Source organism: Lepidochelys olivacea (assembly GCF_965140295.1).
Source record: "Lepidochelys olivacea isolate rLepOli2 genome assembly, chromosome: 9".
NCBI lineage: Eukaryota > Metazoa > Chordata > Testudines > Cheloniidae > Lepidochelys > Lepidochelys olivacea.
The window spans coordinates 63,073,227-63,144,827 of record NC_140419.1 but is presented as its reverse complement, the minus strand read 5'-3'; the positions used below and the strand labels follow the sequence as shown (position 1 = coordinate 63,144,827).

At 49.7% G+C, this 71,601-nt stretch overlaps 1 protein-coding gene across 1 annotated transcript; it reads left to right on the top strand.

Moving 5' to 3' along the window:
* The first annotated feature begins 51,075 nt into the window (after positions 1-51,075).
* Positions 51,076-68,238, top strand: LOC311525913 (tumor necrosis factor ligand superfamily member 10-like). Its single transcript, XM_084638399.1, has 5 exons — positions 51,076-51,599; positions 60,341-60,487; positions 61,372-61,408; positions 64,023-64,130; positions 65,115-68,238. The coding sequence occupies exons 1-5, from the start codon at positions 51,369-51,371 to the stop codon at positions 65,555-65,557; spliced, it is 966 nt and encodes a 321-aa protein (XP_084494525.1). The 5' UTR covers positions 51,076-51,368; the 3' UTR covers positions 65,558-68,238.
* Positions 68,239-71,601: the final 3,363 nt, after the last annotated feature.

Below are 71,601 nucleotides of genomic sequence, written 5' to 3'. Positions count from 1 at the left end.
CCAGCTTGGATCAGAACTCAGGGCTTGTCTACACTGATAATTTACAGCGCTGTAACTTTCTCGCTCAGGGGTGTGAAAAAACACACCCCTGAGCACAGCAAGTTTCAGCGCTGTAAAGCACCCGTGTAAGCTGGGCACCAGCGCTGGGAACCGCACTCCCAGCGCTGGTAGCTATGCCTCTCATGGAGGCGGGTTTTTTTTAGCATTGCCAGTGTAGACTAACCCTGAGTGACAGCACCTTGCAAGAGTGACTGAAGCCAGGAAATAAAATAGATCCAGTGATAACAGATCTACCACTCCACGTCTGGGTGATTAGATGGCTTGGGGCTCAGGGAATTCTAAGGGGGTACAGACCTGTTCACATCTAGGGCACTGGTTGAAATTCTAGCCCTTAGGGACTGACGGTTATTGATGGCTGTTGCTGTCCTTCATATAAGGAGTTTTGTGGTCTCAGTCCAGTTCCCAAAGGTGGCATCACCAAAACCACTAACTGGGACCCTCATAAGTAGATTCAGCTGAGATCAAGGACTGAATTGGCCATGGGGGTTCACTTCCTCCCCCCACAGAAGTGGTTCTTCCTGGTCAGGGGGGCTACCAGGACAGTATGGGGGAGCTTGCACCATCGCTGTCTATGCTGTACTTGTTTTGTGGCTCTCTCTCTGTCCTACCAAGAAAGACAAACCCTATAAGATCAGCGAACACGCCCTGTCGGAGTCCTGAGAGATTAATTTCTCTCACCCTCACTGTGCCAAGTAAGCCACACAGGACCCATTCCCAGCCTCCCCACAACTGCCTGTCTCAGCCCTGCTCAATTTTCCAGGCACTGCTCATCAACACACCACCCCAGAGGCCAACCCACCTCTTCCTTGCTGGTTCCCTGCCTGATGGAGTAGGTGAGAAATGGCAGCAGTATGCCTCAGTTTTCCCCTTCTGTAAAATGGGGATAATAATAATTGCCTACTGCACAGGGGGAGGGGGTGCAAGGCTTAAATAACATCTGCCAAGTGTATGGGGAGCTCCAGCTGAAAAGGTGCACAGATACCCTGGTGATGGGAGTGATAGGAAAACCTGAATCAAACTGCGTGGGACAGTTCTCTATAGCGCAAGCTACTACTATCAGTGCTGGTGCTGCCATGTCACCCTGTACCAGGATAGAGCCATGTCCCATCATACATTTCCCAAAATGTTACACAGGAGCATTTGATCTGGGCATCTCTCTGGAGGAACATCAGTGCCCTCCACCACCAAACCTCCACTCAGCTCCCACCTGCGGCAGGAAGGCCCTCACACTGTATAATTCCCTTCTGTCTGCACAGTCCTGGCAGTGGGGCTGGCCCCAGTCCTTCTCTAGGTCTGTGAGAAGGTGTAACGGTGTTCACATTCAACAGAGCATCATTGTTACAAAGGTAAGGAGGGGCATCAGGACAACCGCTTCCCCTGGAGGGGGTAGCTTTCGTCTGCCCCACTCCATTATGGAGATCAAGAAATAAAACCCTATTTTCCCACAGCTACCCCCTCAGCTTCTCTCTGGCTGGGGTGTACACAACTCACCATACCAGAGCACCCCTAAGGGCAAAAGCTGGCATTGTAATCTCTCCACCTCACCCTCTTCCGCAGGGTTCCCATGGGCTGGGGAGGGGAGTTGGCTCTCCATCCAGGTCACATTTATGTTCTCATTCCTTGCAGGGTAACCAGGCTCCTTAGTCCAAGTACAAACCAGTACCAAAACTAGAGAATCAGTAGCTCTACTGGGTTCAACCTTCAGCCCCTTTCCTTGCAGGCAGGCCCCAGCAGCAGCCTGTTTTACTGCCTAGCCACCAGCTCCTATGCACCAATCAACCCGCCAAGCCCGCCTTCCTACGAGGGCCTCTGGCAGGTTAGAGCCTTCCCACATTCTCTAGGCCAAGCCAGGCTTCTTACTGCATCTCTGAGCAGCTTGCCAGTCCTCTTCACCAACCGGCCCCCATCTGCTGCTGGGCTTTCTTCCTCTGAACTCCAACACCCCGTACAGGTACAGCAGGGTGGTGCTAACTGAACAAGGCTGGCTGGCCTCAGACCTCCTTGCCCTTAAAGGGGCAGACCACCTAGTTACAAAGGATCACTGTAGGGATCTTTCCCAGCAGGAGTCACTGAAAGGAATGGGGTAGGGAGCTCCTCACCACTCCAGTGCCAGCCTTTCCCAGCAGAAGTCACTTTTGGCCGTGGGGAAGGAGCACTGCTGGGGGCAGGGGGAACTCAGCTACTCCAGCCAATGTAAGCAGTGGTGTAGCTCTAGTGGCAACTGGGTGGGACATACTCATGATTGGCGGATGTGCCTTTCCCACAGGCTGTCATGCACCTATCAAACGCATTAGAACTACAGGTGCACAAGAAGGGCTTCAACATGGAAGTGGGCCAGTATATTTTCATCAATTGTCCCTCTGCCTCCCACTTGCAGTGGCGTCCTTTCACCCTGACCTCTGCACCAGAAGAAGACTTCTCCATCCACAGCTGAGCAGCAGGGGGCTGGGAAGAGAAGCTAATTGATGCTTTTCAGCAGCAGGAACCAAAGACACACAGGCAGATAAGGAAGCCCATGATGACGTTCTCTACCCAGAGTGTTGAGTTCTTCAGTACAAGGAAATATGAATCCGCATGCACAGAAAGTAGCAGAGACCAGCTGCTGGAGCAGGGTCGGAGATCCAAGGAGGCATCTTCCTCCTCTTCTCCAGGTCCTGCCTTATCTTGCTAGCATTGAGGAGGACAGTCCCGTGTTCCAGTATGAGGCTGCCATGCTAGTGGCAGCAGGTATTGGGAGAGGGTTTGGAGTAGTCTCAAGGCCAATGAGAGTTTAGGATGAACATAATCCGATGGGAGATAGTAGGCATCGGCTGGAATAGCTGAGGTCCAATAAACAAGCTGAGTTGCCTGAAAAGATTGGGAACCACCATTTGAGAAGATCTGATCTCATTCTTCAGATGAGTGGGTCGATATCGGTGGAGTGGGTCACATACTATATCAGTGAACCAAAACTGGTGGAGGGATACTGGTTAAAGACCCTTATTTCTCTGGACTTTGACCGCCAGAGGGCAATGTTGGCATAAATGAAGGGCACAAAGGCATGTACAGTACAGGAATTACAGGGAGGCTGGACAGCTTCCCATTCCTTTGTTAGAAGGATGGCAGGGCTTGTTTAAACTAGCTAAGTTCATGGAGGATGGGTCCATCAATGGCTATGAGCCAGGATGGGCAGGGATGGTGTCCCTAGCCTCTTTTTGCCAGAAGCTGGGAATGGGCAACAGGGGATGGATCACTTGATGATTACCTGTTCTGTTCATTCCCTCTGGGGCACCTGGCATTGGCCACTGTCGGAAGACAGGATACTGGGCTAGATGGACCTTTGGTCTGACCCAGTATGGCCATTCTTATGTTCTTAATGATTTTTAGTGCTGCTGGTTCCCTATTTGTTTTAGTGAAAATATTGGTGCACGTTTCGTATTCTGTCTGTGAGCCAGGGTAGGCGTTTCCTTAACTCCATTTCCACTCCCTGGGGGATTGGGAAGGACCCAGGCTGAGGAAAGCAAGGGGGGAACTGATTTGCTGTCCCCACAGCACACCTATGATCTTGTTACACTGGGGAGCACGTGCTGGGACTGTCAGCAGCTTTCTGACTCAGCTCAGCAATAACAGGGCTGCCTGAGATCAGTGAGTTCTGCTCCACCTTGCAGCCCTGACTATTGAGGGGTTCCAGGGCAGGGGCTCCAGGGGCACTGATGGAGCAAAGCATTTCACTCTGGTTCAGTGGAGGATAGGATTGCAAGAAACAGTAAGATTCCTTTTGATCTGCACAGGGCTTGCTAGTTGCTTCCCCAGCAGCTGGCTGGAAAAACACCCAGACCTAAAAGGGCTAAATTCCGACAGCATTAAACGAGCAAATGAAACTTCCTGCTTCAAAAGGGGGAAATGATGCCCTCCTTGTAGGGTCCCCAAGCCCATCCCTGTCTCCCTCTTCAGAGCTTTGGGAATAAAACTCAGGCCTGTCTCTTGTGATGAGTTTGCTGGGTCTCTGGGAGCAGAGCATGTGAGTCACAATCATTTCTCCTTGGGAAACTGTGACTTTTTATCCCTCAGGAGAGCCCCTTCATCCTCATGCCACCAGAAGAGGGGCAGGAAGCTCAGAACTACACCGAACCTCTGTGGTAACTTAATCAGCTATGTAATTTACATAGATTGGGAACAACTGCCCCAGATAGGCCCCTCCTCTGACCCAAAGCATTGCTGCTTCCCAGTCTCTTGGGCCATGCATTGCTACTGCCTTGCCCCCACTCCTCCTGGCCAACCTATATCCTGCCTTGAATCCCCCTCCAGCAGCCCCAATTCCCTGCTACTCCCTGCAGGTCCTTACCTGGATCAGCCTGGCCCCAAACAGCCACACCCTGCCCTCTGCTGCTGTTAGAATCAGTCACAAGGAGTCCAGCTCATTCTCAGTGTTCATACTTTCGTTCTCACTCTCCGTCCAGTAATGTCGCCCGCTGGCAGCATCTTTCCAGTAGGGGGTCCTGTGCAGCTGCTATCAGCATGTCTCAGTGGAACTTCCCCCCCTTATTCCAGGGTGGGGCCTTCTTGCTGACCATGGCATGGCTTATAGGTCTCCAGTCAGTTCATTTCATCCAGGAGAGCTTTGATCCCATACTGAGGGCTGCAGGAAACAGCCAGCCAGGGCTGCTGTGGGACTGTGCCGTCATCCTTTGTTTTAAGGGATTGGCTATTTCACATTGTCGTACCTGGTCCATGTCTGTACTGCCTTTGTCCATGCCTCTGAGTGGAACCCCCATGACATGGAGGCCCTGAGAAGGAACCGGGAGTTGAATGGCATGCAGGATCAGTGTCAGATTCACCAAGAGGATATCAGGCAGGTGAGCAGGGAGCAACCCTTCTGCAGCTGTGGGGCCGCAGTGGAGTCTTCAGGAGAAGGATTCCCAGGGTACGGCACATGCTGCTGAGGGTGGATATGACTCTGAACTCTAACTCCTGCCTTTAGATGTCACAGGAATTCCTTCCCTGGGAAGCTGCACCTATCCCTTCCTTTCCAACCCGTTTTCTCATGTAGCAGAGCTTCCCCCATGATACAAGGGGTAGGAGCAAACGGTCAGAGTGTTATGTAGGAAAGGCACCATAATGTTTGCAAACTGTAGAAAACACGGACATGGTGTATTGGTCTGTGTTACCTCAGACCACCTCCACTGAGGGCATAAAGGGAAGGACCTAATGGGGCCTTGTTCCAAGGCATTGTCCATTCTACCTCCGAATGCCCCAAGCAACGAGGTTTCACACCTTTTCTTGGGAGATTATTTCACAGCCTTGTCAGAGATCTGCCTCCCTGTCAGGACTGCTCTCTGGCTTCAGATGAAATGTTGTTTTGTTGCAGTTGTAGAAAAATGGCCTTTTGCAAAATTGGAAATTTTTACTAAAAAATTTTGCTTTTCCCCTCCAAAATTTCCTATTTTTTTTCTAATTAAACTGGCAAATGCAAAAAAGTCATTTTTAAAATTAATTTCATCACATTTTCTGCCCTTTTCCCTCCCTCTGTCCTCTACTCTGGGGGAAAAGGAAAAACCCGAGAAAGGGAGAATAAAAAATGAAAAAATTCAAAATGGTCAAAAAACTATTTAAAAATAACAATATGGAAGAAATGAAAAATCACCCCGTTTCAAACCTATGGTACAAACAGTACTTTGAACGTGAGCCACCTCCATTTTTTATTTTTTTAAATTTTTTTACCAGTGCTGGGTGAGGCAGTGAGAGCACATTTGCTACAAGCTGACTGTCAGCAGTGAGCTGGGCATGACTGCGTGGGTACACACAGCGAGAATTGCCAAGTCATGATTTTATTGTGAGCCTCACAATATTTGGTGTTTTTCTTAAAGTTCCAGCGGCTGGAGTCATGTGACTGTATGAGCTTCTCAGATCAGGTCTAGACTCAAAAGTTACATTGACGGAAGAACTCAAGCTAGTTACCACCTCTCAGGGAGGTAGATTAACTATGCCAATGGGAGAACCCCTCCTGTCATTGTAGTGAGTATCTACACTGAAGCACAGCTGTGCTGCTGTAGCATTTCAAGTGTAGATAAGCCCTCTGCTCTTTTATATTTTTCAGGAAGTTTCTGGCCCTTATGGTCATTTGAAAAATATGACCCAAGTGTACCCAAAAAGCTCAGAAACAAGAACACAAGTTAAAAGAACCCATAGTTGACTTTTTTTAAAAAACAACTTATGATTTTTAAGCTGATCTCATGACTTTTGAGGCCTGACTCATGGTTTTGAATGTTTGGGAGTGATGGTACTGCCTGGGGTTCAGAAACAAGCAATCCACCACAGGAGGTATGGTGCCAGGGTCTGGCATCAACACTAGGAGCCCTGTTACTTGAGTCACCCTTGCTAAGGTGACATTAGTCAGGGTTAGAGCTGGTCAGAAAATCCCCGCTCAGAAAATGTTGATGAAACTCTATGGAAAACTTTGTCAACGACAAAAAAAAGATCAGCTGCAAACTAGAAGTCAGAAATCCAATTTTCTGTCCAAAAAGAGTTTCAGTGGAAAATCTTTGACCAGCCCAAGTTTATTGCTCTGGTATCCAGGCTCCTTAAAGAACCCAGTCCCTGCCACTAAACTCCAATGATGGAATTAGTCAGACAGCATAGTTGCCATTTTCCTACGTACCAGCTCCCTCTAGTTGTTATAATGCACTACGCTCAATTGCTATGTTTTCTCAAGATCGCTTCTGTTCTATTCGGTGATATCTGAACACCACCCCTTTGGTCTTCCCTCTTTCTTCCTTTACTGATCTCAAAGATAGCATATCTGTGCCTGTCTCCCCAGCCATGAAAGGCTGCGAGCCCTCCAGAACCCATCAGAGCAAGCCGTGCTGGGTTCAGTGACAGCAGCGCCAGATGCCCCCTCCCTACAGTCGGGGGGTTGAGTAGAGGGTCTCTCTCTAAAGCTCTCCTGTTGGGGAAAATATTTCACACAGGAGAAGGAAGAGGAAGAGGGGGATGCTGCAGCCACTGGCAGAGCAGGAGCCACTAGAATTACCCACCAGTCTGTTTTCTTCCTTGTCTTTTCCTTTGTTGTTCAAAGTTTTTGTAACATAAACAGGAAAATCAATCCAACCACATGAATCAGATTCTACTGGGCATCAATTCCAAAGAGAGAGATGAAGTGAGGCGGATTCTCCTGACTCCTTCCCTCTAGCTACATAGTACTTAGCTGCAATCTTACATCACAGGCTCTGAGGGCATTTTCCATTAGCTCAGTGTGGTCATCATCCCTACTTTGCAGACAGGGAAACTGAGGCACTGAGCAGTGCCATGACTTGCACAAGGTCACAGAATGAGTCAGCAGAAGAGCAGAACCCCAACTGCCTGACTCCGAGTCTCATGCTCTAGCCCCATGACCCTCCTTCCCCTACTTTCACCTTGTAGAGTTTGGGCTTGTGACAGAGCCAGCTGCGGATCAGGATCTCAAAGGAGAAGCCCAGGGCAGAAGGCGAGGCAGGGAAGCACAGCTGGCCTGTCTGGGTGTCTGCAATGCACGCATGGTACCTGAGCCAGGGCTGTCTCAGGACTGGCAGGGCGCTGGGCCTCTCTGCTTTTTTCAGCATCTGTTTCGACACAAGGTTTCAAAACCAAAAATGATTCAGTATGACAATAGAGTTCCCTTTTCTTCGTTCCTACTGCAGGAGGGGCCGAGGTGAAGCCTGCCAGCCAGACGACCCTTAGAGCTCTGCATGCAGCCTCCGGCCACCCTCACATTTGGAATGGAGCTGCAGACACTACAGGGGGCCAGATTTCCAGAAGAGCTCAGCACACTGGTACCAATGTACAGGTTACTGGACTTCCACCAGCTGAGGTTCAGGCCTTGTAACCTTAGGCTCTGATCCATTTGGACAGCGCCTCACCCCTACACGGAGTACAGAAGTCAATGGCCTACAGGGGGTCAAGGATCAGATTGCAGGAGCGGGGCCTATTATTCAGTTACCTTTGGTGTTTAAAAAAAAAAATTAATCCCTGCAGCTTCCCTGTGACAAGAGCAAAAGTGCAATGATGGAGGAAGAAGCATGATGCGATGCTGGGAGCATTTTGGCGACATGTATAATGTTTACTGGAACCCCCTAAGAAAGATCCAAATCTTGAAAGTTAATAACCAGCATAAGATAGCAATAAGATAAAAGCCAGCATTGGGGATGGAGTTAAAGGAGTGAGTGATGCCCCAGATAGGGGAAGCTGAGATGATCAGTTAATTAACTGCTATGTCCGCTGTCTAAGGACGAGCTTGCCCAGCCAGTAATGGATTCAACTGACCAAAGTCTCATCCCTCCCTAACGAATATGGTGGACCCCTCTCTCTTTGGGCTGAGCTGCTGCAAACTGTCACACGGCACCATGTCAGTCCACACTCAAGGTTTTCTTCAGCCCCATTAGGACTGGAAACTTGGGTGGTTTTGTGTTTGTTTGCTTTTAGTAAAAGCTTAAATTCTGCACAGCCCACAGCAGCTATGAGAAAAGTGCTGCTATAACATACAAGCCTGGACTGGCTCAACCTGACCCCTGCTTGGTGAGCAATTCCTCCAGTCTTTGCATCCATCTGTCTGTGGAAAACCCAGGGCCTGGGACAGCTGCCTCTGTCTCACAAATGTCTTGGGATAGCAGGGTGGAGAGGAAGCCTGTGAGGGAGAAGGATGTGGTAGCCAATTCCCTCTGTGACACCATCGAAGGAACAGCACTGGCTGGCACTTGCAGAAGCAGTTGCTAGATACCCAGGCTACAAGAACAATGAATCTCAGGGCTCCGAGATGTTTGCAGACAGAGAGGAACAGATTCTCTGGCTTGCTTCATTCAGGTGGTGGAAAGAGAATTGGGACTGCCCCTTAGCTGGGAACAAACTCGGCATGGGGAGGTCCCCAGCCGATATAGGTCCAGCAGAGTTAGCTCATGCCTCTCCCTTCTCCACAGCCTCTGGCACAGGGGCCTGTCCATCCAGGCTGGAGAAAGGCAGGGACTACTGCCCACTGGCACACCTTACAGCAGCCCAAAGGATGCTCTAACTTGAACTTGCAGCTGGACAGAGAGCAAGGGAGCTGTAAGTAGATGCCTGGCAGCTTTGCCCCTTTGCTGCATGCAGCAGAAGCTGGACACAGGGAAGAATCTGGCTCAGAGGGTGACTTTGCCTGGCACTTTGCAGAGGGAGCTTCCACTGGGGAGCACTTTTGTGTGTGTGTGTGTGTGTGTGTGTGTGTACACATTTAGTTTTATTGCAGCAAAGCAACTTCTTCACTTTAATGTTTAAACTAGCATCTTGCTTTCCTTTCCAGTGAACCAAAAACAACAAAAAAAAAGAATTTAAAAATAAACAAGAACAAAATTACAATAGAGCACATGCTGAACAGGCCCCGTTCTCAGGTGTCAGCAACACGGGGTGCGTGGCTCAGCTCACAGCTCTGGGAGGGGCCTGAGCTTTTGGAGCAGCTGGCTTTTCTCTTCCTGCTTAACAGGGAATGGTGTCAACTCCAGTGAAAAAGCAGGGAGGGGGGAGCGATGCAGGACAAAACGCCTGAGCCAGCAGAAAGCCTGCGGTGAAGGTTTCCGAGGAGTCAGCTCCCTGGCCACAGCTGCTGCTCTGCTGTAGTCTGCTTCCTCCACGCCTGTGGTTTGCACATTTCTCCCAGCTTGCTGGGCCATTTAGGAACAAAGCAGAGATTCTCTTTTAGCCCTGGGCAGGGGGAATGCTTTTAGTGCCGCTTTGTTAGGAAATCCACAGGATGCCCTTTGCCCGGGTCTGAGTGGATTAGGAATTCCAGAGACAGGGCATCATGCACGTCTGTTTTACAGTGCAGGATGTTTTGACGGAGATCCCAGCCTGGCTCGTGGATCACACAATCATGGTGCCTGGGGTCAAGTAGCTCGTTGTTATAGGGTAACTGCTACAACCTTTGGCCCGCTCTGAGGAAGCTCAATGAGTCTATGGAAAGATACAAAGATTGACTTGCTAGAAATGGTTCAGGTTTAGCAACTGGATGCAGCTGCCTTTACTGTAACATTTTTTAAGGGCCAAATCCTAGTTCCAGTGAAGTCAGTGGCAAAGTTCCCATTGACCAGGGCCAAGACCTTGGCTTGGAGTATTAAAACAACATCCCTAGCAAATAAGAGCATCTCAGCCTTTCAGGGCAGCTTTCAGTTTCTGGGCTGTGGCTTTTGTCAAAGCAGGACATTGGACAAGGAGGAAGGAAAAGGAAGAGGAGGAAAGAGGACAAATGATAACTGAAAGTGGTGCCCTCATTTCAAACAAGCCTTCACATGATCTACAGCACATTCCAGCCCAAATGATCCTCAAGCACTACCTGTCACAGTGTGGGATAGATAGAGAGGGGCTACTGCATCCGTCTCCAAAATGTAGCCACCCCAGTATGGAACACGGCAGCTGTTTGACAGTTTAGGACAGGAAGTGAAGAATACCATAGCCAACTGAAAGCATCAGGGGGGATTTCAAGAGGAAAAATATAATTATCAGTGTTTGAATGAGGCCAGGACACTGGGGTTAACACCCTGCCTCTTGAGGAAAATGCCACGAGACAGCTGATGCATAGGTGAGCAGGGCCTCAGTCTTATGCCAAAGGCAAACTTGGGCAGGCTTTTGTTCTCCCAGACTTCTCTTATAAGGCATGGCAGGTAGGTGGGAAAAGGGGTGGTAAGAGGCAGTACGGCTGGCACCATTTCCAACAGGGTTTTACTGTTCAGCTCTGCCTTGGGAGTTCCTTAGAGGGCTTAGACTCCATATAGAGGTGTGACACTATCACAGACTTCACTGGGCACATCTGTGCTGCATAGAATAACTCCCCAGAGTCCTGCCCCAGCATGCACCGGGCTCAGGGTAGCACCTGGGATACAGTCTCTGGGGATTGTCTTCACTGTAGAAAAACAAAGTCCCGGTGAGAAACCTGGAGGGGATGTCCCAGATGTGACATTCCAGGGTGCAATCCAGACCAGTGAGGGCCTGGGTCACCCTTGCCTGCAACTTGGGGTGCCTCACAGTGCTTAGCTGCTGTAGCACCCAACCTGGGCTTCTCACAAACAGCCTGACAGCATGCAGGGCACCCCCTGACTGTCTGTGTATAGCAGTGGTTCTCCACCTATTTACTATTGTGGGCCGCATAAGCAGCCCTCTATGGGTTATGTATGCCACATCCACACAACATATATACTACCTGTATGGTACTGAGGATGTCACATGGGCCCCAACTGTGTGCTGATTGAGCCACAAGTGACCCCCGGGTTGTGGGTTGAGAACCACTGGTGTATAGCCACAGCCCAAGTCCAGCAACTCTGACCCCAGTAGCCTATTGGCACACACCAGCCACATTCTGACTTCCACCATGCTTGGTTACCACTTGCAGGGTAACCCAAAAACACACCTAGTCCTGGGATTTCCCCAAAAAACATGTGTTCTGCACTGTCCAACCCTCTCTGGGACAGTCCAGTTGTACTAGGTCCATTGCCCCTCTAAGGCGAGCAACATACAACAGTTTGCTGCCATAAACGGAGTTACCTGCATAGTTCACAGAATTGGTTTAGTTTTGATTAAAGAATAAAACAAGTTAGTTTAACTACACAGAGATAGGCTTTAAGTGAGTACAAGTATACGGCACTGGAGTCAGAATTGAACTTCCTAAACTTAACAAACCAGACTTGGTTCAAGGGGAAGTTCTTACTACAGGTTCCCAGTGACAATGCTGACCAAGTGTCAGGTCAGGATCTGCTTCCAAAACCCAATGTCTGTTTCTTTTGTCTTCTTAAATGAAAAGGAGAGAGATGGATAGGGAGCAACAACTTGGTGTGCTCTTACCCCTGTCAAGGCTGATTCCCCACTCCGGCACTTTGAGTGCACAAGGATTTTAAAAATTAATACTAGCCACTCCCAGCTTGTATTAAACTCCCAAGGTTACAGCTTCTCTCTGACCTTGGCTTGGTAAACGCTGCCACCACCCAAATGCAAAACCCCTTTTTTGGAACCTAGGAAGGCGCACTTGGGAATTCCCTCCTGTGGGGTACCCTCAAGCCCTTTCACCCCCTGTCCGGGGAAGAGCTGAGAAAGAAAACAAAGGAAATTAGCTGTTGCCACCAGCTAATTAAACAACATGCAGAAACCTCTTAGGACACCAAAAATCCAATCCTGTTCTTAAAAAAGATAAATTTTATTAAAAACAAACAAAAAAAATACATCTGGAATTTAGGCTTTTGCTAGATTTTAAAAGAGTAATTCCAAAAAGTAAGCACCCAAAATAGCTTTCTTGGGGTTTCAGCTTAAAGGTTACAAGCAAACAAAAGCATCTGGGGTTAGCACAAAGGAGTCCTCTAGCCATAAGAAATAAACAGAAATAAACCTAATTGCATCTTTCTAAACATTCCTGATCTACTTACACATCTGGGGGTTCCAAGTAAGTCATTCTAGGTATGATCTGATGATCTATGATCATACCTAGCTTAAAGCTTCTCATAGCATAACTGCTCCCTGTTCCCCTCTTTCCCAGACAACAACAGACACAAAGGGGAAATTTTTTCCCCATTTTAAAAAGTTCTAGCCTTCCCATTGGCTGTTTTGGTCAGATGCCCGCTCCCTTTCCTTTACCTGGGGGACTTTTTTTTAAACACTTTACAGGTAAAGTAAGCAGAGAACAACCACCAAGAGGGACTTTATAGCTAACTGGATGTCCATAAAAGGGAGATACCCCCTCCCTTCATTTATCACACCTTACTTTTATAGTTCAATCACTCTTTGAAATGCATTTTCCAGAGGGTTACCCCTAGATAAAGTTCCTTCCAGCTGTGAGACTGGAGACATGGGAGTCTCCTCGTGAAAAAGGCTACATGCTGTTTGCTAAATTGCAGATTTGCCTTGCTTCCCTCTTGCTGTTTCAAGGTCCTTGTTTACTACATATATACACATTGAGTTAAACACATTCCTTTATTTAAGGCCTGCTTGACTAGTTCTGCCTAATCGGAACTATATAGTTTTGAACATGTGCCACCAACATCGTTCAGGGGAAATTCATAACTTTACATAGAATGTTGCTACCCACATTTCATCCCAGCATTACTGACCAGTGAGTTGTGAGTTTTCCAATGATACCGTGCAAGGCGTATTTTGTACAAAGATTATTACAATAGTGTGTAGGGTGTGAAAACAGGGGTGCACTCCATCACACCACAACTGTACATTGAGAGGTGCAGCCCTCGCTATGATCTCAGCCAGAGCGACTTATATGCTGGGATACACAGCAAGGCATTTCCCAATGCAGTCCTTCCACTGCTCCACTAAAGTAGTCCCATCCAGTTACTACTATATTTTAATGTCCTTTCTTACCTTCTCTTTATTTATATCAGGCTAGACACTTTTTCAGGACAGGTGGGTGCCAATATATAAGTGGATCTGGGGAACCTAGTGAAAAGAGGGGTGTCCTTGGCAACAAAGAGAGACAAGAGCTGGGTCCCTAGCCTTCTCCTTCACAGAGATACTCAGTCCTATCTACAAATTTACATGGTCAAAGAACTGTGCAGACATTAGCTAACTCAAAGATCTCTGTCTCGCCTGGCCATCAGTGGGAAACTTTCCATTGCCTTTCACAGCCCTTGAATCACGTCCTTAGAGGGAACCTGTGGTGCAGTGGAGGGAGACCTGGTCGTAGGGAAAGGACCATGTCATTTCTGGCCCATGACAGCGACTGAATGAAAGGAACATCCACCTCCTGTGGCTGTAACGTGCGACGGCTATGCCCTCCCGAGCCCTGATCTGGACTTTGGAACAGCTAGACAAACCTGGTCCTAAAGAATCTGTCCCCAGGATCATCAGAGCCCAGTGCATTGTGGGGCAGGACTTTGGGAGTCTAGTCAGTGCTTGCTTATGCCATGCAGTGCATAAGTAACCAATAAAGCTTACAGGTACTGAATTTACCACACTGTGGCATCACAGTGTTTTGATCTAAGGAGCTCCCAGTAACCTAGGACATAACAGTGGCAGCTGCATGGCAGCACCAAACATACACCACAAGGAGCGGCTCCCAGAACAGAGGAAGAGCAGAGCGGTGTGACAGCATCTGGCACCAAGTGCCACTGGCCCCCAGGATACATGAGGGACCCCTTTGCTGCAGTCTAACCTCCCAGAAAGACACCCTATAATGCTAGAGCCTACTGCCCTAGCTGTGACCACGCTCAGATGGGGACATCAGACCTGCACCCTGCAATACACTGCGAAACGTAGGCCCAGGCCTACACTGCTCTTGAATCAGCACTTGTTGGCTGCCTGGCTTCCCAGAGGCTGAGTCACGGCTGGCACCGCCTCCATTCCTTCTTCCCAGAAAGGTTCTTCCTCCACCGGATCATTCTTTCCCACCACCACTTTTCTTTGGAATTTGGAGAGGTCACATCCGGGGTACTGCCCATGTGTGATCTTCCTCTCCCCCACCACCCATCCCCTCCACTCTTCTCCACCGTAGCTCTGCTAGAATTCTCCAGGGAAGAAAGAGCAAATAAATTAGTCATCATCACATCAACTCACTCTCAGACAGTGGGTGCTCAACAGCCCCTGCACCAAACACCACTCTGGCCACAGGATTGCAGTCTCTTCTCTTCAGTGACTTGGGTTTATTTCTTCAGAATAAGACTAACAAAAGTTCAGCACCTCAACCACATGCTTTCACCCCAACACAAGGCCTCCTGCAGGAGCCTAGCTAATCCCGGCAGCCCTGCCTGCCTGGGAGTCAAGGAAAGCCTCTCTGCTCCCGTCTTCTCCCTAGCCTGCTCCCTGCAGGATTACACATCACAGCCCTTTTCCTGGGAGTCACCTGTCAACTAGGGTCTGTCATCTACAGAAACCTTCCTATTCCCCATAACTCTCAGCTCAGCTGCCGACTTGCTGACTCGCTGGAGGAGGCGGCGGCTGATTAGCAGGGCCGGCTCTGGCTTTTTGCCACCCGAAGCAAAAAATTTGCCGCCCTAAGCTCCGAGAGCGCAAGTGCCCAAGTGGAAAAAAAAAGGGTGGCCGGAAGGCTGCCCCTAGAACTGTGCCGCCCCAAGCATGTGCTTGCTTTGCTGGTGCCTAGAGCCGGCCCTGCGGATTTAGTCACAGGTGGGGCTTGGTCAAACATTCCTTAAAGACCCAGCCACCATGTGACGTTCACTTAGAAGCCAGCTCACGTATGAATATGGCCCCCTCATTTTAGTCATTAAAGAGCTGCAGAATTCAGTGACTTACATAGACACTGTCCATGCACCTGACTATATATGGTACAGTGGGGATTTGGGGAAAGACCTCAGCTCTACAGACAGGACTCATCAGCAAGGCCATTCCCAGGCAGGAGAGATCACAGGAGTGTCAGAAGAGAAACAGTCGAGCAGTGGAAAAGACCCAGGCCCACTGTACTCACTGACATATAAGCTGCCCTCCCCTCCACCCAGACTTGCATTGTACCCTTGGTATAAAGGACTCATCTGCTCCAATATATATAATAGCTAAATAGCCTAGCTCAGCGGTTCTCAGCCTGGGGTTCGTGATCCCCAGCAGGGTCAAAAACAGGTTTCAGGGGGTCACGACCCCCCTCTTTCTGTATTCCTAAATGCTGGGGGGGGCTCCCAAAACTTTCTTCTGTTGTAACATGGAGCCAGGACGAGGCTGGGAACCCCTGGCCTGGCCGGAGACAGTGCTAATATCAGCACTGTGGCGATGATTCTTTCAGCTGTACATGTGGGTGGGACGAGTTCTCTAAGCCCATTAACAGCAGGGGAGCTGCCATTCTAACCGCCCTCACCCTTCATGTGTGTGGTGTGAATTATATCTGGGCCATGCTGGCTGCGAGGAAGAATGTGGATTTCACCTCTGACCTTGGATCCTCTTGGGTTGCAAACTGAGGAGCACTGCTGTTTCCTGTCTCATATGCATCTGAGTCGCAAAGTGCAGGCTGAACTTGGACCAGAATTACATGCACTGTGAAATTGCTGGTTCCACAACTGAGGGAGAGAGAGGAAAACATCTGGTTCTAATTACACCCTAAGTGCACAGTTCACGGTGTATTACTAGGCATGATGTTATAATTTAAGGTTTTAAGACAGTTTCTGTTCTAAGCCTGCTTTTGACCCTCACACCCTGAGCTCCTTTAACCTCGAACATTTGCAGCCAGAGGACAGTATGTCTCGGCAAGTTTGAAGCTATTGGATAAGCTCTTGCCAGGTTTTAGGACCTTGAAATAGAAGTGGTTTTTAATTCTTCGAACATGGGTCTATTGTTTATTGTCTTGTCTATTGAGCCCGCCAATGTCTTTCTTTTTTCTTAAGGGTAACCCTCCACCACAATTAGTTTTCCATAGAGTTTAAGGCCAGAAGGGACCAATAGGATTATGTAGTCTGACTTCCTGTATAACACAGGCCAGAGAACCTCATCCTTCAGTTTCTGCATCAAGCCCACAACTTCTGGATGAGCTACAGCATCTCTTTGCAAAAGATCTAGTCTTGACTTAAAGATTCCAAGGGATGGAGGATCCACCTAGGCAAGTTGTTGCAATGGTTAATTACCATCACTAAGGCTAAGATTTAGTCATGGGCATTTTTAGTAAAAGTCATGGACAGGTCATGGGCAATAACAATTCACAGCCTGTGACCTGTCCATGACTTTTACTATAAACACCCCTGACTAAATCTTAGTTGGCCCTGGCCACCGCTGCTCTGCAGGGCACCCCAGGTTGCTGCTGCTTTGGGTGGCCCCAGGTCCAGCCCCACCAGTTGCTGCTCTGGGAGGCCCCAGAGCCAGCCACACGAGCTGCTGCTTGGATGGTTCCTGGAGCCAGCTGCCCAGGACCTCCAAGCAGTGGCTGGTGCTGCTGCCCCCAGGGCTGCCCAAGCGGCTGGCTGAGAGGCAGCTCCAGGAGTGGCTGGTGTGGCTGGCTCCAGGGTCGCATGAGTCTGGAGTTGCTCAGGCGGCCCTGGGATCAGCCACCCTAGCTGTGGCAGCTGCAGAATTTTATGGAGGTGGCGGAAAGCCACAGAATCCATGACTTCCGCGACCTCCATACAAACTCGTAGCCTTAACCATCATCGTTAAAAAATGTGCCTTGTTTCTAGCCAGAATTAGTCTAAATTCAGCTTCCAGCCACTGGAATTCATTATGCTTTTTTCCTGTTAGGCTAAAGAGCCATCTACCAGAAATCTTCTCCCCATTTAGGGATTTGTAGAATGTGATTGAGTCACTTCTTAACCTTGGTTTTGTTTTATAATAATAATATTGTAGCTGTGTATCTAATGTGTATTATCATAGCGACCAGCTCCCCATTGTGCTAGGTCCTTATTAGCACAGAACAAAAAGACATGGTACAAGCATCATGATGGTGAGTGGCATGACCTCATGACAGGCTGTCAAAAGCAGGGTAGACACCCAAAACTGGTAGAATGTGAACTCCCAAAATACTACAACAGTCTTACACTGGAGCATGTCAGGGTACTGTCTGTGACTCCATTATATCTTGCCACGCAGGCAAAACGGACTAGGTGATAAATGGTCACTTACACCAAAAATCACAAATATTCCAGGTTACTCCCAGTCCCAAGAGGCCAGTCACTCACCCAGGTCCAGTTGCAGCCTAGATCTCTCACTGAAGACAATGCTAGTAGCCAATTCTATAGTAAACTAACTAAAGGTTTATGAGCTAAGAAATGAGAGGTTAATGCAGGTAAAGTGTATGCACAGCTGAATCACAGTCTATGATTTCAAATGGTAACAGAGATGTAGTAATCTGCCAGTTTCTCGGAAGTTTCCCAGGGCTACCCAGACCAGCTCTGTGATCTATGTCTTCTTGTTCAGTTATTCTGCCCAGTTAGAATCCAAACAATCCAGAGATGAAGGATCCTTCCCTGAGTCCATACTTACAGCTTCTTCTCACAGAAAACAGGCTGACGGGGTCACCACACAGGTGGGATTTTCTTTGATTGGCAGAAAGAGAGGAGTGCATTAGGCTCCGTCTACAGTGGCAAGTTTGTGCGCAGTAAAGCAGCTTTGAGAGCTGTAACTCCCGGGGTGTACACACTGCCAAGCCACTTAGTGCTCAGAAACTGCACAGATGCAGCGCTCTAAAAAAACCACCCGGACAAGAGGCGTAGAGCTTTCTGTGCCAGGGCTACAGTGCTGCAGTGCCCGTGTAGACACCGTGGCGATTACAGTGCTGCGATTGGCCTCCAGGAGGTGTCCCACAATGCCTGTTCTCACCTCTCTGGTCATCGGTTTGAACTCTACTGCCCTGCCCTCAGGAGACCAACCATCATCCCCGCCCTGTACATTCCTTTGCAAATTTGAAAGTCCCTTTCCTGTTTGCTCGGTGATGTGTGCAGTGGTCTCAGTGCATCTTTCCAGGTGGCCATGCCTGCTCCATGCACCAGGCGATCCCCTGCTTGAAGCAATGCCGAGCTGCTGGACCTCATTGGCATTTGGGGAGAGGAGGCTGTGCAGTCCCAGCTGCACTCCAGCCATAGGAATTATGATACCTATGAACAGATTTTAGATGCATGATAGAAAAGGGCCATGACTGGGACACATTGCAGTGCAGGGTCAAAGTGAAGGAGCTGCTGAACACCTACCACAAGGCGCGGGAGGCAAACAGCCGGTCCAGTGCTGTGCCCATGAGCTGCCGGTTCTACAAAGAGCTGGACGCGATACTCGGCGGCGACCCCACCTCCACTGCGAAGGCCCCTGGAGATACTTCATTGGCTTGCACGCCAGTTGAGAGTGGACTGAGCCAGGAGGAGGAAATCTTGGATGAAGCGGGGGAGGGGGACCCAGGGGCAGAGGAGACTCAGAGGCCAGAGATGCATGCAGTCAGGAGCTCTTTTCTACCCTGGAGGAGCCTAGCCAGTCAAAGCAGGTGGATCTTGCGATCTGATTTTGGGAATTGCTGAAGCAAGTTGTTGGGGGCAGGAGGGTTGCAGAAAGCTGGCATGTCTCCCATCTCATGCCTAGTTTGAGCAGTGGAACAGGTTGTTGATACACTCCCTCACTTCACGGGAATCTGCCTCAGAGATCTCCAGAAAACTTTTGTGGAGATACTGGGCAATCTGCTGCCACAGGTTCCTCGGCAGAGCTCCTGTGTTTCTTGCCCCGATAACAGTAACTTTCCTGCACCACTGTGCCGTTGGGGGGGTGGGGAGGAGGAGGGGGAAGGGGACCATAGCTGCACACAGACTAGCTGCATAGAGGCCAGGGCAGAAGCTGCAGGCTTGGAGAAGACCCTCCTTTGATTCCCTGCTCACCCTCAGCAGCGAGATATCTTCCATAATGATCACCTCCTGTGGAAAGTGTGGGGACAGGAATGATTATCAGGCCCTATGGTGCTGGCTTTCCCCTAGTGCCCAAGAGCCACGTGTGCAGTGTACAGCAGGGTCCAGGAACAGTGATTTACTCTGCTCCTGCGGCTACTCACCATTTTGGGGGTCTTGTGGCTTATGTGTGCTTGCCTGGGGTCAGCCAGTTGTATTTTAAAGCACTGAAACAATGTTGTCTGTGTTGCAAACAATACTGCTTCTGTAAAATGTTGCATTTAAACTTCACAGAGATGACCTTGGGAGCACAGTCTCCTCTTTGTTATCGGCGGCAGAATGGTAGCGAAGAATTAGGAAGTGTGCAAGAAGAACCGAGGAGGACTTTATGCGTGAGGTTATCATGCACTCCGCCGCTGAGAAAAAGGGATTGAAGAAGCGGCGGGACAGAGAGAAGAGGGATGGAAAGGAGAACGCAGCACACCAGCAAGGAGCTACGGAGTGGCTCTTAATAGTTATGGAGCGCCAAGCGGACATGCACTGGGCAATACTAGCTCTTCAAACCAAGCAGCTCCATGCCTGCCCTCCGCTGCAGATGCTGTCACAAAACTCTTTCCCATGTACCCCTTAGCACACCACCACCACACTCTTATCAACCTCTTGGCTCCACTCTCTACCTGCAGTCCAGCAGTGTGGACTCCCACTACCCACTGCACTCAACACCCCTCCATCTGCAGTGTGGCCCTGCTTAAGTACAGCACCTGATGCATCGTACTCCAAAGGAGAAGGCTGAGTATGATCCCTGGACATACACAAATCTGTAGCTGTCCCAGGATCCCTCCTCGTCTGGAGACCGTCCCTTCCCCCATCTCCCTTCCTGCTGATGATTTTTTTCATTTGACTCTCTCCTCTGGTTGTTGTCTTTTAATAAAAGAATTGTGTTGGTTTGAAATCAATCTTTATTCTATTAAGTGAAAGCAAAAAGAGCACAGCAGAGCAACATACAATTATGTTAAGGCCCCTTCTTGCATCATGTGCACCAGTCACCTCCTAGCATTACAAGCACTGCAATCCAAAGCATTGCAACAAATATTAGTGGCTTTCAGCTTCAAATTGCTGCCTGAAGGCATCCCTGATCCTTATGGCTGTGCCCCTCTAATAGCCCTGGTCTCTGGCTGTTCAAACTCAGGCTCCAGGTGCTGAGCCTCTGCAGTCCAGCCCTGAGTGAAGCTTTCACCCTTCCCTTCACAGATATTATGGAGTGTACAGCACAGGGCTATAAGCATTGGAATATTGTCATCAGCCATGTCAAGCTTCCCATACAGGCATTGCCAGTGGCTCCTAAATGGCCAAATGCACACTCCAGTCATTCTGTACTTGCTCAGCCTGTTGTTGAACCTCTCCTTGCTGCTGTCAAGTTGCCCCGTGTATGGCTTCATGAGCCACGGCATTAAGGGGGTAGGCGGGGTCTCCCAGGATCACAATGTGAATTTCAACTTCCCCTTTGGTGATCTTCTGGTCCAGGAAGAAAGTCCCTGCTTGCAGCTTCTTGAATAGGCCACTGTTCCAAAAGATGTGTGAGTCATGCACGTTTCAAGACCAGTCTGCATTAATGTCTGTGAAACACCCACAGTGATCCACAAGCGCCTGGAAAACCATTGAGAAATACCCCTTGCGATTAATGTACTTGGGGCCAGGTGGTCTGGTGCCAGAATTGGAACGTGCATGCTGTCTATCACCCCTCCGCAGTTAGGGCAGCCACAATGTCACACACGTTGCCCAGAGTCACGGTCTTTTGGAGCAGGATGCTATTAATGGCCCTGCAGACTTCCATTAACACAAGTCCAATGGTTGACTTTCCCACTCCGAACTGGTTAGCGACCGTTTGGTAGCAGTCTGGAGTAGCCAGCTTCCACAGTGCAATCGCCACAAGCATCTCCAACAACAGGGCAGCTCTCACTCATGTCCTTGTGCCGCAGGGCTGGGGCGAGCTCATCACACAGGCCCATGAATGTGGCTTTCCTCAAGCGAAGTTCTGCAGCCACTGCTCATCCCAGACGTGCATCACAATGGGATCCCACCACTCAGTCCTTGTTTCCCGAGTCCAAAAGCGGCGTTCCACTGTGGTCAGCACCTATCGTGTCATAGCTAGTACGCGTGGCGAGATCAATGTCGCACTCCTCTTGCCTTTGTAGTTTAGGAAATAACTCCACTGCCACTCATGACGTGTTGGTCAGTGTGAGCAGCATTCTGGTCAATAGCTCGGGATCCGTTCCTGTAGCCAGAAAGAGGCAAGGCAGGGCAGGGTGCACAATACACAGACCGTTGAAAGATGGCGCCAAATGCGGACAGAAGCACAGGGATTGCTGGGATGCAAAACAATGCATCACGGGGCATTGGGACAGGACCCAGGATGCCCCGCGACCCCTTCTGCCTTCTCACAAGTCTTAGCGGCAAAAGAGAAAGAGATGCTCTGTGGGACAGCTGCCCAGAGTGCAACGCTCCGAATAGCACCGCAAGTGCCGCAGGTGTGAACACACTATTGCACAGACAGCTGTCAGTGTGAACACACAACAGCGGTTTCCCTTTGGTGCTCTCTGAGCGGCGCTGTAACGTTGCAAGTGTAAACGTGCACTTTGAGTCTTTGAGCTCTGATCATCAGTTGCAAGGACCACTTGCCTTCAAATGCGGAGGAATTAGCACTTTCCTGTCAAAGTTCTTCATTTGAATTACACAAGGTTTCTTTCTCATTTGATGGGTTATTTAGTGACAGGGATTTATACAATGTAAATGTTTGCTGCTACATTATAACAGGATACAGATAAGTGACAGCAATGAATGTAACATCCCATTAGTTTTTATGAAGCTTAAATACCAAATACATTCTAATACCTTTAACAATCACTTTGACCTATACGAATGCACACGTGAATTTGCTTTACTTCCAGCTGTGAATGTGGCAGTTTGCAGTGCAGCCTACAGTTTTGATCATCAGCGTCACAGCAAGTTAACAACTTGTTCTTTTACAGGAGCTCTAAATTGTATGTTGTGGTAGGTCCCCGCCCACACTTGCAGCATGACAAAACCCAACCCTTTTAGGAGAGGAACCAAAGAATGTTGTATGCAGTTGAAAAAACATGGGGGGTTCATGTAACAAGTATGTATTCACCTGAAATGGAATTTAGCCAGGACACTGGGGCTAACATCCTATTTGTGTGGAGCAGGCTGTAGTCATCAAAGATCCCAGGAGCGCTTTAGCACCAGCATTTACATATCATCCAAGAGATATAACAGTCCAGATCCTCAGATGATGGGAACTGGCTTCACTGAAATCATTGATTGACCGCTAAGGTTCTGGGCTAGCAGCTTCCAGTAAGGAATGTGTGACAAACCCCAGAGCAGATATGGCTACCAACATCATTCTGTGAGAAAATCAATGTAGAATAGGCCTGCATGACACACATTCCCTCCCACCTAGTATGCATCCTGTGCCCCCTCCAGCTATTTCCTTTCCCATCACTTCTGAGTTCTATGTTGGCAGACTACTGTCCTTTTCCTCCATCCAGCTTCCACCCATCTGATTCACGCAGCAACATCATAACCCAATGCTTGCAACAATACTCTCACCCACAATGGGAATGAATTAATTACAGGACTTTGTCCTCATCTAGTTCCTTCCAGCCAAGCATCTCAAAATGCTTTGCAAACATTCACAAGGTTTAATGACCTAAAAATCAAAAACAAACCTATAAATGGTGGAAGCATGGATAAATTGCTAAGCATGGATACAAAAGACTAGCACAAGCATGTAGGGATAAAATCAGGGAGGCTAAGGCACAAAATGAGTTACATCTAGCAGGGGACATTAAAGGATGTTTTACAGATACATTAGGAGCAAGAAAAAGACAAAGGAAAGCGTAGGTCCCTACTTAGCATAGAAGGAGAGTTAATAACAGACTACATCAAGAAGGCTGAGGTGTTTAATGCCGATTTTACTTCAGTCTTCGCTAAAAAGATTTATGGTAACTGGATACATAACACAATAAATATTAACATCTGGGGGAAGAAATTAGGACTGTTGATTAATCGCAGTTAATTCACGCGATTAACTAAAAAAATTAATGGCGATTAATTGCAGTTTTAATCGCACTGTTAAACAATAGAATACCAATTGAAATTTATTAAATATTTTGTTTTAAATGTTTTGTTTTAAATGTTTTGTTTTAAATGTTTTCTACATTTTCATAGATATTGTATTCTGTGTTGTAATTGAAATCAAAGTGTGTATTATTTTTATTACAAATATTTGCACTGTAAAAATGATCAACAAAAGAAATAATATTTTAGTTCACCTCATACAAGTACTGTCATGCAATCTCTTTGTCATGAAAATGCAATTTATAAATGTAGATTTTTTTGTTACATAACTGCACTCAAAAACAAAACAATGTAAAACTTCAGTGCCTATAAGTCCACTCAGTCCTACTTCTTGTTCAGCCAATTGCTAAGACAAACAAATTTGTTTGCATTTACAGGAAATAATGCTGCCTTCTTATTTACAATGCCACCAGAAAGTGAGAACAGGCATTTGCATGGTGCTTTTGTAGCTGGCATTGCAAGATATTTACGTGCCAGATATGCTAAACATTCTTATACCCCTTCATGCTTCAGCCACCATTCCAGAGGACATGCTTCCATGCTGATGATGCTCGTTAAAAAATAATGTGTTAATTCAATTTGTGACTGAACTCTTAGGGGGAGAATTGTATGTCCCCTGCTCTGTTTTACCTGCATTCTGCCATATATTTCATGTTATAGTAATCTCAGATGATGACCCAGCACATGTTGTTCATTTTAAGAACACTTTCACTGCAGATTTGACAAAACACAAAGAAGGTACTGTGGCAAATTGCCGGCACTACTATGATGGGTCTCGTGCTTTCTCTTCTTGGGGGGGTGTGTTCAGGGCACCATTTCTTGTCCCTGAACTGAGGTATTAACTGCCCTACTAGTATCCTAGAGGAGGGGAGTGGAGAGGGAACGACCCGGGCCTGCCCTCTACTTCGGGTCCCAGCCCAGGAACCCTAGGGATAGCGGTAAACCACTAGAACTAGCGGTTCCTTCCCCTAGGCTACTTCCCTCTCCTGCCCTTCAGCTTGTGGGGCTTCCTGCCCTCCCTCTGCACAAACCAGGTGTCCCTTTACCTAGGGTCTTCATCTTCTTAGCCCACCGCAGCACTTCTCCAGACTCTCCTCTGCTTCCCTCCAAACTGCTCTCTGTTCCAACACCAATCCACTCTCTTTCAACTCCTCCAAACTGCTCTCTACTACCACATCAATCCTCTCTGCTTCAACTCCTCCTCTTGTCTGATTGAAGCAAGGGGTTTTTATCATGTGACTGGCTTCAGGTGCTCTAATTGGCTTCAGGTGCTTTAATTAATTTATAGCAAACTCTCTTCCCTCTCCAGGGAAGAAGGCTCCCTTCTAGCCCTCTCCTGCTGCCCTCTGGCCTGGGCTTTCCTTGCTTTTTGCCCCTGCTTTAGTTGTCCCCCCCGCACCGGCGACCGGGCCAGACGCTTTTTCTTCATTTTGGGTTTTTTTGCTGTTTTTTTTTTCTTTGCTGCCATTCGAGTGCTGGTCGGCTGCCAGCTTGCCTGCCAGCCCCTCCATGCCTGCCCTCGGATGCTGCTACTGCTTCAGCTGCAATCCCTGGAGGAGGGGGGGAGGACTGCCGACCCGCTCCCCGGAGGAGGGGAGTGGAAGCCCCCAGACCCAACCGTTTTGCTGTTCATTTGTGGACCCGCAATTAATCGTCTTCTTATCTTTGCTTGGCATTTTTGGAATGCTCCACAAAGACCGGGAGAGAAGACAGCTGATGGAGACATCGCCCAGGGAAGCTACAAATCATCGTGGAGGGGGCCGTAAGACTGAGTAACTTTTGAACTGTACTCTCGTGGGTGGGAGTTTGACTGTGTCTTAACTGCGTTTGTAGGAGCACAGGGGGTGTAGCACAGAGCTGCCCCCCAATCCATCGGTGCCCCCCCCACACTACTACAACCGTCACGACCCCCCTGCCATCCATCCCTGCTGCCAACCTGCCGTCTGCCTCTAGCCTCAACTGCTTGCTTTGAATTCCATCATCCGGACCAGACACAACAGCTGACCAAACGAGACTCTTTGGATAAATGCGCGTGGGTCCGTGTCCCCCCCGCACCCCCGGACTGCCCACCCCACAGTTTGCCCCCACTACCTGACCCCAACTCCTGTTTCCTTCCCCTGTCCAGTCCGACCCATTTGCCCCCCCCCCCCCCGCCTGCAGCCCAACAGGGAGAAGTGGTTAATCTGCTTCCCCCTCCCCTCTCCTCCTTCTGGTGTCTCCCCGTCTCTCCCTGCTCACGATGGCGGGGAATGAGAGGGGTGAGACCCCTCTAACAATCTCAGTTGCCCCTCCCCCACCTACCCCCCTGCCCAACTCCCGAGCCTCTCCCCCCCCCCCCACCACTGCTGCCAAAACACCTGCCATCGCCCCCGCTGGGGCATTGGCAGCCAGAGGCACTGGGGCTATTATTGCCGCTGCTACGCCCACCCCCCCCCCCAGATTCTAGGAAAGACCCCCGGTTAGCCGGAAAGGCCAGGGTGCGAAGAAGGGGAAGGGCCCCACCACAACCACAAAGCCCTCCATGGCAGAGGCTGTCCCCACTGCTGTGGCCTCATCATCGACCATGGCGTCCCTCCCCGCTGTTCCCTCCACCAGCTTTGCAAGCGTCCCCCCCCGGTCCCCAGGGCGTATGCCCGGGTGGTGGCAGCCCCCTCCCCTGCCTGCCGCCTCGTCATCTCGTCCACCCACCGCCTCCGCTACCATTAATAGCGGCCGAGGCCCCTTTCCCACCATGACCAGGAAGCATGGCGTCCGTTGCCTCCTGGTGCCCACCTCGCCCCACGTGGAGACATACGTGCAGGCGTTGACAAGAGTGGTAGGACCCACGGCTATTGTGGCGGCCTCCAAAATGTACAGGAAGGTCATCTTTTTCTTAGCATCGGAGGCTGCCACCTAGGAGGCGGTGGAGAAGGGCCTGGCGGTGGGGGGGGGGTGTTTGTCCCCCTGGAGCCGCAAGAAGACCTGGGCGTCCGCCTAGTCCTGACCTCCGTCCCTCCTTTTCTACCCTGTTACCTGCTCTCTCCACCCTGGGGAAACCCGTTTCTGTCATCAGCCCTCTCCCGTTGGGCTGCAAGGACCCCACCCTCCATCACATCCTTTCGTTCCGCCGGCAAGTGCAGCTTTTACCGCCGCCAGCGGCACGTGACAGAGAGGCGCTCGAGAGGTCCTTCCTAGTCCCCTACCAGGGAGCCCGCTATCGGGTCTACTGTTCCACAGGAGAGGCCCGGTGCTACCTCTGCCGATCAGCGGGGCATGTCCGAAGAGACTGCCCCTTGGCCCGGCGGGAAGGGGCATCCAAGACCCGGCAGAACATCGGCTCTGTCGTTGCCGATGCCCCTGGCCGCCCGACATCTGAAACCACCTCTTCTCCTGCTCGATCCACCGCTGCTCCTGCACGGGCCCAAGAGACACCTCCCCTACAATGCCCAGACGAGCGAGGGAGCCCCGCCCTTGCTGTTAACAATCCAGCAGAGCCTATGGAGGAGGGTGCAGCAAAGATATTACCAGGCATAGGAGAGGGCCTGCCCCAAGGAGAACCGCCCCCCCCATGCTGCCTCACTGTTACCTCCCCAAGCCCCCGAACCATCACCTCTGCCCTCCGACATGACCCCTGCTAACCAGCCCCCAGATGATGCTATGGCGGGCTGGACCCTAGTCCAGGGAAAGCGAGGCAAGCGGAAGGCACGAGCTCCGCTGCGCCCATCCGATGCGGAGGCCCCCAGAAGACCAGGAAGGGAGGCACTGACACTGAGCCTTCTGCTATGCCCACGAGTGAGATCCATTTGCCGGTGTCGGGAGGGGAGGACAAAATAGCACTGGAAGGTAGACTCTCCCCTCCACGGAGACCCTCCCCTCCGAGACCCCTGAGGAAGCCCCTTCTGCCCGAATATCACCCGAACCCCCCACAAACCCCGAAGTGACTGTCGTAGCGGGCGCCAGAGGGGAGACCCCCGGGGTGGCAGAAGATGACCTCTTCTCCATGTATGAGGAGATCGAGGCCCTAGGTTTGTCCCCGGTCACCCAGGGAGAGAATGACCTACTGCCGGCTGGCCTCGATCTGGGCAACCTTACCCCCGTCCCCCTTTCCCCATGCTCCCTCCCCCTAACCGCCTTCCCGGGCGGGCACCCTACAGAAGGTGGTCCACCACCTGATGCCATGGCCGCCAAATCCACCACAGAGCCTGTGCCTAGCATCACTGGGAGCCCCCTCCCCCACCCCTCAACCCTCGAATCTGCTCAGGAGGCACCACCTTTCAGCTGCTTGCCTCCCAAAGCCCAGAGCCTTGCCTCTGCCCACACCCCCACCCCTGTCCCTGCCCACTCCACCTCCTCCTGCAATGCTATTGCCACCCCTGGGGTTATTTCTTTTCCATTTTTTGCGGATTCCCCCCAGGGAGCAGCCTTTGCATTTTCCTGCCACGACCCATTAGGAGCTGCAATTTTCCCTCCGCCATCCCCTTCTACCCCTAGGCGTGAGATGGACCTAATAACTTTAGCCTGTCAGATGCCCTGTCGGTGGTCCGCACCCTGCCTGCCCACCTCAGCGGACTATGAGGCTGCATCAAGAGTCCCACCAGGGAATAACCCAGAAAATCGCAACTCCAACCCCCCATGAGCTGCGAAATGCATTGCAGGAGTTTTTAGAAAATATCCGGCTCTCCAGCTATGGGGGGACTTTGATCAAATCCTCCAGGCCACAAGGGCCCTTATAAAGGAGGTTAGAGGGCAAGGAAGGTGCGGTACTGCAGCCTATGGGCGGACCCGCAGCTTCCGTAATGATTTACTCACTTACGGGATGGGTCATGGATTGCTGCGCGACCCGCTGGGGGCCGTGAACACCCCCGCCAATAAGGAACCCCCATCCCCCCAGCCCTCCGCATGACGCCTCTCATTATCACAACTTTGAACACCAGGGGCTGTAGGATGGCTCTCCGCAGGTCCCAGGTGCTCTCTTACCTTCGGGAAGGGGGGAACTCTGTAGTTTTCCTGCAGGAGACCCATACGGATCCAACCGCCAAGGACAACTGGCGGCTGGAGTGGGGGGACGGAGTCTACTTTAGCCACTTCACGATTCGGCAAGCTGGAGTGGCGACCCTGTTCTCCCCCAACCTACAGCCAGAGGTGCTAGGGGTCACTGAGGCCGTGCCGGGCCACCTGCTGCATCTCCGAGTCCGTATGGAGCGGCTCGTGGTCAACTTTGTTAATATCTATGCCCCAACAATGAGCCCGGAACGGCCACAATTCTATCAGCAGATGTCCAACTTCCTCGGCACTCTAGATTCTCACGAGTGCCTAGTCCTGGGAGGGGACTTTAACACCACCCTCGAGGAACGGGACCGCTCAGGGGCCGAGCTGAGCCCGGCCGCTGCGAACATTCTCCAAGGAATAGTCGAACATCACTCCCTAGTAGACGTCTGGCGTGACCACCACCCAGATGACACTTCCACGTTCACCTTTGTCTGGGTGGAAGCCCATCAGTCACACCACTCTCGTTTGGACCGTATTTATTTATCCCGTTTCCATCTTTCACAGGCCCACTCCTCCAACATTCGGCCGGCCCCATTTTCCGACCATCATCTAGCCATCATAACAGCCTCCCTCCGTGCAGAGAGACCGGGGCCAGCCTACTGGCACTTTAACAACAGCCTGTTGGAGGATGAGGGCTTTGTGACTTCCTTCCGGGAGTTTTGGCTGGCCTGGCGAGAGCAGCGGCGTGCCTTTCCCTCGGCGCGGCGATGGTGGGATCTAGGGAAGGTGCACGCCAAGCTCTTCTGCCGTGACTACACCCGGGGCACCAGGCGACGGAGAAATGCAACGATAGAGCAGTTGGAACGGGAGGTCTTAGAGATGGAGAGGCATCTGGCCGCCAGCCCCGAGGACCCGTTCCTCTGCAGAGCATGCCGGGAGAAGCGGAAGGAGCTCCGGGCCCTCAAGGACCATCGGGCCCGAGGTGCCTTTGTTCGATCCCGCATCCGCCTCCTTCGGGAGATGGATCGCGGCTCCTGTTTCTTCTACGCCGTGGAGAAGACGAGGGGGGCCAAGAAACACGTCACCTGCCTTCTAGCAGAAGACTGCGCCCCCCTCACGGATCCTGTGGAGATGTGTGGGAGGGCCCGTGACTTCTACACAAGCCTTTTCTCCCCGGATCCGACCGATCCTGGCACTTGCAGGGTGCTCTGGGAGGAACTCCCCATGGTCAGCGTGGGCGACCAAGACCAGCTAGAGCTGCCTCTCACCCTGGCCGAGTTCTCGGAAGCCCTCCATCGCATGCCCACCAATAAATCTCCGGGCATGGACAGGCTGACCATGGAGTTCTACTGCACGTTCTGGAACACCCTTGGCCCAGACCTAGCCACTGTCTGGGCTGAGTCTTTGCAGGGCGGGGTCCTCCCTCTTTTGTGCAGGCGAGCAGTGCTCGCCTTGTTACTGAAGAAGGGGGACCTCTGCGATTTACGAAACTGGCGTCCCGTCTCACTCCTTAGCACGGACTACAAAATCGTAGTGAAAGCAATCTCGCTGCGGCTAGGGTCCGTGATGGCGGACGTGATCCACCCAGACCAGACCTATACTGTCCCGGGTCGCAGCATTTTGACAACCTATTTCTAGTCTGAGACCTTTTGGAGCTCGGGCGTAGAGACGGTCTGTCGTTCGCCCTCCTGTCTCTCGATCAGGAGAAGGTGTTCGATAGAGTGGGTACCTCCTGGGCACTCTGCAGGCGTTTGGATTCAGACCTCAGTTTGTGAGTTTTCTCCAGGTGCTGTACGCTTCCGTGGAGTGTCTGGTTAGGCTCAACTGGACCCTGACCAAACAGGTCAGCTTCGGGCAAGGAGTACGGCAGGGGTGCCCCCTCTCGGGCCAGCTGTACGCTCTGGCGATTGAGCCCTTCCTCTGTCTCCTCCGCAGGAGGTTGACGGGGTTGGTGCTCCGGGAGCCGGAGCTTTGGCTGGTCCTGTCGGCGTATGCCGATGACGTGCGCCTCATGGTCCAGGACCCGGGGGACTTGGTGCGGGTGGAGGCTTGCCAGGCCACCTATTCAGCAGCCTCCTCCACCCAAGTCAACTGGGTCAAGAGCTCTGGCTTGGTGGTCGGGGACTGGCGGCGGGTGAGCTCCCTCCCACCCGCACTTCAGACCATCCGGTGGAGCGTGGGTCCACTGCTCTACCTAGGCGTTTACCTTTCTGCCACGCACCCTTCTCTGCCGGAGAACTGGCAAAATTTAGAAGGCAGGGTGATAGAGCGGCTCCGGAAATGGACGAGGCTACTCCGCTGTCTCTCCCTCCAAGGGAGAGCACTGGTGCTTAACCAACTGGTCCTGTCCACACTCTGGTACCGGCCCAACACCCTGGTCCCGGCCCCGGGTTTCCTGACCAACCTCCAGACATCGATTCTAGAGTTCTTTCGGTCAGGAATGCACTGGGCCCCTGTTGGGGTTCTTCATCTACCCCTGAAGGAAGGAGGGCAGGGCCTGAAGTGTCTGCACACTCAGGTCCGTGTCTTCCGCCTCCAGGCCCTGCAGAGGCTCCTTTATAGCGCAGGTAGTTTGACGTGGAGCATACTGGCGCACGCCTTCCTGCGCCGCTTTCAAGGGCTCCAATACAACTGGCAGCTCTTATCTTTGTCCGAGAGGTTTTCCGCGAGACCTCTCTGGGCTGCTGGTCTTCTACCAGGACTCCTCCGGACCTGGAAACTGTTTTCAACGACCAGGTCCGTGGCGGCCACCGTGGGAGCAGATCTCCTTGCGGAGCCCCTGCTACACAACCCCCAGCTCCGTGTGCAGGCAGCGGAGGCCCGCTCGGTGCGCCAGAGTTTGGTCCTGGCGGAAGTCACGAGAGTTGGAGACCTCCTGGACTACGACCGTGGAGACTGGCTGGATCCCCTGACACTCGCTCGGCACATGGGGCTCTCCAGACCTCGTACCCCCCAGCGCGTACTTCAGGAGGTGAAGGCCACCTTGACGCCCACGGCTCGGGCTTATCTCAACCGAGCCCTGCACGAGGGCGCGCCCCACCCACCCTCTACCCCAGGCCCGCCGGACCTTTCAATTGGGCCCCTTACCTCGTAGATCCCAACAAACCCTTCACCGCGAGCGGCTGCATGAACTGCAGCCAGTCAGCTTCCAAATTGCGCCACGGAAATATCTATACACACTCACGCTTCACACCCGCACCCTGGTGTCCCGCCCTGATACAAAGTGGCGGGACCTCCTGCCACCTTTGGAGGGTGAGCAACCCCGGTGGGCCAGCCTGTATTCCACCTTGGTCCTGAGGCCTGTCGGGGACATTAGTCGGCAGCTCCTTCACGGAGCTGTAAGCACGGGCGTGTTTTTGACACGGTTCACCCCCATCCCGGATACTTGCCCTTTTTGCAACGTGAGGGAAACCCTGGCGCACGTATATTTAGAGTGTGCCAGGCTGCAGCCCCTTTTCCGGCTCCTCACGAATATTTTATTACGCTTTTGGCTACACTTTTCCCCTCACCTTTTTATTTACACACTCCCCATCCGTGGCCCCACAAAATCGCGAGATCTCCTGGTTAACCTCCTCCTAGCCCTAGCTAAAACAGCCACTTATAACACCAGAGAGGGGAGGTTGGCTAATGAAGCGTCCTGCAATTGTAGGGCCATTTTCCGATCCTCAGTACATTCACGTATCCAGGCAGAGTTCCTCTGGGCGGCGTCCACTGACTCCCTTGACACCTTCGAGGAGCAATGGGTGCTGTCCGAGGTTCTCTGCTCGGTGCCCCCCTCTGGTTCCCTCCGTCTGACCCTTTGATTGAGGAGAAGAGCGAGAGACCCCAGCCCCAGCCGTTGCTGCTATGGATACCATCATCACTGTCACCTAGGAGGGGTCCTATAACACATGGTGTACGTCTCCCCCCACCCCCAAACCGCCCACCCCGCAGCCATGCCCATGTTGTTGGGCACTCTCAGGAGAGGAATAATCAGTGACACTGGGTGTGGCACTAGGTAATTTGAGGGGGTGGAAGACCATGAGTGTTGAGGAAGCCCCCCGACTCTGGGCCCAGGCTAGCCTGAACACTTCTCACTCCTGAAGGCTGCTGTGTTATACCTTGTGTTTGCTTTGTTTTGTTGCATAATTTTGCTTTATCCTTTTTGGTGATTCCTTGTAAGTGTTACACAAATAAAATTCTTTTCTGCTTCAAAAAAACACTCTCCTGCTGCCCTCTGGCCATGCTGTATCACAGTACCAATGTGACATTTCTAAAGATAGCTACAGCATTTGACCCAAGGTTTAAAAATCTGAAGTGCCTTCCAAAATCTGAGAGGGACAAGGTGTGTAGCATGCTTTCAGAAATCTTAAAAGAACAACACTCCAATGTGGAAACTACAGAACCCAAACCACCCAAAAGAAAAAATCAACCTTCTGCTGGTGGCATCTGACTCAGATAATGAAAATGAACATGCATCAGTCTGCACTGCTTTTGATTGTTATCAAGCAGAACTTTGAGTCATCAGCATGGATGCATGTCCTCTGGAATGGTGGTTGAAGCGTGAAGGGACATATGAATCTTTAGCACATCTGGCACATAAATATCTTGCAACACCAGCTACAACAGTGCCATGCGAATGCCTGTTCTCACTTTCAGGTGACATTGTAAACAAGAAGCAGGCAGCATTATCTTCTGCAAATGTAAACAAGTTTATTTGTCTGAGTTATTGGCTGAACAAGAACTAGGACTGAGTGGACTTGCAGGCTCTAAAATTTTAAATTGTTTTATTTTTGAATGCAGGTTTTTTGTATATAATTCTACATTTGTAAGTTCATCTTTCATGATAAGAGATTGCAGTACAGTACTTGTATTAAGTGAATTGAAAAATACAATTTCTTTTGTTTTTTTACAATGCAAATACTTGTAATCAAAAATAAATATAAAATGAGCACTGTACACTTTGTATTCTGTGTTGTAATTGAAATCAATATATTTGAAAATTTTTAAATGGTATTCTATTATTGTTTAACAGTGCGATTAATTGTACGATTAATTTCAATTAATTTTTTTAATCACTTGACAGCCCTAGAAGGAATGCAAGACAAAATAGGGAAAGAACCGGTTAAAGCATATTTAGATAAGTTAGATGTTTTCAAGACAACAAGGCCTAATGAAATGCATCATAGGATACTTAAGGAACTAGCTGAAGCAATCTCAGAACTGTTAGCGATTATCTTCAAGAACTCATGGAGGATGGGTCAGGCCCCAAAGGAGAGGAGATGTGCAAACATACCTATCTTTTAAAAAGGGAACAAAGAGGACTGGGGAATTATAGACTGATCAGTCAGCCTAACTTTGATACCTGGGAAGACACTGAACAAAGTATTAAACAATCAATTTGTAAGCACCTGGAGTTATAAGAAATAGCCAGTACCATTTGTCAAGTACAAATCATACCAGACCAACCTAATTTCCGTCTTTGATAGGGTTACTGGCCTAGTGAATAGAGACGAAGTGGCAGACATGATATAGCTTGTTTTTAGTAAGGCTCCTGACACAGTCCCACATGACATTCTCATAAGCAAGCTAGGGAAATGTGGTCTAGTTGAAATTTACCATAAAGTGGGTGACAACTGGTTGAAAAAACCATACTCAAAGCCCTGGTCTACACTACAAGTTTAGGTCGAATTTAGCAGCATTAGATCGATTTAACCCTGTGACCGCTCTGGACAGCACTTTCAACTCAGATGCACTAGCGAGGTACACAGGAAAATTGCTAGGAACTTTTGAATTTCATTTCCTGTTTGGCCAGCATGGCTAGCTCATCAGCAGAGGTGACCATGCAGAGCTCATCATCACAGGAGACCATGCAGTCCCAGAATCGCAAAAGAGCTCCAGCATGGACCAAATGGGAGGTACTGAATCTGATCGTTGTATGGGGAGAGGAATCCATGCTATCAGAACTCCATTCCAAAAGACAAAATGCCAATATATTTGAAAAAATCTCCAAGGGTATGATAGACAGAGGCTACAACAGGGACCCGCAGCAGTGCCGCGTTAAAATTAAGGAGCTCAAGCAATCCTACCAAAAAACCAAAGATGCAAACGGCCACTCCGGGTCAGAGCCCCAGACATGCCCTTCTATAATGAGCTGCATGCAATTCTAGGGGGTGCTCCTATCACTACCCCATCCCTGTTCATGGACACCTGCAAGGGGGGGGGAGTCTAACACAACAGGGATGAGGATTTTGGGGACGAGGAGGAGGATAGTGCACAACAGGAAAGTGGAGAAACCATTCTCCGTGACAGCCAGGAACTGTTTATTGCCCTGGAGCCAATACCCTCCCAACTCTCCTAAGGTGGGCTCCCGGACCATGAAGCCAGAGAAGGCACGTCTGGTGAGTGTACCTTTGTAAATATAATACATGGTTTAAAAGCAAGCGTGTTTAATGATTAATTTGCCCTGAAGACTCGGGATGCATTCGCAGCCAGTACAGCTACTGGAAAAGTCTGTTAATGTGTCTGGGGATGGAGCAGAAATCCTCCAGGGACATTATTAAGGGGACATTCAGAGGTGGCCGTTCCTTCTGGGCTGTTTGCCTGTGGCTGAAAAGAAACCATCCCTGCTTTTAGCCACACGGTGTGGGGGGGCGTTCACTCTGAGCTGTTCACGTTTGGCTGGCCGGGATCTTCCGTGATGCTAGTCACGTGGTGGGAGGAGGGGTGAAGGGATCATCCCAGAGAATTGCGGGGTCGGGGGGGGGTTAGTTGGGTTTGTGCTGCACATTAACCTGAAAACCGCAGCCCCTCCTTTTAAATGGTCAACCCAACAGGTGCTTGGTTTGGGAAAGGAGGGCGCTGCTGTTTGAAACCATTCCCACATGTTATGAAGGTAGAAGAAGCCAAAAGACTGTGGCTTACCATGGCTGCCTGCAAGCTGAATTCTGTTGCCCGGCCCTGCTTGTGTGATCTCTCACACCAAACTGGTAGGCCCTCAATATAAGAGGCAAAATGCGACCTTGTACCGAAAGCACATGTGCTATGTAATGTTAACAGCTTGGTTCACTGTGAAAGAGTCTACCCATTGTTCTCTAAAATGTGTCTCTTTAAATGCTACTCTCCCGTTTTTCCTCCCGCAGCTGCAAATGTTTCAACACTCCCCCTATCATCTCCATGCCAGAGGCTAGCACAGAATAGAAGGCAAAAAAACCGCACTCGCGATGAAATGTTCTCTGAACTCATGCAGTCCTCCCGCACTGAAAGAGCTCAGCAGAATGCATGGAGGCAAACAATGGCAGAGTCCAAAAAAGCAAAAAATGAATGTGAGGACAGGAGGGACAAGCAAGATGAGAGGTTGTGGGAGCAAGAGGAGAGATGGTGGCAGCATGATGACAGGAGGCAGGATGCAATGCTGAAGCTACTGGGGGATCAAACTGATATGCTCTGGCATCTGGTGGAGCTGCAGGAAAGGCAGGAGGAACACAGACCGCCGCTGCAGCCCCTGTGTAACTGCCCACCCTCCTCCCCAAGTTCCATAGCCTCCTCACCCAGATGCCCAAGAACGCGGGGGGGCTCTGGGCACCCAACCACTCCACCCTAAAGGACTTCCCAAGCAACAGAAGGCTGGCATTCAATAAGCAGTGTGGCGTTGTCCTTCCCTCTTCTCCTCATTCACCACCCCACCAGGTGCTTCCTTCCTCCACCACCCCTCCTGGGCTACCTTGGCAGTTATCCCCCTATTTGTGTGATGAATTAATAAAGAATGCATGATTTTGAAACAACAATGACTTTATTGCCTCTGCAAGCGGTGATCAAAGGGGGGAAGGAGGTTGGCTTACAGGGAAGTAGAGTGAACCAAGGGGGCAGGTTTTCATCAAGGAGAAACAAATAGAACTGTCACACCGTAGCCTGGCCAGTCATGAAACTGGTTTTCAAAGCTTCTCTGATGCTCAGCACGCCCTGCTGTGCTCTTCTAATCGCCCTGGTGTCTGGCTGCATGTAATCAGCGGCCAGGCGATTTGCCTCAACCTCCCACCCCGCCATAAACTTCTCCCCCTTACTCTCACAGATACTTTGGAGCACACAGCAAGCAGCAATAACAATGGGAATATTGGTTTCCCTGAGGTCTAACCAAGTAAGTAAACTGCGCCAGCGTGCTTTTAAACGTCCAAATGCACATTCTACCACCATTCTGCACTTGCTCAGCCTATAGTGGAACAGCTCCTTACTACTGTCCAGGGTGCCTGTGTACGGCTTCATGAGCCATGCTGTTAAGGTGTAGGTTGGGTCCCCAAGGATAACTGTAGGCATTTCAACATCCCCAACAGTTTTTTCTGGTCTGGGAAGTAAGTCCCTTCCTGCAGCTGTTCAAACAGACCAGATTTCCTGAAGATGTGAGCGTCCTGTACCTTTCCCGGCCATCCCATGTTGATGTCGGAGAAACGTCCCTAGTGATCCACTAGTGCTTGCAGCACCATTGAAAAATACCCCTTGTGGTTTACGTACTGGCTGCCAAGGTGGTCCAGTCCCAAGATAGGGATATGCATTCCGTCTGTCACCCCACAATAGTTAGGGAATCCCATTGCAGCAAAGCCATCCACTATGACCTGCACATTTCCCAGAGTCACTACCCTTGATAGCAGCAGCTCAGTGATTGTGTTGTCTACTTGGATCACAGCAGCCCCCACTGTAGATTTGCCCACTCCAAACTGATTATCGACTGACCGGTTGCTGTCTGCCATTGCAAGGTTCCAGAGGGCTATCGCCACTTGCTTGTGAACTGTGAGGGCTGTTCTCATCTTGGTATTCTTGCGCTTCAGGGCAGGGGAAAGCAAGTCTCAAAGTTCCATGAAAGTGTCCTTACGCATGCGAAAGTTTTGAAGCCACTGGGAGTCATCCCAGACCTGCAACACTATGCAGTCCCACCAGTCTGTGCTTGTTTCCCGGGCCCAGAATCGGTGTTCCATGGCATAAGCCTGCCCCATTGCCACCAGGATGTCTAACTTGCTGGGGCCCATAGTTTGAGAGAAGTCTGTGTCATAGAATCATAGAATCATAGAATATCAGGGTTGGAAGGGACCCCAGAAGGTCATCTAGTCCAACCCCCTGCTCAAAGCAGGACCAATTCCCAGTTAAATCATCCCAGCCAGGGCTTTGTCAAGCCTGACCTTAAAAACCTCTAAGGAAGGAGATTCTACCACCTCCCTAGGTAACGCATTCCAGTGTTTCACCACCCTCTTAGTGAAAAAGTTTTTCCTAATATCCAATCTAAACCTCCCCCACTGCAACTTGAGACCATTACTCCTCGTTCTGTCATCTGCTACCATTGAGAACAGTCTAGAGCCATCCTCTTTGGAACCCCCTTTCAGGTAGTTGAAAGCAGCTATCAAATCCCCCCTCATTCTTCTCTTCTGCAGGCTAAACAATCCCAGCTCCCTCAGCCTCTCCTCATAACTCATGTGTTCTAGACCCCTAATCATTTTTGTTGCCCTTCGCTGGACTCTCTCCAATTTATCCACATCCTTCTTGAAGTGTGGGGCCCAAAACTGGACACAGTACTCCAGATGAGGCCTCACCAATGTCGAATAGAGGGGAACGATCACGTCCCTCGATCTGCTCGCTATGCCCCTACTTATACATCCCAAAATGCCATTGGCCTTCTTGGCAACAAGGGCACACTGCTGACTCATATCCAGCTTCTCGTCCACTGTCACCCCTAGGTCCTTTTCCGCAGAACTGCTGCCTAGCCATTCGGTCCCTAGTCTGTAGCTGTGCATTGGGTTCTTCCGTCCTAAGTGCAGGACCCTGCACTTATCCTTATTGAACCTCATCAGATTCCTTTTGGCCCAATCTTCCAATTGGTCTAGGTCCTTCTGTATCCTATCCCTCCCCTCCAGCGTATCTACCACTCCTCCCAGTTTAGTATCATCCGCAAATTTGCTGAGAGTGCAATCCACACCATCCTCCAGATCATTTATGAAGATATTGAATAAAACCGGCCCCAGGACCGACCCTTGGGGCACTCCACTTGATACCGGCTGCCAACTAGACATGGAGCCATTGATCACTACCCGTTGAGCCCGACAATTTAGCCAGCTTTCTACCCACCTTATAGTGCATTCATCCAGCCCATACTTCCTTAACTTGCTGACAAGAATACTATGGGAGACCGTGTCAAAAGCTTTGCTAAAGTCAAGAAACAATACATCCACTGCTTTCCCTTCATCCACAGAACCAGTAATCTCATCATAAAAGGCGATTAGATTAGTCAGGCATGACCTTCCCTTGGTGAATCCATGCTGGCTGTTCCTGATCACTTTCCTCTCATGCAAGTGCTTCAGGATTGATTCTTTGAGGACCTGCTCCATGTCCATGTCCATGTCCTCATCACTCTCGTCACTGCACTGCCATCACCTCCTCGCCTGCTTTTGCAGGTTCTGGTTCTGCACATAGTGCAGGATAATGTGTGAGATGTTTACAATGCTCATAACTGCCGCGGTGATCTGAGCGGGCTACATGCTTGCCGTGGTATGGCATCTGCAGGAGAGCAGAGTTGTAGTGGAAGCAGTGGTTGACAACGGATGCTAAGAGAATAGATACTTATAGAGAACAATGAGAGGACCTGCGAGGTGGATTCATAAGAGCAGGAGAGCAGAGTTGCAGCGGAAGCAGTGGAGGATGACGGTTAGCACCGTGCACATTTCCCGAGGAAGAACACTCGTACCCTGGAGCCCATGACAGCCAACATGGAGAAATTCACTATTGAGACAATAGCAGCAGAGCAGAGTTGCAGCAGAAGCGGTGGATGACAACAGTTAGCAGTCCTACTGCACCATCTGCTGAAAGCAGTATGGCATCTGCACGGAAAAAAGGCGCAAAACAATTGTCTGCAGTTGCTTTCACGGAGGGAGGGGCGACTGACGACATGTACCCAAAACCACCCACGACAATGTTTTTGCCCCATCAGGCATTGGGAGCTTAACCCAGAATTCCAATGGGCGGTGGAGACTGCGGGAACTGTGGGATAGCGACTCACAGTGCACCGCTCTGTAAGTCGGTGCTAGCCACAGTAGTGAGGACACACTCCACCAACTTAATGCGCTTAGTGTGGGCATACGTAATCGACTGTATAAAATCAATTTCTAAAAATTGACTTCTATAATATCGACCTAATTTTGTAGTGTAGACATACCCAAAGAGTAGTTATCAATGGTTTGCTGTCAAACTCAAGGACATATCTAGTGGGGTCCAGTACTATTCACTCCATTATCCAAATCATTAATGAAAATGTTGGCAAGTATGCTTAGAACATTTGTGCATGACGCCAAGCTGGGAGGAATTGCTAGCATTTTAGTGGACCAGATTAAAATTCAAAACGACCTTGACAAAGCACAGAATTGGTCTGAAATCAACTAGATGAAATTCAATAAAGATAAGTGCAAAGTACTACATGTAGGAAGAAAAAAATCAAATAGCTACAAAATGGAGAATAATTGGCTAGGCAGTAAAACTAAAGATAAGGCTCTGGGCATTATAGTGGATCACAAATTGAATATGAGTCAGCAATGTGATGCAATTTAAAAAAGGCTAATATCATTCTGGGGTGTATTAACAGGAGTGTCCTGCTCTACTCGACGCTGGTAAGACCCCAGCTGGAGTACTGTGTCCTGGTCTGGGTGCCACACTTTCGAAAAGATGTGGACAAACTGAAGAGGCTCTAGAGGTGAACAAAAATGGTAAAGGTATTTAAAAACTCGATCTGTGGGGAAACGTTAAAAAAACGGGGCATGTTTAGTCTTGAAAAAGAAGACTATGGGGGGACCTGATAACAACCTTCAAGTACGCTGTTCTAAAGATGGTGATCAGTTATTCTCCATGTCCACTGAAGACAGGACACAAAGTAATGGGCTTAATCTGCAGCAAGGGAGATTTCAGTTAGATATGAATAAACCCTAACTATAAGGATAGTAAAGCAGTGGAATAGGCTTCCAGGGCTGGTTGTGAATCCCTGTCATTGGAAGTTTCTAAGCACAGGTTCTACAAACACCTGTCAGGGATGGTCTACATAAACTTGGCCCTGTCTCAGTGCAAGGGGCTGGACTAGATGGCCTCTGAAGGTTCCTCCCAAGCCTATATTTCTATGATTCTGTGACTTTCACAGCCCTGTTGGGAGGCAGGTGAATATCGTAATCTCCATTCCACACATGGGGAAATTGAGGTTCAGAGAGGGCACATGACGGGCCCAAAGCACATCAATGGCAGTCTCTTGATTCCCACTCCCCTGCTACAGCTCCTGCTGCTTTTAGTAATAAAGCTGTGCCCTTTGCTAGCTCTTTCCAGTTGCAGACCTCAATTAGCTTGACAGGAATGAATTAATTAACCCTCCGCAGGAGATATTTTGTATTTCTAGCCAGTTGTATGCTGCGTATCACTGCAATATCAGAGTGCCTCAAAAGCACCAATTAATTAAGTCTCACAGACCCCCTGTTGTTAAACAGGTGAGCAAACTAACATATAGAAAGGAGAACCTAGCTAGACTTGAGCAGCCCAGGCTCTCACAGGAAGGTCTGGAATTGAACACAGATCTCCTGCCTCCTAGCCCTGTACTCTAACTGCTAGATCAGTGATACTCAGACCTCAGTGGTTCAGGAGCCAAATTAGCAATTAACATTACCCAAATGAGCAACAGTATGTGAATTCATTGTTTCGTTTACTATACATATATGTAATTCCCACAGCAAAATGACTGACCAAGTATTATTATTTTATCAACTACAAGCATCCTAACTGGTTAATAACTTAGACTGGTTAATAATTAAAGCACACAGTGTTTTACTATCATGTGCTGCAAAGAGCTGAAGGAGAAACATTAAAAAGCCACTTGTGGCTCACGAGCCTCAGTCTGAATATCCCTGGGCTAGATCATCTTGCCTTCCACAATTAAATCACAAATGCTGCACCAAGGAAACATCTAAACCCGACTGGAGCAACTGTTTCATGCGGATTATCCTTTGGCTGCTCCAGCAGCTGACACCTGGGCCAACAAATGGAATGAATTCATCCAGGTCAGCTGACCAGTCTCTCTGGGATCAGTGGCTATGCCATGAGATACTAGGGTTCTAGCTGAGCTTTTTAACTCTGGTCATTTTCCCATGGTGTTTTGCACATATTTAGCCACAATGCCCAGAATGGTCACCTGGTGAGGCCTGTACATTAAGAAATATCCCATAGGAGAGGACGGTGAAGAGTTTACTTTCAAAATAAAACTGAACATGAAAAGGAATATTGAAAAAATGCATAGCAAAAGTTATTTAATGAAACATACCAGCGGGGTGAGGCTTGGATTGCCTGAGCTGAACTGAATTACATGGAATGATTTCAGGTCCCCGGGAGGTGTGTGTTTCCTGTGTAGGGGTCACATAGCCAACATATGGTAGAAATCACCCCACAGCTCAGTGTTTGAGACAGGCAGCAGTCTGTCTTAAAGGGATAGCATCACCTAAAATTTGATTCATATTAAAACTGGTGTAATACAATGAGGAAGGTCCTCCCAAGCCTAAATATATAGATAGAGAGTCTTGATTTATTTTTTGCATGTAGGGGTCATAAATAAAAATATTCAGAAAGATTGGGGCATGATTGTGCATGCTTCATGTGTGTGAATTGCACCTCTATTTGCATGTACATTTACCACAACAGCAACTGAAACCTGGACAACTGGCTCTTAACTGGATACCTGAAAAACTGGCCCTTATCTCTCAGTCTAACTGATCTATTTCTAGTATCCCCACTGCCACGTGCTCTCCTCATGCTTTTTGTGAGACCCCTGAAAAATCCATGTTTCATTTCCTTTAATGGTTAATGCACAAGCAGGACTCCCAGAGCCAAGCTGACCTCTCCAAGCTGCCAGCCTGCAAAGCAGGAAGCGATCAAAAGAAAAGCCATGCTCATCTGAACTGCCTTCAGGATGTTGTTGTCAGCTCCCCTCCCCATGATTTTCACTGGATAATCCTGATCTCAACAGGCTGTGTCAGCACCTGGCTCTGGGGACTTGCAGGTCACTACAAACATCCCTTCTCACACCCCAAAATGTGTCGCTCTGTGAATAGCAAGTATATATTCCTGTAGGGCAAATTTACCCCCTGTGCGCAGGGCTCACACAAGATCTGTGCATCACTTAAGCCCTCCAAATAGGCTTTGAGTGGGACTGAATTGGCATCTAGGGCAAGTTCTCTGACAAAATCGTAGCCTTAATTATGAATGAACTAAAACGACTGTACAACCCACCCCTCTTCCCCATATCACAATGTGCCAATTCAGCAATACGCTCATCCGAGCGGGACCATGCTTTTGGCAGTACCTAACACAATGGTGCCCTGATCCTGATTGGTCCCTCTGGGTGCTATGGAAATAATAAAGAATTACAAAATCACGGCATTTGAGTTAGCAGAGGATGCTGCAGTGTCATGATATCGTGATAACTGTTAGAGAGATACAGGCATGAACCCTGCATTTGAATGCCCAAAGCTCAGATCCAATCAGAACATCCCCTGGGTTTGGTCTCTGACCCCCATGGCCTGAAGGGTTCACTCCGCCCCTCCCACCATCTCTGCAGAGGTTGCACTTTCACAGCTTTTGACTGCATTAGAAACACAGGGGCTAGATCGCAGCTTGCCAAGGGAAGAGAAAGAGTGCAGTAGAGAATGGCTGAGATGCTGGAGGAGAGAGGGGCCCTGCCATGCTAGGGAGCAGCATGGAAAGAGAAGGCAGAGGCCAGAGTGGGAGGAGAAGCGAATGGAGCTGACTCAGGAGATAGGGTCCTCGACTAGGAATCAGGAGACCTGGGTACAATTATTCCTGGCCCAAAGTCACCCAGCAGGTCAGTGGCGGAGCAACTCTCTTTCTTCCTCCCACTTGCTTGGTTTTGCCTATTTAGACTGTAAGCTCTCCAAGGCGGGGAATGCTTCACACTGTGTCTGAACACAGTCCTGGCAGTATGGGGCCCTGATCTCAGCTGGGGCTCAGGGCCCTACTGTAACAGAAGAAAGAATAAAACTTAGCCGGCAGAGAGTGCAATGCACAAGCAGGGTGTGACAGGGGCCAGTGACCACTGGCATTGCTCTGGGGAACCTCCCTAGGCTTGAACCTACACAAATGAAGTGACTTGTGATTTACAGCAGTGTGAGAGAAGAATCAGGGACCCAGATGTCAACTCCCTCCTGACTCTACGGAACTCACTACGATTTCAGGAGCCATGTCACCGCCCCCCGCCCCTTCCTCCCAACAGAGGCAGATAGGGCTGACGCCAGAGAGAATGTGTGGGTTAGGGGTACAGGGCGACAGGGCTTCAACTGGCACTGCTAATCACAAATCAGGCTGCTGAGGAGCACTCTCCCCCTCCCACCCCCCTCAGCTGAGCTCTCAGACTGCATGGCCTTTGCTGTGAATGAATCAGTGTATGCATCAATGGGAGAGACGGAGCAATGGGACTCATCGCCCCAACTGCTCCCCTCCCCCCTCCCCCCGGTCAGGATCAATGCTGCCTTTCTGCTGACCTCTCTAGGGGACAGCGAGGGTATTGTATGGGGGTTCAGAATCAGAGTGGATACAGCCAGCGACCCGTGTTCAGTCAAAGCCATTAAGATACAGCAATTCGCTACAGAGGGGAGAGAGCCACAACCCATACCTAGAGTAGCATCCTCACCAGAGCCATGCTCAGACACAGCTTAGCCTGGGAAGAGACTGAATCCCAGTATAGATACATCTTAGCCATTATATAGACTTTCCAAAAGTGACCAGTGATTGTGCATGTCTCAGTTTCGAGGGGGCATAGAAGGGTCTGATTTTCAGACAGTGCTGAGCACCCGTCACTGAAAGTCAGGCCTTTTTGAGGTGTCTCCATTTTGGGGTGCTCAAATCACTAGTCACTTCAGAAAAAAATCTTGGCCCGAAGGTTATAAAATGGTTTGCAAAAGCCATGTCTACACTGGAATGTGACACATTTCCAGCATGTTTTATCATGGATCTGCCTAATTCAATTTGAACTATAGTGTAGACTGGGCTATAGAAAGACACGGTGTCAGCTACACCGTAATGTATTTGTTACAGGACCAGGCTACAGTGTGGCAGTCCCCCGACACAGATAAAACACGCTTTGGTCCTGGTTACAGTGCAAGGCAGAGTCCTGTTTCAAGCATCTCCCAAATCAAACACTGGATCTTTACATGGCTCAGACATCACCTGGGAAGGTGGTTAACAAATGGTTCATTCAGTCCCATCTTCACCACAAGAGCCGACTGTTTTAACCACACCATGGGAACTATTCTCTTGTAACCAGTTCCCACCAAACACAACAAATAGTGCACACAAGGCCACTGATGAAGAGGCAGAGAGCAACACCCTGTTAAAGCTGACTGACAGTGAGAAAAATGAACTAGATCTATGTAAAGGATGCCTGAAAAAGGTTCGATTTGCTTTTATTATGGTTTTTTGTGTTTGATGTTGCCTTAAAATCTGGTCTTCTTCATTTTGCTGGAGGTTTCCATGGAGAACCCTGAAATGTGGATCAGGAGTTTCTTTAGCCTTTAACTAGGGGAGCTGCAGTGTTGAATCTTCAGCAGTCATTTTTTCCCCCTACCAATGGCTTGTTGGGTGTTTGAGTGGCAAAAATCAAACAAACAAAAAACAACCCAAAGAGTTTTAAAGGGTCTGAATTAAACAATCACTTTCCCTCTCAAGGGTTTTCCCTTGCTCAGTACCTGGAGTGTCATAAATCTACCGATTCTCCAGTCATCCATAGAGACTGCCAAGTAAAACACGAGAAACAAGAGTTGGATTTTTAATGCAAAAAACAACAACTTTTTTTTAACATCGATCATAAAGAAGCAAAAAAGGGGCACACACACCCATTTCCCAGCACACACACACCCCAAGCAGGTCACCTGGGAATGTTTCCCTGTAAATAACTGATTGGCTGAGCCACGGTTTATTGGGAGTTTGCATGAAACAGGGTGAAACCTTGTATAATCTAGTTTATAAAGGCAATAAAATCAGATAAGATGGTAGTCACCCAGGCTCTCACATGCCAGAGGAGCATTGCCAGGCATAATGTCAAAGGCCAGATACTTCTATCTACCCAGGAAAACTGAATACCTGAAGCATGTAGACATCCTGGATGATCACCCAAAGTGGGTGGGCACCAAGTATTAGCCTGAGGAGGCTGGCACATCCCATGGACATTGCATGCAGTGTAGAGGGTGCCATTCCAAACTTCATGGCTCCTGAATGCCCACCGTACCTGCTGCTCAAGGGGTTAAATTGGCCTTTGCTTTGGATATAGGAGGCACAAGACTACAGGGAGAAACAGGGATCGCCTTCAAAAGAAACCAAATGGGTGAGATTTGGGTTAGAAAGATTCTCTGGGACTGACCAAACTATATTTCATTGCCCTGCAAACATGGCAGGCTGACAACAAGGCTGTGCAAGAGATGGGCCCAGAGAGCAGGTGAACAGGGCTCAGATCTGTGTGTGCAAACAGCCCAAGAAGACCAAACTGCCAGGAGAAAACAAATATTGACCAAGCCTCATAAAGGAGTGTGCTGGGGTTATAAAAGCAGTGTTTTCACAGGTAGCTCAGACGTTCTCGAAGTAATAACAACTCTCCCTCACTCTCCTCCCTGTGAGAACACAGCATGTAGAGTGGGGAGAGCAGGTAGCTGGGAGTTAGGACTCCTGGGTTCTGTTCCTGGCTCTGCCGCTGACTCACGCAGACCTTGAGCATGTCATTGGCTCTCACCTCCCCAACTGGTACAACAGACTTCACACTAATTGGAGTTTTCTAGGGTCTTGCCTTCACGAGTCTTTTCTCCTAAAATGTGGCAGCTTTGCTGGTGGAAGAGCTAGTGTGGACAAGGGCTCCATTGGGTTGTCTGGCCTGGCTCAGAGCAGCTCTCGGTGACAATTTATCATTAGCCTATGGCCCTTTGCATGTAGGCTGGTGCAGAGGGGCAATAGGGCCGGCACACAGGCCTCCTAAGGAATATGCCCAGTGCCGGGGGACCTCTGCAGGACTGCTGGGTGCAGGGAGCATTCTGGAGCAGGCCAGAGTGGGGGGAGGGCTGCCCACACCTGCCCCAAAGGCCACACTGGCCCCTGCAGCCCAGAGGCATACACTGCCTCCCCTCTGTCCCTATGCCAGTGCCTGAGCCAGGAGTACAGGATGACTCTGGCTCAAGGTGGCTACCAGCACCTTATCGCAATGGTGGGGACTGACGGCTAGTGCAGACACAGCTTGAGAGTGACAAGCGTGGTGTTAGGCACCTGTTCAGTGTGCTCACTAGGGGCGTACAGCGAGGTGCCTTGGGAGTAAGGGGTTGCATATTCCTCTAAAGCAGCTGTAGGAAACAGAAGAGCAGAGCAAAGGGAGCACCTGTCTTTCCCAACCTGGCATGTCCTTGCGATGGAGCTTCCAGTCCTTTCAATGCTCCTCCTCCAGATCCTCCTGGCCATTTTGTTCAGCAGACAAGGAACTTCCCCCCTCTCCCCACCAACACACAAATCTTCTATATGCTCCATGCAGAAGCCCTCCTTACCTTGGGAAAGAGCCGCCCCGTATGCTTGGCTTTCTGCCAGCAGCTCCTGCAAAGTGCTGGTCAGACGGATCAGCAAAATCGTGCCTATTGCCTAATGACGTGTTACCTACAGTCTGCAGGCAGGAGGCTACAGCCACTTCAGTGAGGAATTAGAGACATAAGTCATAAGCGCTTCCAAGGGTGGCAGCTCTTAGAACTTGCGGAGCCCAGCTCACAAATGGGGATAGTTCACTAACAGTTATCCTCTAAAACCTCTGTAACTTATGCCTAGACAGCTCAAGGCAGGAATGGATTTGAGAGTAAATGAGTAAATAATTCCAATTACTGATGCAACTAGATGATGCTTGGCATGAATTCAGGTCTAATTGTCTTGCACGGCAGGACTGCAAGACTGAACCATGAAAATCAAGTTCAGACACAGTGCAGAGTCACTCTTTGGAGTCACCTTTATCACTGTCTGCCCTTCTCTAGCACTTCCTGTCTGAAGGTCACAGAGCACTGCCCAAACATCAATGAATTCAGCCACATACGTCCCCTGGGGAGGTGGATGAGTGGATCATTCCCATTGTACAGATGGGAAAACTGAGGCCCAAACCGGGGCAGGGACTTGGACGTAACACAGCCCATAGTTGGGGAGGGGGGGTTGGAAACTTTTTATCAATGTAGAGTTACAATATAATGTTTCCATACTACATTGTACATTACTTATTCAGGTTCAGGTTAATATTCAAATAACCTGGCTAAAGATTCTGGCTTGCTGGCTGGGAAGCCCTCCTCCTCTGAGTATGCTAAAAAGGGTGACCAAATTTCTAAATACCAGTCCTCTTTTTGAGAGAGACAAGGCGGGTGAGGTAATATCTCTTTTTGGACCAACTTCTGCTGGTGGGAGAGATGTACCTTTTTGGCACTTGTGTGCGTACTTGGTGTGAAAGCTTTGCCATTACAAGCACAGTCCATATTTTACTATACCACAGTTCAATAGGAGGAGAAGTCACATTTTGGCAATACAAACTCTCGCGGCTAACAATAAAAAAATAAATTAATTTGTAGTTCTGTTTAAAATGTAGCTCCTTTACTGGAGGATTAGGGTCAGGTAGGTGACCAGATGTCCCGATTTTATATGGACAGTCCCGATATTTGGGGCATTGTCTTATATAGGCGCCTATTCCCCCCCGCCCCCTGTCCCGATTTTCACACTTGCTGTCTGGTCACCCTAGGGGATCTCTGGGAAGCTGGCATTTTGTTATAAGGTGAATCTCTTTAATAATTTCCTACTGAAACTGACTAATTTCTGGACACAACCATCACATGAGCAAGTATGTTCCCCTTTCCCGACAATCCCTCCAACAGAGCATCTCGCTAGTAGCAAAAATATGATGGATCGTAACTGGAGTCAAATGCAATCGATACAGTAATTTCTAATATAATTCTTTATAAGCTAAAATTGAAGGAGTACATCCTCAATTCAACCCATGGTTATACCATAAGCTTCTCAGGGCAGGGATCTTCCCTTCTTGGGTGTCCGCAAGATGCTTAGCACATTACGAGAGCTACCACAAACAAATGATAAATAACAGTCAACCTCCCAATTCCTAGTCCTGTTCCTTATCCACAAGACCATCCTTCCTCCCTCATCTCTTGTTCTGCTGCATGCTAGACATTGATCAGGTACAGTCACGCTTTGCCTTCACTAGCAGCTGTCATCAGAGACATCAGTGAAGTCCCCGGATACTTCTGGGAGCTGAATAAGGTTATGTCTACACTTTAACCGGACGTGTAATTTGCAGCCCATTTGGATGTATCTGCGCTGGCTTTAATCTAGCTAAAAGAAAAGGAGGACTTGTGGCACCTTAGAGACTAACCAATTTATTTGAGCATAAGCTTTCGTGAGCTACAGCTACCTAGCTAGCTCATTAAAAACAAAAAGAAGGATGCAGCGGTGTAGGCTGTAAGAGGCTGCCTGACCCCTCTAGTCACTGCTAGCTCCCACTGCCTCCAATGCCACCTTGTTCTGTGATTTTATCAAGCTAGCCAAACTAAAGCCAGAACAGATATGTATTCAGGAGCTGCAAATCACAGCCCTTGCAGCAGAGACATAGCAGAATTATAATTATTTCCAAATATAAACTAGGGTAAAGGAAAATGCCAGCATAATATACAAGAGAGTCTGATCACTACATAGATTTACAAAGGAGAGAAAATAATGGCAAAATAATCGTGAAATACATCATGATGATGATGATGAAGAAGAAGAAGAAACACTTAAATTGTTGCAATGCTACTGACCAATCAGACGCAGAGCCCTTTCGGCTAGGTGTTATAGAAACATACAGTAAATGACTGTCCCTGGCCTAAAGAGCTTATAATAAATAATTAGCACTCAAATAGGAAGCTGCTGGCTTGAAAGCCTAGGTTAATGAGTCCAATGCAGTTCATGATGCAAATGAATGAGAAAAGGGAGGTTAGATTCTTTTTTCAAAGAGTAGAACATCTCTTACCACACCTTTGAATGACTTCTTTGCCTAGGCATTCCAATGGGCCATGGCATCTCCTATGTCCTAACTCTTGAGCTTCTTCCCAACACAGGAAGCTTGTTCTGACAAAGTACCAGGAACTTGGCAGGTCTTGGTGCAGGAGACATCACCAGCCACTGTAACAGACAGAGTGAAACTGTGAAGGGTATGGGGAAAAAAACGCCTTCTGCTCCTCATTTGATTGTTCTGTGTATGTGTTTGCCTGGTGAGTTATCTCCCCTAGTGAACAATGAAAAGGGCAAACCTGTTTCAGAAGGTTTCCAGTTTGTACATTTCTCACTATTTAAAAGACAATTCACCTCTGTAATTTCGGTTTGAAGGACTAGTCCTGTAAGGGATGCTGACCACTCTTACAGATTATTTTTACAATACCACTTACAAGCTTCACCCAAGCTCAAGCTCTGGAGGGCACTGTGCCTACGTCGAGAGAGTCTTCGCAGGAGGAGAACAGAGACACGCAGAGGAGAAGGCCCCACATCTGCAGAAGTATGTAGGTGCCTCACCCCCATGGCAATTATGCACCTAAAGATCCTTGACCACCTGGGCTGAAGTGACTTGCCCAACAGGTCAATGGCAGAACAAGGTCTCCTGACTCCTAGCCCAGTGCCCTATCTACTGCCACTGCCTCTCATTCCTCTTTCACTTCCATCCTTCACATGCCCAGGTACAGGCATGCATCAGGACTCCTTTCCTTCCGATGGCCCAGGCACTCAGATTAAACAGTTACTTCACCTTTTATTTAGTAATTTGTATTTACTTTTTCAAACTTTATGCATTTTGTATTACTTTGATACCTTGGTTCTTTTTAAAGCTTATTTTTGTACTTAAGGAAGCATTTACTCTCATTATAATTACTTTTTATTTATATGTATATGGCTCTCCTCATCACCAGGAATCCTAAAACACTTTAGAAATCTAAGGCCTGATGTTGTAGTCCCTAATCCAAACAAAACGTGCACTTCTTTCTGTAGGAATTCTGTTTACGGCAATACTGTGCATCGGGCCCCAAAACAAATTAAGGGCTTGATGCTGCAGCTACCTCCCCAGCAATTTTTATTCCCAAAAGTAGATCCATTAGGACTACTTAATTTGAGGAAATCAGAGAGACAAGGTGGAGGAGGTAATATCTTGTATTGGAACAATTTCTGTTGGTGGAAGAGACACGCTTTTGAGCTTCACAGAGCTCTTTCTCAAGTTGAGTAAATTGCCCATTCCCGCTATGCACGTCAGGATGGAGATAATTTTTTCTACTACTGAAATGCAGCCACCTCTGGGGTGCAACACACAGCAGCTGTTTAACTGTTCACATAAGGGCAAAGGACAGAAGAGTCCCACATCCCAGTGAAACAGAGAGGAAACTGGGAAGGCCAACGCTGCAGCTAAGAAGCCATCCTGTTAGGGAAAGTGCATCCCTGAAGATCACAGGTTGCAAAGTCCTTGGTTTTATGTCTCACAGGAACAACGGAATTTTAAACAATGACTGGCAGGCAGAGAGAGGGGGCGGTCTCCACGTGTTGTGTCTCGGCGATGCCTTTGTTTATAGGGTGAACTGAACTTTACACTCGATTAGCATCAGGATATGGCAGGGAATCAAATACCGCCTGGAAAGAGACTGGAGCTGTTTAGCTCTGTCTGTCCCTCCCTCCCACACACACACACACAAAGTCTTCTCTCGAGGCAAGAACTTTTCTCTAAACTTGCTTCCTTGTGTGCGTATGTGAGGAAGGGAAGGTGGGAGGAGGATCCGAGAAACACAGAAGGGGCTCAGAGGGGAAGTAAAACCAGGGCTCTGGCCTCTGGGATATTTATATAATGCAATGGACCACCAGCAGCAGAATAACCAGCAGTATTTCCGATCGGATAGCAGCGACTCCTCAGCATGCATGATGGGGTCCGGAGCAGGGCACAAGGACGAGCCAGGCTCTGGGAAGAGGAGGAAGAAGCATTGCAGCCCCGTGTGGATCGCCATGGCTGTGATGTCCATCCTGGCTCTGCAGATCGCCTCTACCACGGGGCTCTTCGTATATTTCACCATGTCGATTTCCAAGGTGAGGCCAGGGCAGAAGTAGTAGCACCGAAACTCTCTCACGCTGGTTTGCAGAGGGGTGAGCGGGGGGAGGCGAGATCTTTGTGCATTTCAGCTTTTAAACCCACTTTCGGGGAGATTCCGATGAACTAGCAACAAGAGCTGCGAACTGCAAATTCCTTCGGGTGCCACCTTTGGTTTCTTTTCAGGGTGATTTTAAATTCAAAAATACGATTTTGCTTAAGAAAACTACGGGCGCAGTCCAGGAGGATTTTATTTCCAGAGGTCTCCTTCTGCTCATGCATTCGTTGCAGTGGTGCAGATCATGGGAACTAGCCTCCAACCCCTTGCTACACATTGCCTTTCTCTCTCCCCCCCTTCCCCTTCCCCTCCCCCGTTGGACTGGATCATTGAGCTTCTGTAGGAAGCTTTGAAACTGTGACTAATCGCTTCCTTGGTCAGTGCAAAACTATCATTTCAGGTGAGCAGTGCAGCTCCACTTAAAGGCTTGGGTGTAATTCTGAGAGAAACAAGCCCCCTGAAAGCTCAGGGCTGCCTTGATTGGAATGGTCTCCCTCTCCGGCCGAAGTTCTGCGCAGTTCTGTGTAGTCAAAGCTCTGGTTTTGTTTGTGCATGTGGCAACCCTTTCCCCCGGTGGCTGGGCGGGCTCCCTAATTACCCCAGCTGTGATTTGAGCGATGCCAATAAAGCGACTGCAGCTTTACAAGAAACTGAAAGCGTTTCCACCTTTAGAGGAAAACGCCAGGTGTTTGAATAACGATCAAACCCGAAACTATTGTTCTCGCGCCCGGTCCCTGCGGCGCAGGTCTCTGCCTGGCTCTGAGCTGCAGTGTGCCTGATCCAACCCCGTTCAGATGGGTACTAAACGGGGAGCGAGGTGCCCCCTTTGCTGCTTTGCCTTGTGGCACACGCCAGCCCCGCTGGAACCAGGACATTTTGTACACACAGGCACAAAATATTTTTCCCTTTTAAATATGAGATTTGGGGTTTTTTGCATCCATTACTGTCTTACCAAATTGAGGAATAGGCAAACCCCACCGAGTGAAGGGGGTTTGTGTGTGTGTCTGGACCAACACAGATCTGGAGGAATCTACCTATTTTGTAGAATGCATGGCTTTGCTGATAACAATGACTGAGGAATGACCCAGTCTTATTCCCCCTGGGCAGAGCGGGAGAGGGAGGAAAATTACCTCCTGTTAAACAACAATAGACTAAATCAGGAAAAGATGGGGAATGGAGCTCTTTCGTTGGGCGTTTGGTGCTTGGTGATGAAGACCCCACAAAAGCCTAGCGAGAGAGCAGAGTTTTACCAGGAAGAAAACAAAGGTTTATGGCTAAGTGACCAAGATAAGGAGTAATTCAATCTCATGCTTCTGGGTGCCAGGCTCCAGTTTATCCCAGCAGGGGCCAGGGAAGAATTTCCCCCTTCCCACAAACATCATTGCGCAATTGCCTATATATGGTGGTATTGGGGAGGGAGGGGGGTTGCCTTCTTCGGTGCATCAGGTATTGGCCACTGCTGGAGTCAGGACCCTGAGCTGGTATGTCAAGACTCAGGCTGCTAGACTCAGGGCCTAATCCATTAAAGTCAATGGAAAGATTCCTGTTGACCCAGTTAGGCTTTAGATCAGACCCTATGTGGGTCCGTGCTGTGATCTGCAATGTCAGGAGTCAGGCTACGGCACCATATGAGCCAGTGATCTGATCTGGCATTGCAAAACATGTGCTTTTTAACGAGAACTGGGTGAGGCCTTAAGAGCCAGACCCTGAACTGCCTGCGCACCCAAGACTCTCAGTGCCTTCACTGGGAGTTGGAGGGCATAAACAACGCGGCTTCAAGCAGTACATCTGTCTCAGTGCAGTCAACACTTTAAAAACCCGTCAAAACCCAGCTTTTCTCGGATTCAGCTGCCCATCAGATGCTCGCCTGTAGAGATCCCGCTGCATAATTTAAAATGCTGAGCTGCTGCTGCTCTTCACACCCCATTAAAAAGCTCCTGGTAGCAGGAGAGCTGGAGAACCCATTGCACTTGTTCCCGCCCCATGTCTAAACCCAGTTGCCAGTAACCATTAACAGGTGGTGGAAAATCGGGTTGGAGTCGTGAGCAAACATTTAGGCTGGTTGGGTACAATTTTCAAAAGCATCCAAGTGACTAAGGAGTCTAAGTCCCATTTTCAAAAGTGATTTAGGACCAGATTGACAAATGTAGGTGCCTAAGCAGGGGAGGTGCCTAACTCCCATTGGTTACACTGCTTAGGCATTTTTGTGGCTTCCACTAGGCACCTGAATTCTAGGCACTCAGGAGCCTAAGTCTCACTGAAAGTCAATGGGGCCTTCAGCTCCATTGGAAATTGTACCAATTACCTTGTGTAAAACATTACCCCCAAATCTGGCATGTACACTTTGGGCTGCGCAAACGTTGAGCTCCTCTGCCATCAGGAGTGTCAGTACTGTTCCACAGGTTTATTTGAGTAGCATCCAGTACACCCAATCAAAAGCTGAACGCCACAGTGCTAGGAGCTGGTCCAAGCAGTTTACAATCCAAGACCCTAATCCCGCAAGCTGCCCAATACAGGAAGACCCCTCTGCCCATGCTGAGCACTGTCTACTTTACTGGCACTTCGTGCTGGCCCAGAAACCTGTCTGTGCGGGACAGCTTACAGCCTCAGGGACACGGTGTCCAAGTTACATAGAAAGGGTGAGGAGAGAGGGACACAGACAAATATGTACAATGTTATAGGGAGATATACATTCGCACGTGTGGATTATTATCAAAAACATAGAAAATCAGTGTTCGCTATCTCCAGCTTTCTCTCATGCTATCATTAGCTGGCAGATTTCTTCTAGGCATTGGAAGGCAATGGAGTTCAAGAGAGCTTTATTTGTGCCGGGGCTTGACAGGGCTGAGCCCCAGCACCTCTAAGCTTGGCAGTTCAGAGCCCCAGCACCTCTGGGCCTTGGCAGTTCAGAGCCCCGGCACCTCTGGCCTTGGCAGTTCAGAGCCCCGGCACCTCTGGCCTTGGCAGTTCAGAGCCCCGGCACCTCTGGGCCTGGCAGTTCATGAGCCTGGCACCTCTGGGCCTGGCAGTTCATGAGCCTGGCACCTCTGGGCCTGGCAGTTCATGAGCCTGGCACCTCTGGGCCTGGCAGTTCAGAGCCCCGGCACCTCTGGGCCTGGCAGTTCAGAGCCCCGGCACCTCTGGACTTGCTACATGAGTTATGAAAGTAAATGGCTGGAGCCCCGGTGCCGCTCTCATTACAAACTAAGGGCTGGAGTTCAGTGATGTAAAAGCAGCATTAGTGAGATCAGAATCCATCCATCTTAAACCAGGGTTGGGTTTGTTGTTTTTTTTTAGAGAAGTGTGGTGATGATCAGTGAGTATGTTGGCAGAGAAGGGGAGAATTATTATTTACTATTATTACAGGCCCCATCGTGCTAGGTGCTATACACAAACACAGCACCCAAAGAATGTCCCTGCCCCAAAGAGTTTATAATCTAAGATGAGAGACAACAGGTGGATACAAGAACCGACAGCTGGGGGTTGCCCAAGGAAAGAATGAGACAGTTCTGGCCAATATGCCCTGTGGCAGCTGCACAGAGCGGTTTTGAAATGGCGTGGGAAGGGTTTTGAACTTGCTTTGTTTCATTTTCCCAGAAGCTGGTGTCCTTTTCCTGCCCCGGGATACATGAAGTTTCCATTTCCTAGGGTTGTATGAAATGTACTAGACAGGTAGTGGGACACATGCCATGGGATAAAGATGTGTTTACAGAAAAGTGCTGAGTCTATTCAACCTTCTTCAGTAGGTTTTGGGGAATTACTCAATATTTTAGCAGTGTACAAGAGCTGGATAATTACATCCTAAGTTACTGCTTATTCAGGAGTCCTTAGGGTGCATCTACACTTCGGAGACTTCCACAGAGCGATGCTGGCATAGCCCCATAGCATAGATGCAGCCTACACCAATGGGAGTTTTTCTGGCAGCGTAGGAACACCGCCTCCCCAGATGAAGTTACCAGTGTTGATGGAAACCTTCTTTCATCACAGCTGCATCTACTCTGGGGGTCGTGGTGGCATAACTAAATTGGTCAGGGGTTTGCCCATATTAACTTTTCACTGGAGGCCAGACCTTAGTCTGAGCCAGCTACTAGAGTCTCTCCGATCTGAAGGAGATGTCACTGCAGTCCCCTGCCCCTGTGAGTTCACAGTGAGAAGCGAGACCCAGCAGCTAGACAAAGGGCACAGAAACAGTGAAACCCTCCCACTTCCTACAGGATTAGAGTGAGACAAACGATTCAGCCTGGGGGAAAGCCAGCAAGGACTGGGCACTGAACTGCTGCCTAGGTGGGTAACTATCCCTATGGGCTGCCCGAAGGACTGTGCTTCCTGGGTACAGTATTTTAATTCTCCAGCTGTTTGGTTTCCCATGTGTAATGAACTGGGGAGCAGGGCAGGCCCCAGCCCAGTTTCAAACCACCCCTCAGCAGGCTCCCTGGTTGGCAGTCTGAGCAGGGAGGCCAAGGGCTGATTGTTCCTGTGACCCAGCTCCCCTCTCTCCAGTAGTGGGGGATCCCTGCAGGTCGGGGTTGAGGCAGACTGGCAGTAAAAGGGACACTTGGCCTGCTGGGTGGCCACCCCTGCCCTGCAGCTAGAGGACTCCATTCTCCACGGCTGTGAGCCAAGCACCTCTCCCCAGCATGATTGTTTGTCTGGGCTGGTGAGTCATGCTGAGTGCGGAGACAATAACATGACACCGCAGATCTAACCAGATGGAGGGGAGGCTAGGCCTGGGTGTTTATTACAGATTGAGCCAATTTCACAATGTCTGACCTAATTCTCTGGTGGGAATAAGGCAATGGGAGAGCGGCCCATCCCATGCAACGAGCCAGGATGTACAGGCATTTCAGCCTCAGCACAGCTCTAGGCTCCAAACCGTGCTACAATCCAGCTTTTCTCCTTTATTTCCTTCGCAAGACACACTAAATCTGTGCCCTCCCCAAGCACAGGCAGCCCTCTCTGCAGCGCTGGGGGCACCTGTTCCCCAAGGACACAGTGCTGCAGGGGCTGCGATTCTGCACCGGCGGGAACATCCATTGCACACTTTGGCTAACAAGAAGGTGCAGGCTGGGATGCTGCTGGGGTTTAGAATTAGGCTGTGGGGCCTCTTGCCTCTAGGTCACTGATTCAAATTCAGCACAGCCGTGGAGTAACCACAAACATCGACCCTCTGAGGCCCATAAGAAATAACTCAGGGGCCTCAGGCCAGGTCCTGCACCACAAAGTGGCACTAAACTGGCAGCCTCAGCCTTGAGCAAGGACTGAGCTGACCCTGGAGACTTTCTGGAGGGACGATGGGACTCAGGCATGCAGCGCAGGGCCAGGCTGCTACATCGAGCTCTAGAATCTCAGCATGTAGCACAGGCCTCTCAGCTTGCTAACTAAAGCTGTCTTGCCCACAGCACTGCTTGCTTGCTGCGTTACCTCTTGCTGATGGAACATGGGCCGCGTTCACTGTGGGGACCTTCACCTGCAGGGTGATCAGTCCTCAGCACTAGTTCCACGTACACTCCAAGCACAAGCACCTCACTGCGACAATGGAGTGAGGTCTCATTCGTCACAGCCATCGTCCATGTCAGCAAATCGCCACCCACCACCATGTCTGGTCTCAGGAGGGCAGAGCTAGCAGCAGTGTTCAGCTGGAAATGGTTCAGTTCATCTCCCGTGGGTTGATGCAGATATTTACCAGGGGCGGACTGAGGCAGGGGCTGGGGTTTGTGAAGAGAGTGGGCCCAGAAGGAGCACCCAGCTCCTACTACACTGGGCTCGGGCTGCCAAGCAGGAGGATCTGGAGTAGGAGAAAGAGCCCTGTGCAGATGAGAAAGAGAGCTCAAAGAGCCAGATCCTGCCAGGTGCTGAGCATGCTTGACTCCCAGTGATGACAATGGATGTTGAAGGCGCTCAGCGCTTAGCAAGTTCAGGCCATAAGTGATGGGGAGCTTAGCCCCAGGAGTTTCTCCAGCAGGGAGCCAAGTCCCAGCTTGTCTTCCGAGCATAAAAGCATTTGCCACTGTTCCTACTGAGCATGGAAATAAAATGATTCCAAGACAGTGGGAAATGCTGTGGGAGAACAGTTAATTCCAGCAGCTGATCAGGCCTGTTCACAAGGGATCCCTCCAGGGCAGAGATGAGGCAGGAAGCTCGCCTTGTCATTACCTGTCCTCTACCTGTTCTGTGGATGGAAGGCTCTGGTCTCCCGGGCTGTTAAACCAGCATCTTTCACCACCGTTAGATTCACACAGCCACGGTAACATGGCCTGCAGGCAGCTTTGTCTAGCAGCATTGTGTGACTGTTGATACGCACATTTGTAACAGAGGTACATGGTTACCAACCCAGGATGAGGCATCACAGGCTGAAGGCTGGGTTTTGCTGATGGACAAGCCAGAAGCCAGGTGTCCTAGGTTTGATCGCTGGGACTTGGCTTGCAATCTGAGCAAAAGACCTGACTGAAACCCCCTGAAGAAGAGCTCCGTGTAAGCTCAAAAGCTTGTCCCTCTCACCAATAGAAGTTGGTCCAATGAAAGATATGACTTCATCCACCTTGTCTCTCTGACATCCTGGGACCAACACTGCTACAACACGGCATGAAACTGCCTCTGACAATCTCAGCTCTGCCATTAGCTTAACAGAAACACCCACTCTTTCTCCCCACCCTCTCATGTATCTAAGCCAGCAGCCCTAGGGGGTCAAAAACCCTGAATCAAATCCCCTCGCAATAACAAGAGGGGATAAAAATCAGATTTAAAAAACAATAGCTATGGGGATCTTTATCTCCAGAGCCTTTAGGTTACATGGGAGTCACGTTTTGAATGTTTTCCCCGCAATGAGGAGAGCTAGAAACTTAGCAGGTGTCTCCCCTCCCCAAATGAAAGCTCAGATTCTCACGGTCACACACAGCCCTAGTAGAGCTGCCCCAGCTGGACACATACCAGGTTGCTGTGTTTGGGTCCCACCACACTAGACACATGTCCCTTCCCTTGGGCCGTCCTCCAGCACTGTCTCTCCTGGGCTTCTTTGGCACATTTCCTAGGCACAGGGTCTAGGTGTGTTACCTCTACAGAAATGAAACCATGCAACCCATCTGCTGTAGGCCCTCCGGACCAACACCGATACCCAGGGGTGTAAGCACGCTCTCTCCCTGAGCATCACCTTTATGGGACCCTGGCTTTACAGCTACCTCTTCAGGGGCACAAGCAGTGACAGCAGACAGACAGGTTTTGAAAGGGTTTCTAAACGCAGTCACTCTTTACTTTAACTAGCACAAAAAAAATACACAGATCCAGGCAAAATAAAAAACACCCATGCACATTTCCCTGCCTCCATTTCTACACCATGCTTGAGCATTTTCTGGGCTCAGGGCAGAGCTCTTTGGGATGTCCAGGATCCTTCTGCAGCTCACAGCCTCTCCTCTGGATCATGGAGTCTCTCTCTCCTCCAAATCAGTTTCTCTTAACTTTGGCTGGTCCTGCAGTGAGTTAAACAGATCCTCCTGCTACAAAAGCATGTCCTTTCTCCTGCCTCAGCTTCTTGGGTGTTTCTGTGTCCCCTGAGTTTAGATGTCCTACTTCCAACACCTGGTGCTGCTGCTGGATAAATTCCACTACTCCAAACCCCAGCCCACTGCAGAGAAGTTGGAGAAAATCGGCTTCCCCCAGGTGCCTCATTGTTCTATCTGGGCTATATCTATTTACTAGTTGGTAGCTTTGAATGACTGTGTCTTTCAAAGACAAGGTGCGGGAGGTAATATGATTTATCGGACCAACTTCTGTTGGTGAGAGAGACAAGCTTTCGAGCTTGCACAGAGCTGAAGAAGACCTGAAGAGTTCTGTGTAAGCGCAAAAGCCTGTCTCTCTCACCAACAGAAGTTGGTCCCATAAAAGACGTTACCTCACCCACCTTGTGTCTCTAAGATCCAGAGACCAACATGGCTACAACAACATCTTTCAAAGACAGATTTGTGGTGCCACTCACCTCCCCTTAGCACAAGGAGCATGAGGCAGCGCACAGAAGATGACAGTCAAAAGGCTAGAGACAATTCATAAAATCAAGCTAGAATTCATAAATTGTACACAGATTCCCCAGATTGTCAGATTCACGTTTTCACATGACTCCAGGAGCTGGAGGTTCAATCAAGACATCAAATATCACAAGACTAACAATAAAACTGCATGAGATAGCAACACTGCTCAGCTATCAATCGCTAATGTACCAAGCAGTGCAGGAGTCTATTCCAGGAACTGTACTTCAATAGCATTCATCATGCGTAGGTCTCCCAGTGCTTTGCTGAAGCTAGCAAGGGGTCCTGAGGCCCAGACAGGGGATATGACTTGTCTGAGGTTGCACAGCAAGTCAGTGGCAGAGCTCAGGGATTGAATCCAGGTCTCATGACTTGTCCACTGGCTGGTTAATACCTGGGAATCATATTCACATCACAAGGTCTCAGCCCCTCCGGCACTGTGATCAGAGAAGCGCAGGCTTACTCTCAGTTCCTGCATCCAATCCCAGCACAGGGCTTACTCTGGAGGAGTATCAAAAAGAAGAGCAACAGTCCATGTTTACATAGGCCTGGATCACATCAGCCGAGGCCTCCCTCTGCACCCTACAGCTCAGCCACGCATGCAGTCTTTTGTACGCTCAAGAGGCCACTTCATTTAATCAATTCAACTCATCTTATTATTTTCCAGTTAAAAGCCCAGATGCAGGGGAGCTCAGAGGAGCTGAAGTGTTTGCAGCTGATCAACAGATTGCAGGAAGTCTCAGACTTGGAGGAGCTGATTGGCAACCAGTCCTGTCTCAAGCTGGCCAGCAGCATCAAATCCTATGTGACCATGGTGAGTCCATGACAAACCACACACTGGGTGTGGGGGGAGGGAAGGGAAATGGGAGGTAGGCACTTGCCAAGGAAGACCCTAGAACACCACAAAGGGTGACATTCCAGCAGAAGGTCTTGGGCCAGTCCCTGTTGGTTGCTAACTCCAATCAGTTCCCTGGTCAGGAGGGACTCAGAGTTGGTACCATCTGGTGGCTGTTGGTGGCCCATGTGAAATGAGTTGGTGGGTCTCCATCTAGGATCTCATGGACGACATCACAGAAGCCACTCTATCAATGGGAACGCCTTTGTTGGCCCTCTCGGTAGAGAGGCCAGGGAATTAATTCAGCTCCCTCTTTCATTCCCACCCTTGCCTGCCCTGGCAGGGTTATCTGGTACTGCCAATGAGAGTCAGCGAAGGGTGTGGCCGAACCAGAACTGAATGTGGTTAAAGGGGATGGGCACAGATAGAAACCTTGCTCTGAACAGGGCTCTGCCATGGTTTCTGAGATGGTGCTGGACATGGTCTGTCCCTGTCTGCACTTGCCATCAAACCATGTCCAATGCCAATTCCAGTGCCAGCAATGGGTCAATTTCCTAGTGCAGATGCTGCAAATGTGCCTCAGTTTCCCCATCTGTAATACCCACCTCAAGGGGAGGGGGATTCTTAGGCTCCGCTTATCAGTCTTTGAGCTCTCCAGGTGGACAGTGGAAGAGCAAAGCAGAGGGGCGGCAGCAGGGTGTGCCTGGTGCTTTACCCTGCCAGGAGGGACGTACAGTCTGATTGAGCTTGATGACATAACTAGAAGAAATGACAGATGTGGGTGGCCTGGAAGAGGCAACAGGACTTAAGGGAGCAGGGGAAAGTCTCTTGTTTACTCACTGACCTGACCTCTTGCCTTCCAGGTGACAGAGAACGTTATCCGCAGGAGCGCACTGAAGGGTGAGTTTCCGGCCCCTGGCAGGAGGAAGCAGAGCAAATGCCCTTCTGTACAGGGGGTAGAAATGGCTACATTCACTTAAATGGATACATTTACTTTTAAATGTGGGAAGATCTCACTCATCGGGCCAGCTTGGGTCCCTGTTAAATTTGATGGAAAGGGCTCGATTTTCCAAAGCAGCCTGTGACAGAGCAGACGGCCTTTTACACGTCCACCTGCCTGTGCGAGTAACATTTGGATTTATACACACAGCCAGAGGATAGTGAAACTAGACTGGTCGGGGGGTTGGTCAGTTTCACTTCCTGGTGGGGGTGCATTGGCACAGAGCTGTGCTGGCTCACCACAAAGCAAACCAGCAGCAGCATCTCCACTGCTATCACAGCAGGATGAAAGCAGTGTTAGGGAGAGGAGAATTGGGGCTGTTGTGTTAAGTCACCAGGACGAGACCCTATTCACCCAAGAGTTCTGAAGGAACTCAAATATGAAATTGCAGAACTACTAACTGTGGTATGTAACCTATCACTTAAATCAGCTTCTGTACCAGGTGACTGGAGAATAGCTAACGTGACACCAATTTTTTAAAAAAGGCACCAGAGGCAATCCTGGCAATTACAGGCCGGCAAGCCCAACTTCAGAACCAGGCAAATTGGTTGAAACTGTAGTAAAGAATAGAATTATCAGACATGTAGATGAACACAATTTGTTGGGGAAGAGTCCACATGGCTTTTGTAAAAGGAAATCATGCCTCAGCAATCTATTAGAATTCTTTGTGGGGGTCGGGTCAACAAACATGTGAACAAGGGTGATCCAGTGCGCATGGTATACTTGGACTTTCAGAAGTGTTTGAAAGTCCCTCTCCAAAAGCTCTTAAGGAAAGTAGGAGGTAATGGGATAAGAGGGAAGGTCCTCTCCTGGATCAGTAACCAGTTAAAAGACAGGTTTCAGAGTAGCAAGGGTAGGAATAAATGGTCACTTTTCAGACTGGAGAGAGGTAAATAGGGATGGTCCCCCAGGGGTCTGTACTGGACCAGTGTGGTTCAACATATTCATACATGATCTGGAAAAAGGGGTAAACAGTGAGGTGACAAAATTTGCAGATGATGCAAAATTACTCAAGATAGTTGTATACAAAGCAGGCTGTGAAGAATTACCAAGAGATCTCACAAAACTGGGTGACTGGGTACAAAATGGCAGATGAAATTCAGTGTTGATAAAGTAATGCACATGGAAAACAATTATACATACAAAATGATGGGGTCTAAATTAGCTGTTACCACTCAAGAAAGAGATCCTGGAGTCATTGCGGGTCGTTCTCTGAAAACATCTACTCAATGTGCAGCAGCAGTCAAAAAAGTGAACAGAATGCCAGGAACCATTACGAAAGGGATCGATAAGACAGAAAATATCATAATGTATAATATAAATCCATGGTACGCCCACACCTTGAATACTGCGTGCAGTTCTGATTGCCCCATCTCAAAAAGGATATATTAGAATTAGAAAAGGTACAGAGAGGGGCAACAAAAATGATGAGGGGGATGGAACAGCTGCTGTATGAGGAGAGATTAAAAAGCCTGGGACTTTTCAGCTTGGAAAGGAGACGTGATCGAGGTCTATAAAATCATGAGCAGTGTGGAGATAGTGAATAAGGGAGTGTTATTTACTCCTTCCCATAACACAAGAACCAGGGGTCACCCAATGAAATGAATAGGCAGTGGGTTTAAAAACAAACAAAAAGAAGAAGTACTTCACACAACGCACAGTGTGGAACTCGTTCCCAGGGGACATTGGGAAGGCCAAAACTATACAGATACAATGATGGGGTCTAAATTAGCTGTTACCATTCAAGAAAGAGATTTTGGAGTCATTGTGGGTCGTTCTCTGAAAACATTAGCTCAATGTGCAGCTGCAGTCAAAAAAGTGAACAAAAAAAGAATAGATAAGTTCATGGAGAATAGGTCCATCAATCACTATTAGCCAAGATGACCAGGAATGTGATCCCATGCTCTGTGTCCCTAGCCTCTGTTTGCCAGAAGCTGGGAATGGGCGACAGGGGATGGATCACTTGGTGATTGCCTGTTCTGTTCATTCCCTCTGAAGCACCTGGCATTGGCCACTGTGGGAAGACAGGACACTGGGCTAGATGGACCATTGGTCTGACCCAGTATGGCTGTTCTTATAGAAACATTCTTTTTGCAAAAACCAGGGTGGGCTTGTCAAAGGTGCAGACAGAGTTTGGTGTTTAAATGCCAGGAAATTGCAAAGGAGGGTGGGTGGCCAACTCCCTGAGGCTCCATTCCAAACACAAGCCTTCATTCTTGGGTTTAAATGGCCCCGACAGTGTGCCCCCCAACACACACACGGCCAGGGCTGCATTCCTTCCTCTCCTTTAGGGCTGAGGGATCTGTGGCAGGAGGAACATGGAATCCTGAACTCAGTGCTCACGAATGCCTGTCACCTCCCCGTAAATGCCTACTAGTAAGAGCAAGTCTCACCATGCTGGCTTCACAGCACTGAGGTGCTGAGCATTGCCATGATGTGTATGAGTGTCTGTGAGAGAGACACACACACACTTTACAGCCTTTGCAGATCCTTGTTCCTTTCCTTTCACCACAGAAGCCACGAGGAGCTATTTCAACAGCTCCAGTGGGCAGCTGGCTACAAGAGCACCTGGCAAGCCCTCTGCCCACCTCACCCTCCGGCAGCAGACCCCTTCCCAGGACGGTGAGTCTGGGTTCCCAATGGGATGCCAGTGGTGCCCAGAGCCATGGGAGCCTGGGGGCAAGAGGGAGGGCACAGGAATGGGGAAGCCTTAGCCTGGTGGCTGATATTAGAAGACAGGCTTGTGGATTTTGGCAGTGAGGGAAGGGATGTAGAAAATTTTGTTGGCAACGCCACATCCGCTGTGGAGCTTCAGGTTTTGGGCAGTTCCCTCCCTCATCACCCCACCCCCTGATCTGGGTTGGATCCTGACTTTGTTTCTGTCTCAGGCCATTGGAATTGGAAAAGGTTCACAAAAGGGCAACAAAAATGATTAGGGGTCTGGAATGGCTTCCGTATGAGGAGAGATTAATAAGACTGGGACTTTTCAGCTTGGAAAAGAGATGGCTAAGGGGAGATATGATTGAGGTCTATAAAATCATGACTGGTGTAGAGAAAGTAGAGAAGGAAGTGTTGTTTACTGCTTCTCATAACACAAGAGCTAGGGGTCACCAAATGAAATTAACAGGCAGCAGGTTTAAAACAAATAAAAGGAAGTATTTCTTCACACAACGCACAGTCAACCTGTGGAACTCTTTGCCAGAGGATGCTGTGAAGGCCAAGACCATAACAAGGTTCAAAAACGAACAAGATACATTCATGGAGGACAGGTCCATCAATGGCTATTAGCCAGGATGGGCAGGGATGGTGTCCCTAGCCTCTGTTTGCCAGAAGCTGGAAATGGGCGACAGGGATGGATCACTTGATGATTACCTGTTCTGTTCATTCCCTCTGGGGCACCTGGCATTGGCCACTGGCGGAAGACAGGATACTGGGCTAGATGGACCTTTGGTCCGACCCAGTAGAGCCATTTTTATGTTCTTATGTTACGTTCAATCTCTGTTTATTATCTATACCTGATGCCCATCAGCTAGGTTGATGCCCAAGCATAGGATGCTATTTGCTCCCATTGGCCCCGCAGTGACCTCTGCCTGCGTTCTCCCCTAGGAAGCTCAGCACACTTTGGGGAGCTCTCCCAGTCCTGCCGACACCCCATCACCAGGTGGGAGGACAAGACCATGCACTCGCACCTCCAGAACATCACCTACCGGGATGGCAAGCTGCGGGTGAGCCAGGCGGGCAAGTACTACATCTACTCACAGATCTACTTCCGCTACCCCAGCGAGGGCGTCGCAGCCCACGTCTCGGGGCACCAGCTGGTGCAGTGCATCAACCGCGAGACCTCCTATGGGCAGCCCATCCTGCTGCTGAAGGGCGTCGGCACTAAGTGCTGGGCACCCGAGGCAGACTATGGCCTGCACGCCCTCTACCAGGGCGGCCTCTTCGAGCTCAAGGCCGGTGACGAGCTTTTCGTCTCCGTCTCGTCCCTGGCCATTGATTACGATGATACAGCGGCCAGTTACTTTGGGGCCTTCCGGCTTGAACTGTGAGGGGGAGAGGCCTGTGTTTAAACCCTCCTCCCATTGGATGATCCCATTGCAGACTGTCTTGATGTCACTGCCCTGCACGGCCCAGCTACAACAAACCCGGTCGAGGCTTTGATCCCATCGCTGTTCCTGCCTTGCAAACCCACCAGTCTCAGCAGGTTATGGGTGCCGTGACGGCTGCCAGGCCTGTGGATGGTGGCCAGGACAACTGCTCTCCTTGACTTACGGGGTGATGCCCTGATTCCGTTCCCATTGGGTTTTGCCTTTGGAGGGCTGCCCCTGTAGCTGCACAACAGTCATCGTCCCCTGTGGGGTGGAAGAGCCCGGGGGGCACCTCCAATGCACCCCCCCACCCCATCATGGAGTCAGAGCCATAGGAGGAGGCAGCAAACTGTGCGGAGGTCTCCAGAGAGAGCAGAACGGGGCTCCCCACCCCATCCTCAGGGGTGGGGGTAGGGAGAGGCCCTTACATGCTGTGAAACTCACCCGTCAGATCCTGGAGGGGGTAAAGCCTGGGGGGAGCAGTCAGAGGAGTCATTTCTCTCCCCCCGCACAGCCACCCCACACGTGGAAAGGACTCAGCAGTCAGCATGCTGCATTCAGCCTCCTACCCGGGGGAAGGAGCTGGGACAGGGAACATGGGTCTGCCCTGTTAGGACTGAGCAGATTGTGTCTGATCCAGGCAGCACCAGCTTTGGAGCAGGCCATCACAAAACACATGACGACGACGACGCCTTGAGATGATGTGACACACGCATAGCCACATCATAGCGGTGTGAGGGGAATGTGCCACAGTGCATCAAATCTGCACACGGGGCTGTGCCACACCACCTTGGTGTCCCCGTAGCCAGGATGTGACAGTCCAGTGTGGGTCTGAATCCAGGTCCTTCTCCCACTAGGTCACCTGGGTCCAGGGCATCCGCCTCTGTGCAGTACAGCAAGCTGCATGTTGTCTCAACACAGAGCCAGAGGGAGGAAAAGAGACCAGGGAGTGTGCTGGCAGCAGAGGGTGCTCACCGCAGGAGGGGAATGTAGGTCAGTGGATCAGGTTCGCCTTTCTTTGGTCTTCCTGCCCCACTCCACAGGTAGGTCTGAGACAGCCTGCAGTATTTAGAGCTGGGCCTGAGCCACGCACAGACACATTCTGCTTTCACAGAAGGTGGGATTTTAATCCAATACAACTCTGCGGGCACCACCAGGAAATCTGTGTAAGAGGGTCTTAACTCTGTTAGCTGAAGTCGGTTTGTAGTCTACTTAAATGAAACTGGTTTGAGACCCTCTGAAACAGACTTGAGTGTCTATGGCGGGGTGTGTGTGTGTGTGTGTGGCACCGATGGAACTAAATTAGCTTCTAAATCAGCTTAGTTAAATGGGTGCACGAGCCATATAGACAAGCCCAAAGCAACCCTGCGAGGGCCTCTCACACCCATCTAATTCTGCACACACCTCTCCTCTTCACTGACGCACGGTTTACACCACACCTGTCAGAAAGGGCTTGATGCTACCAGGATTCTGGGTTAACATCCCCTCCTCCGTGTTTGCTGCTCTGGTGATCCAGCTCGGAGCTGGCATAGCTGGTTGCTAATGGACAGGAAAGAAGAAATGCTGGTTTTAGATGCCATTCGAGGTAGGGTTGGTTTTTAAAGGGAAAGAAAAAGTTGTTAGGGCCAAGCTGTAGGTTTCGTGGAAGGGGATGGAGAGGATACAGAGCCTGTGCCGAACAAAAGCGTTTGCAGGAGACAGTTTTCAATGACTGTTTCTCCCCAGAAACACTTAACAGCTGACTTTCCCTGGCTGAAAGTGACTCAGTGGAAACAGCATCTTCTGACTTGCAGATCCACCTGCCATCTGGCTCAGTCAGACCTTCAGAAACAAAATATGCTTCATTCCTATCAACCATGCTGAGTCACCGAATCTGAGAGTGTGCGAACTGGATTCCTTCCTGGTTTATGCATCACTAAGACCAGTGTTGTTAACAAAGGCCTTGTCTGCGCTGGGATTTCAGCCAGCAGTAGAGCTGCAGTTATGCAAAACCTCTGGTGTAGACACAATTTACACCAGTGGGGTTTGTCTTGGGGTTTGTTGTCCCAGTACAAACGCTGCTTCAGCTGCACATCATGCCTTACACTAGGGGTCTACACTGGTACACATGCTCTGGTGGCTAAAATCCCACCATAGCCAAGGCTTAGATCTCAATTGCATAGCCCATTTCTGCCCCCAATTACACCTTGAAGGCTGTGGGGTTGCACAGGTGTAACTGAATGCAGATTTTGAACCTCTAGCACTGAATCAAGGCTCACTGGCTCATCCCATGCTAGGTGTAAGATACTTGTAGATTCTGGGCAGGCAGGCTAGAGACCCAACTTCCATCTGTGTAATTATTTGTATACTGAATGCATCCGATGAATTGAGCTGTAGCTCACGAAAGCTTATGCTCAAATAAATTGGTTAGTCTCTAAGGTGCCACAAGTCCTTCTTTTCTTTTTGCGAATACAGACTAACACGGCTGCTACTCTGAAACTTGTATATTCTGTGTATCATAATAGCACCAAGACTGTTGGTAGGTACAGACAGGCTGAAATGCAGGATCATCTCCAGTGAAGGGTGTGAGTATGCGCTGCCCAGCTGGGTGGATTTTTGATATGAGACTTCTGTGCTTGTTCAATAAAACTTGTATTCAATCACGGAGTTTGCAGCTGTTTATACGGAGCAAGGTCGCTCCACCGATCATCTATGAGTCGCTGCTGTGTGACGTCCAACCCACCAAAGCCAGTTCAGGCTCATCAGGCATTTAGAGTGGGCATTGTGCCTTTTAGGGCTGAGCTTCCCAGACTGGTCGAGCGCAGAGTCTGGATGGGGCACTGTGGCACTCGTGTTATGCCCAGCCTGTTGGTAGCAGGCATCCCACCGGACTCAGGATAAAGCAGAGCTCTTGCAAACACCTTACATGGCCCCACGGAGGCTCAGATACTCAAAGTTACTTTGATGTCCAATTGCCACAAAATCAATGGGAGTTGGGTGCCTAAATACCTGTGAGGACCTGGGCCCGAGTGATCACTGAACCTCATGCTTAGTAACGGACTGCTTAGAATCATAGGATATCAGGGTTGGAAGGGACCTGAGGAGATCATTTAGTCCAATCCCCTGCTCAAAGCAGGACCAATCCTCAACTAACCATCCCAGCCAGGGCTTTGTCAAGCCTGACCTTAAAAACTTCTAGGGAAGGAGATTCCACCACCTCCCTAGATAACCCATTCCAGTGCTTCACCACCCTCCCAGTGAAAAAGTTTTTCTTAACATCCAACCTAAACCTCCCCCACTGCAACTTGAGACCATTACTCCTTGTTCTGTCATCCGCCACCCCTAAGAACAGTCTAGATCCATCCTCTTTGGAACCCCCTCTCAGGTAGTTGAAAGCAGCTATCAAATCCCCCCTCATTCTTCTCTTCTGCAGACTAAACAATCCCAGTTTCCTCAGCCTCTCCTCATAAGTCATGTGTTCCAGTCCCCTAATCATTTTTGTTGCCCTGCGCTGGACGCTTTCCAATTTTTCCACATCCTTCTTGTAGTGTGGGGCCCAAAACTGGACACAGTACTCCAGTGCTTCATGCTGTGCCTCTGGGCTGCTTTTCATTAGTTCAGTAAAGGGGAAGTTATTTGGAAATCTGGATTTGGTGCTACGTCGTGCTCTCAGGCCAGCCAACACACCCATGAGGGAGGGTGGGAATGCCACAGGCTGAAGCCACGCTAGAGCAGGACTTGTAGCCATGGAACTCAAGACAAGGGCCCTGATCCCAAGTCCATTGAAGTCAGAGGGTGAAAAACCTGGCTGCACTGGAGTCAATGGGAAAGTTCCCTGTGACTTCAATAGGGCCAGCATTTGGTGTGGCGTGTAAGAGTATTTCCCACTTCAAGACCACCTCTCCTGACAAAGAATTCCACAGCCCAAGGCAAACCGGATGCATATAGCACCCTGGGAATGCAGACGTGTACAGAATCAATCCGTGCACGGCGGGCCAGAGACCAGGGCGAGCGCCTCTACTCTCCAAAATTCCCTGCCATCTTTAAGGAGGGAGCTGAGCAGGTTCAGTGCATGTGTTGGTCCTGGGGAGACTTGGAGTTTGTTCTGGCTTGTCGTGCTGTTCTCTGAATCTCAACCCGAGTACCTTGTGGCTGAAAGGATGCGTAGGGAGAACTCAGTCACACGAGCAGCCCGATGCCTTCCTTCATGCAGCCCTAGGCCTGGTACACGCTCCCCTGCCCTCAGTTAAGTGCCACTTGGGCCGTGGGGCTTACAGGGAATCTTGTTCTTGAGGGGTGTGGTGAGGTGAGGTAGGAAGTCTGGTCTGGTGGTTAAGGTGCTGGTTTGTGACACAGGAGATCTGCGTTCACAGGCTCCCTGGGTTATGTTGGGCAGGCCCCTGAATCGCTCTGTGCCTCAGTTTCACCTTGGTAAAGGGCACTAATAGCACTTCCTTTCTCCCACTCTTCGTCTCTCTTGTCCATTTAGATTGCAAGCTCTGGGGGGCAAAGATTGTCTCTCAGCGTGTGCCAGGCACTGTGTGCACCCACGCATAATGGGGCCCAAATCTTGGCTAGACACTAGCTGATGTTTCTCATTCTCCCTTCTAGTGTGTGTCTGTCCTTAGATTGCACGGTCCTTGGGGTGGGCTCATTCCTAGTTGTCTGTTTGGAAAGCACATAGTACAAACTACCATGACAAACCATACATTAATAATCAGTGATGCTTCACAGGATCACAAGTCCAGGTCTGGGTATTTCCAAACCTGGGCAGTCCAGGTGTGCTAACGCCTGGATCAGCTGCAGAACCCTACAGGGTGGCACTGGCCATTTCAGCTGCCTCCCCCACACTTACCCAGCTTGCAAATGTACCTGGCCCTTCAAGATTTTCACACACTAAACCAGCCTCCCTGTTTTTATAGGTTGAGAGCAGATCCTCCTGCAGTGTAAGAGGGATGCCACACTCCAATGTCTCACCACCGCTGGGAACGGGGAGAAGGTAGGGTTAGGGTGACTGAATAGAGGAAACATGCCATCAGTCTGTGGTCTCCCACTCCAGCCCTCCACTAGACACAGTATTCTAGCTAAGGGGTCAAGCTGTGCTCATCTGCATGGCATCGGAGCAACTGATTAGGATTCATTTTTGCAGATGGATTTTAAAAGGCGCCTGCAGTAACCAGATGACTCTTGTTCTGTATTTGATCCCTCTGCTAACAGGACTCCAGCTCTAGCTTGCCTGTTCCAATCCAGCTGTACTCTGGGCCGAGGGCTTTCGGACCTTAACCTCGCACTCCTGATCCTTGGGCCGAACCATTTAAATCTGCATTCCCCAGAGTGGTTCTTACTCCCAGGCTAATTCTCTCACCTCTGCCCCCTGCAGTGACCACCACTTGGTATCTGCTGTCCACTCAGCAACCCTGGGAATCTGCTTCCGCAGTTCCTCAGTATTTGCTCTGCCTCCAATTCCAGTGGCACCCGCAAAGGTGAAGAGCTTGTTTCTAACACCCTTGTCGAAAGCATTTATAGTTTGTGATGATCTGACACAGCCCCAAACCAAGACCCCTCTCTCAGAGCCTCCATCCAGCCTGAAAAGTCCTCAGCTCCTGCTCAGCAAACAGGTTCCTCTTCTTGGAGCCTTGTCAATTGCTTTAGGCGAATGCATGCATTGGGTGTGTGCATCAACAGGATAGGTCCAAAGGATAGAAAAACCACTGAATTAGACTTATCTAACGATCCCAGGCAGAGCAGGACCTGCACCTCCCTCCGACTGGGGAAGAGAACAGCCCAGGTGCCAAGGTGAGAGTCTGCCATGGGAAATCCCTTCTACCAGATCCCACACACAGGGCTCAGGAGGTGGAAGGAGGAGGATGCTCTCTGCCCCAACAAGGGAACACAGCCTGGCTCCCTACTCCTGTTGCCCTGAGGGATTCAGAAGCTGCTCGTTTGTTCTCATTGGGAGATTTTCCTGTCTCAGCAAAGTCAGTTTGTTGTTTGGGAGCTTGTCCCAGGGCTGCTTGTGGCTGGGG

Excerpts from the sequence above, each read along its gene's own strand:
- LOC311525913 (XM_084638399.1), top strand. The coding sequence starts at position 51,369 with ATGGACCACCAGCAGCAGAATAACCAGCAGTATTTCCGATCGGATAGC. Across the intron at positions 61,409-64,022 it reads CCGCAGGAGCGCACTGAAGG|AAGCCACGAGGAGCTATTTC; the intron begins GTGAGTTTCCGG and ends CTTTCACCACAG. Across the intron at positions 64,131-65,114 it reads GCAGACCCCTTCCCAGGACG|GAAGCTCAGCACACTTTGGG; the intron begins GTGAGTCTGGGT and ends GTTCTCCCCTAG.